Here is a 72,089-nt window from a genome sequence, read left to right as displayed (position 1 = left end):
TCACACTTACTGCTTCACTATCGCAATGCCCCTCTCTCACTTACGACGTCATTTACTCCCTGACACCCCAAACTTGCTGCGGCACTATCACACTGAGGGCCTTACACTTAGTGTCATTGTCATCCTGACCCTTATACTTACTGCGTCAATATCACACTGGTATTTCACACCCACTGTGTCACTATTATCCTGAGCCACTTACACCTATTGCGTCACTATCACTTTGACCCCAACACACTAACTGCATCAATATCAGCCTGATCATCTCACACATACTGCGTCACTACCAGGCTGACTCCCTCACATATACTGCATCACTATGAGACTTAACAACTCATGCTTACTGCGTCACTATAACCCTGACTCCCCACTCTTACTGCGTCAATATCATTGTGCCCCCATACACTTATAGCGTAACTATCATCCTGACAACGTCACACTCACTGCGTCAAGATCAGCCTGATCCCCTCAAACTAATGCGTCACTATCAGCTTCAGCACTCACATTTACTGCGTCACTTTAGCACTACCCCTGCACTCTTACTGCATCCCTATCGACCTTACCCCATCGATTTTACTTCATCACTATCAGCTTGAGACACTCACACTTACAGCTTTACTACAACCTGGCCCTGCGAGTGCATCTACATCACTGTTCCCCTGACCCCTTGCCCATACTGCGTCACTATAAGCCTGGCCCCTCAAATATTCTGCGTCACTATCACACTGACATTTCACACTCACTGCGTCACTATCACCCTGACCCCTCACAATTACTGCATCACTACAACCTGACCCCCTGAAAACATCTGCGTCACTGTCACCCTGACCCCATCACACTTGCCATGTCACCATCACAAATGACACATTCACACAGTCTGCTTCACTGTCATCCTGACATCTCCCGCTCACTGCAGCACTACCATCCTCCCCCCATACTGACATGTCACTATCATCCAGAGCCACTCATACTAATTGCGTTCCTGTCACTCTGCTCCCAACACACTGCGTCACTATCAGCCTGACACTCGCACACTTCCCGCATCACTATCAGCCTGACACCTCACAATTTCACGGTGTCTATCAGTCTGATTCCTCACATGTCCTGCATCACTATCACCCTGTAACTTAACACTTACTGGCCAGTATTAGCCTGACGCCCTCAACTTACTGCATCAATATCAGCCTGAACACTCACACTTACTCTGTGACCATCACGCTGACCCCTCACACTCACTGCGTCACTATCATCCTGTCCCGTCTCACTTCCTGCATTAGGATCACTCTGACTCACGGACACTTACTGCATCACTATCAGCCTGACCCCTCACACATACTTGTGACACTATCTGCCTGACCCCACCACACTTGCTGCATCTCTATCAGCCTGACCCCCTCACACTTTCTGCTTCACTATCAGACTGACACCTCACACTTACTGTGTCACTATTCCACTAACACCTCACTTTTATTGGCCACTATCAGCCTGACACTCTCAACTTACTGTGTCACTACCAGCCTGAACGCACACACTTACTCCCTCACTATCACCCTTACTATCTCACACTTACTGCGTCAGTCTCTGCCTGACCCCATCACACTTACTGCGTCACTATCACCCTGCCCCCTCCCACTTTATGCGTCAGGATCAGCCTGACACAGTAACACTTACTGCATCACTATCAGCCTGATCTCCTTCCAATTACTGCGTCACTATCAGCCTGACCACTCACTCTTACTGCGTCACTGTCACACTGAACCCTCACACGAAGTGCTTCACTATCGCCTGACCACCTCACACTTACTGCATCACTATCGGTCTGATCCCTCAGACTTACTGCATCACTATCACTCTGACCCCCCTCACTGCGTAACTATTGGCCTGATCCACTCACACAGTCTGCGTCACTACCACGCTGACACCTCACCCTTACTGTGTCACTATCATCCTCACTCCATCACATTGATTGAGTCACTGTCAGCCTGATCCCCTGTAATGGAAAATTATCATTTATTGTGAAATCTGTGAAAGCATGGTTGAAACAAAGAAGTATGGACCTAACTTTGCAAAAAGACAGAAAAAATGTAAAGTTCAAACTAATTTACAGCTGACTCTCAAGGCCAATAATCTATTATATCAGCAGTCAATGAATTAGAAAAAGCGTCCACTCTGCAACTTTCAAAAATAAACTTTTTCTTTGCTCTTGGTAGCATTTGCGTCGAGTCGATTGAAATTCCACGGCAGTAAACTAGGGGGCTCGCCTGGGACCCTGCGACTGGGTAAGATTTTGAAGATTCCCAGGAGGTGTACGCGCCACTGTCTTGAAGGTCTTTCATTTCATCTGAGCGCTGAATTGGCCCCTTTGCGTGAGAGGACCAGGGATAAGTGGATCGCCCCAGAGTCGCGTTCTGAATCGAATAGGGTCGGGGTAAGAGTTATAGCTAAAGTAATCCGACATAGAGACTCGTTCGAAGAGAATAAATGAACCAGGAAGAGGGATCAGTGAACACTCGCGGGATATTCGAGTAAAACTCAAGGGAAAGGATTGCCGTCTCTAGAGAGTTTAAGAGACAGCAAGATTAACTGTGGTTTGAGACTTCGAGCCACCATGGGCAGCGTTGGGGACGCCAAAGCTGTACCGGTTACGTGGGTTCTTGGTTTGTGAAAACCAAGGCAATGAGGCTGTCGCGCCCAATGAGAGGGGACCTCCGGAGGTAAAAGTAAGTTATATTGGCAAAGAGAAGACTATGGTATCGTGAGAGAGAGAGAGAGAGAGAGATAGACAGATCGACAGACAGAGAGAGATGAACACTTTTCCAATATCCATGAAAATCGGCTCCAGCAAGAGCGAACAAAAAGAGAGTCGACAGACAACTCGCAATGGTCAAGAAAAATACAATATATGCTAAATAATTATAGCCCAGTTTCTGTAAAGCAGTTAAAAATGTAAATCAAGGAATGTGGTTTTCTGGAGGAAGGAAGTTTTAGTAACTTGCAGTTGCAAATGTTGAGGTCACTGTTGGAGGAGAGAGACGGAGAAAGTGAAAGGTAAAATAGAACCTGTGAATTGGAGTGCTTATAATATGTTGATGGCTGAGCCTGATTTCAGGGAAAGAAAATCTCGAATAAAAGATAGATCAAGTACAGGTACAAACACCAGCGCACATGCACACACACACGGAAAACAACCTAATGAAGCTGTACAGTGTCTTAAGACTGGATCAGATCCTGACCTTAATGGGTGCCCTCGAAGAGCTACAGCCCCCCTACGAGATCCACTTCGCGAAGATTCCAAGTCAACAGTCGCCACCTCAGGGTGTGCTGAATCACCAATAACATATTGTACCCCTAATCAATTGAAGCAAGAATCCCTAAAGAAGTCGAGACAATGTCCCAGTACCTTAAGCGCCTCAGGAAAGTCGATAACGTCTATTGTGGACTGATACCACCCAAGGACATAACGACGGCAGAGATCACACAATATGAGGAACACCTGAGGAGCAGCTTCATCAATGGAATGAAGTACGAAACAACAAAATAGGTAATAATATACGTGTATTACCTGGGACACGGGAAAGCTGAATTAGATAGAACAATACGTGATACATGCTGAGAAATTGCTGGCTCAAGAGGACCATAACCGGAAATTAAAGATGGAACAGCAATCACATAAACCTCAGCTTATTATGATGCAAATGGTCGTTCAGCCGTTGGAGGGAGGAACTGCGGGAAAAGAGAGAGTCACAGGTGGAGTTCGCAAAAGAGGAAGGGATCGCGGAAGTGCACTTGCAGAGATAGATCTGGCTGGTGCTTTGTTTGCGGAGCAATGGACCACTGGTCGAGATAGTGCCTGCACAGACCTCCTCAATCGGTCCTGGAAGCTGGACAGCATGGTGACTGACAGGGGACGACTGAGGTTGAGGTGGGCAGGCTACAAGGTACAGGTAAACCTCTTTCCTTTATACTTGGCAACGAAGAATCCCTTAGTCTAATCACTTCTACTAACCTAACGGGCACTGAGATGTGTCCCAGCTCTATATTGAACATTGAGATTGTGAAGTGTGGACAATATGTTCAATATAACAAAGATGCGTATATGTCAATGCCTACCTCTATGTTATATGTGGAAGGTACACCAGTTACCTTTTTGGTAGATACATGGCCAGCACATTCACTCCTCAAATCAAGACAGTTCAGAGAGTTGACGCCAATAAAGAAGAGTGGAATGTTCCTGAACTCAATGGAGCCATCAGGCGTCGTGATATGAGAGAGTTTTACCGCACCCATATTGTGTGAAATCATTAATGTGTATACATTCTAATTCTCAATTTTGTTAGTGGAATTCTGTCCTTTACATTTGATGGCTCTGGATCTCATAGTGAGACTGGGGTTGTATTTGCTCAGTACTCTGACGGGTTTGCAGGTAATTAAAAGGGAAGATTCACAAGTGTAAACTGTAAAATACAACCCATGACGCCTGGTGTATGTCTATGAGTGGAGATTAAGCCAGAGAGCAATGGGTTCAGTGAGGAATTCACTCGCCCTGGAAGCAGGTAACCATGTTAATCCTATTAACATCGATTTTTTTTGCGGGAATATGCTGCACTGCACAGCACACATAAGCCACGATGGCCCTGAGGAACCACAAGAAAAGTATTGGTTCAGAAGATTGGTTAAACCAGGTCAGTTGTTATTGTGCGAATTTTATTGAAGGGATTGCAGGTGTGCAGTCAGTGTGAACTTATGTAAAGTACCTGTGACGGCAAGTAAACTCTATATTTTTGATGTGAAAGGCTACGCTCCTCGCGTGTCACTGGCGAAGGTGTCCAGTGACTGGTGGCAGGATTTGGGGCCATGGATACTAAAGGCAGAAAGAACGAAATGTTGGGTGTTCTGGGACGATGTGGGTATGTGGTTCAATGCAGATGTGCGGACATATAGGAAGAAATTAATTTGTCTAACTCAGGCAATAGAACAGTCGAGGTAACCCCCGCTCGCCCTGAAGAGCCTAGAAGACTGGCCTGGCGTTTCCCTAAGATAAACTTCTCAGACCCAAGATTAATAACGGTCCCTACTGAATTATGGGTTAAAGGCAAACAAGATGTGGGGCTTATACGAGGTTGTGAACCAATATGAGTAACCACGAAGTCGGAGTATCGTCCTTGCAGGTCACAATACCCGTTAAAACCCGAGGCCATGGACATAGTTACTCCAGTCTTTCAATCCTTCCCAAAGGCTAGAGAGATAATCCCCTGTGTAAACTCACCGGTGAGAACTCCCATTTTTCTGATCAAAAAGGCAAAAATTCCAAGTGAACCGGAGGAATGCAGGTTTGTTCATGACCTGCAGGCAGTCAATAACAGTGTTGTCCCGCGCGCATCAAATGTTACAAAACCCCATACTGTATCAGTTCCATTTCCACCGGACAGTAAATGGTTCCATACTGTGGATTCAGCAAATACATTCTTTAGTGTGACGGTGCATCCAGATAGTCAATTCTTGTTCGCTTTTTAATTCAAAGGGAAATCTTATGAGTTCACATGACTTTGTCAATGTTCCTGTGAGTGACCCACCATATATAATGAGGCTATACGCAGGAGACTGGAGACTCTTGTTTTAACCCCTGGGTCTGCGCTTCTGCAATCTGTAGACGATTGCTGAATAGTAGCACCGACAGAGGAACAATGTGAGAAGGATTCCCTTGCATTACACGAGGGAAGGGCACAAAGTCAGTCTCGCAAAGCTTCGATTTATACAACAACAGGTGAAGTTCTTCAGTCACTTAATATCTGAACAAGGGAAGGCCATTTGTCAAGACAGAGTGCAAGTCATTCAGCAAATTCCAAGGCCTCACATGAAGAAACAATTGCTATCCTTTTTGGGCATACGCCCCTACTGAAGAACTTTTATCCCACATTACACAAATCTTGAGGCGCCCTGAAGTGACATGGCCCATGAAAAGGGGAGCAGAACCATGGTCCGTTGCAATGGATCCCAGCGGCCAAGTTGAATTGAAAAAGACGTTTCAAAGTACACCGACACTGGGGATTCCGAATCCAACAAGCCTTCTGTCAAACGGCAGATGAGAAACATGGCTGCATGACATCTGTGTTGTTGCAGGATCATGGGGGAAAATTCAGGCTGGCAGCTTATTTTTCGGCTAAGCTAGACCTCGTAGCGGCAGGATTGCGTATCAGATTGCCTGTGAGCTGTGGTTGCAGTGTCCAGGGATATAATCGGCTATGGCGACTTAACCAAACTGATCACACATGCAGTATCCTTACTGCTTTCCGAGCAAAAGACAGTACATACGTCGGCAGCGCGTTGACTCAGATACAATACTGTGTTATTGGAGAAGCCTAACATTGCAATAAAACGATGTAACGTCCTTAATGCTGCTAATTCTCTCACTAGAGAAGGAGACGGAGACCCACATGATTGTATCGCTATAATTAATGAAATGTGCTGCCAAGACAAGACTTGCAGAATTCACCAATTCAAAATCTAAATATGGCGTTTTTTTGTGTGGATGGGACAGCATTCAGGTGCAAGGAGATAGGTCAGAATTTTATTGGGCATGCTCTAGTAACTACCCATGAGGTATTCAAAGCGGGATCACTCGCTTCTCAACTGTCAGCGCAAGCAGCGGAGCTGATCGCCTTGACTGAGGAATACAAATTGGCTAAGGGAAACACAGTGAATATTTAACCAATAGCAGATACGGATTCGGAGTTGCACACGATGTTGGAATCCTGTGGAAATACAGGGACTTCTTGACCTTCACCGGAAAGCCCATCACACACCCGTGATCAGATTTCTGATCTCTTGGAAGTGGTCGTATTGCCTAAATCAATCGCTGTGTGTAAATATGATGCCTACACGAAAAATAATGATTCCGTTTCTCAAGGAAATGCAAGGGCAGACTCAGCGGCAAAGACGGCAGCCCAGCAGCCGGTAAATGATCAGTTTGACATGGGAATGACAAAAATCCTTTCCCAAATAGCAGACGTACGGGAGTCACAGTCGATGTCCAGGCTGGAAGACACGTTTGAGTGGGAAAAAGCAGAGTGCAGTTTGAGGTAAGGGGTATGGTTTGGCCCCAATGCTAAACCTTTTCTACCACGACCATTATTAAATTCTATGCCAAACTGACACACGGTAAGGAACATGTGTCAAAAGAAAGGAGATATGACAGTATTTCAGCACAGTGGTACATTGAGGGATTTACTCATTACTTCCAGAAATATTGTGAACGACGTCTTATCTGTGCCACAATAATGTGGGGAGGGGAAAACAGATGAGTTATGTAGCATTTCCGAAATCCCAAAAACAATTTGAACATTTATAACTGGATTTAAGCGAACTAACACCCTGCAAAGGAAAAAGGTATTGTCTGGTAATAGTTGATATGTTTTCAAAATGGGTGCAAGCGTTCCCCACGGCAAAACAGATTGCCAGTGCCGTTACCAAAGTCTTCCTAACTGAAATAATTCCGAGATGGAGCATCCCTGAGAGGCTTAGTAGTCCCAAGGTTTGTAAACGTTTATAGCTCCGGTCGAGGTTTAGGGTGTAGGTTTGCTCGCTGAGCTGTACGTTTATTATCCAGACGTTTCATTACCTGGCTAGGTAACATCATCAGTGGCGACCTCCAAGTGAAGCGAATATGTTGTCTCCTGCTTTCTATTTATATGTTTGTCCTGGATGGGGTTCCTGGGGTTTGTGGTGATGTCATTTCCTATTCGTTTTCTGAGGGGTTGACAGATGGTAAATCGATCAATGTGTTTGTTTATGGCGTTGTGATTGGAGTGTGAGGCCTCTCGGAATTCTCTGGTATGTCTGCATATACAGCAAACCGACAAACACTGACCAAATACGTAACTACACCAGCAACTATTCCAACACGCAAAAAGGAAGCTGTATCAGAACACTATTCCAACGAAGCACCACACATTTCAACACAGACGAACTTCGGAAAACAGAGGAGAAGCACCTATAAAACGTATTCAAGAAGAACGGATACTTAAAAAATACAGTCCACAGATTCCTCAGGAACAAACCACGACAAGTAGACCTAACACAGCCAGAAACCCTATCGACCTTTCAATACATCACTGAAGTCTCAAACGTGGCAGCCAGACAACTATGACCCCTCGGAATCCCACCAAAAGTCTCAAACAAAACCAACAAATTTAAAAGACCCAGTGCAACCCATGGATAAAACCAACGTCATATACAAAATTCCATGCAAGGACTGCCACAAACACTGCGTAGGACAAACAGGAAGAAAGTTAGCTACCAGGATACAGAACACCAGCTAGCCACAAAAAGACACGACCCTCTCTCCCTCGTAGCCCTTCGCATGGATGAAACAAAAACACCATTTCGACTGGGACAACACATCTATCCTGGGACAGGCTAAGCAAAGACATGCCAGAGAATTCCTTGAGGCCTAGCACTCCAACCTCAAAGCCATAAAAAAAGACATTTATATCTTGATAGCATCTATCAACCCCTCAGAAAACAAACAGGAAATGGCATCGCCACAAACCCCACGAACTCCATCCTGGACAAACATATAACTAGAAAGCAGGAGACAACGGTTTCTCTTCACTTGGAGTTCGTCACTGATGATGTTACCTAGAACAAAGATCATAGAATAATACAGCGCAGTACAGGCCCTTTGGCTCTCGATGTTGCACCGATCCAAGCCCACCTAACCTACACTACCCCCCTAACCTCCATTAGCCAGGTAATGAAACGTCTGGATATCAAATCTACAGCTCAGCGAGCAAACCTACACTCGAGGCTTAGTAGTGACAGTGGGACACCATTTCTCCATAATGCCCTACAGTATATTAGTGAGTATTTAAGAAGAAACATGAGATAACACTGTGCCTACCACCAAACGAGCGGTAGGGCAGCGGAAAGAGAAAATTCTCCCTTAAAAATAAATTGACAAAATGCTGTGAGGAACTAGGGATGGCATGGACAAAGACACTTCCAATTGTGCTAATGTGTATGAGATCTAGGAGGAGAGGGAGAGCTAATCTTGGTCCGTTTGAGATTTTGTTTGGTAGGCAGCCAAACACAGGAATTGTCCCGAGACTTCAGGGAAGCCAGAAAACAGGCCACTGTGAGGATGAGATGTTGTGTTACTGCATGAAACTCTCCACACTTCTGTCCAAATACAGAATCAAGCGAAGACAGCACTACCCCAATCAGCAGAAGGGAAGATGTACGATCTATAACCAGGAGCCTAAATAGTGGCAAAAGACTTCAGGAGGGAAAACAGGAAGGCAAAGAGGTGGCGGTGACCGTTTCAAGTACGCTTTACAGCACAGACAGCTGTTAAGACCGCCGGAACAGCCACGTGGATACACGCCAGCCATTACAAACTTGCAGCTGGGACTGAGGAGACATCGCACAACACCAAAACCAATTTAGTATTTATGAGAAGACTTAAGCAAATGTGGGGCTGCCCCAAGTTAACACTGTTGACAAGCGCCCTGGTAGGACTATTCATAAGGGCAGGAGCGTCTGGGATGTAGCAACTGACAGTTATCTTAACTGATAGGACGAAGTGGATCTTTACATGCGACCCATAGCCGTTCAGTAACAAGTACGACTATAAATTCGATAATTAAGATTAATGCAGGGATCCATGCCGCGCCGGTGACTTGCACTTAGTAGTAGCCACCACGGCAAAAGGGGCACCTGACATGGGAAATAGATATTCTATGAGCAAAGTAAGACTCAGAAGAGCAAAGAGGGAGTCTCGTGGTGTGGAATAGAAAGATCCTTCTCCGACATCTGTAGACAGGTGAATATAGTGGTGCAGTCGCCCCACTCCCGCCCTGCGAGATGCAGTGCAGAAAGTAGTACAGATGATAGGAACCGTGGGGCATGGCAACCAATCAAACCAGATCATGGACCTAACCCCAAGCCGGGCAAAGGTCATTAATGACACACCCGAACCCCGAAGGGAGACGGCCGTGTCTAGAGAGCGAAGTTAAAGCAGGAGGGGAATTTGCCTGCTGGAGATAAATGGCGTAAATGCGACGCCAGTAGGTTGGGAGCTGCGAAGGGCCATTGCTAGATGTGAAGGGAACAGAGCATTTGCTTTGTTCATTAGACAAAATGAGAGATTAGATGTTGGCTACACTTGTTAGATATGTTTGCACACAGCCCAGAGGTAGTCTGCCCAGCAAATTACTGAGAGCCTGGCGAGAAATGCCAGCTGTCTGCTTCTGCGGGAGGCGACTAGCCTGACCCTGATAGTGGGCCGGCAATTTGGGCAAATCTTGTGTCACCACCCGAACTCCAGGCTAACTACAGCCCCAAGCCTGACACGCTACCGACCACAGCATTCCAGATCGTGGATTGCAGGGGAGAAAATGCACCAATCGGGGGAGACTCCTTTTGGTTATCTCCCAGTGTACCTTGATGCTGTACTTGAACAATGACTCTTGAACAGCAACATACGCAAATGATACACTCAGTCTGTTCTTCCCTGGGTGAGCTACGTTAAGAGAGTGGTGTCAGTCTGCTCCTCCATGGGCGTGTTACTTTCTCAAAGTCGTGACAGTCTGCTCTTCTCTGTCTGAGTTTAACAGCAAGTGTGGTTTCATTACTGTCTTCGCTGGATGATTCACATAGACAGAATGGAATAAGTCTTCTCTTCTCTGAGTGAGTTACTTTGACAGAGTGGAGTCAGGTTCGTCTCCCTGCTTGTGTTTCATTGACAGAATCAGACCAGCCTGCTCTTTCCTGGATGAGTGACAGAGACAGAATGGGTACAGCCTGCTCTTCTCTGAGTGAGTTACGTTGACAGAGTGGCATCAGTCTGCTCTTTCTTGGGTAAATTATACTGACTGAGTCGTGTTAGTCTGCCATTTGCTGGGTGGGTTACATATAAAGTGTTGGGTCAGTCTGCTATTCGCTGGATGACTAACATTGACAGAGTGGCGTCAGTCTACTCTTCCCTGGGTGAGTTACATTAACAGTGTGCAGTCAGGCCATAATTACCTCGTTGAGTTACATTGATCGTGTGATGTCAGACTTCTGTCCCCTGGTTGAGTTACATTGACAGAGTGGGGTCCATCTGCTCTTCCCTGGGTGAGTTACGTGAGCAGTTTGGGGTCGGTCTGCTTTCCGCAATCCAGGAACTCCATCTCTAGCGGTTTCTTGTCAGTACCTCCATACTAAGGATTTGAGGAGTTAACAAAAGTAACTCGTCCCCTACATCTTTGGGATAATTAGGGATGGGCAGTGAATTTTATCTATTGAAAGACAAATGTGTCCCAGAAATGTATTTCTAATAATTGCATGCACTAATTCGACACTGCAAGCGGTCGGGAATAATTTGAGGAGAGGTGCAGGGTAGAATAATTAAAGTCAAATGCTCTGATGCCGAGGAGACATGACACAAGATGTGAGTGTAGAACTGATGGTGCAATGCTCAGTGTCAGTGCTATTGGTTCATCATTTATTTCTCACTGTTCGCAATGACTCACACACCATTGCTGTCAATGCTGCCAATGAGCCTGTTCATCTTGGTTTGAAATTCCCTGCGTGTGTATTAACGTGGTTAATGGGACGCGAGAGGAGATGAGCACATCCTCTTTATTCTATCAGTATAAACAGATGAAAATATCTGTTGGATGCCAAGGCAAGAGAATACTGTCTTTTTCTGTGCCTTTTCAGTGGGGCATGCTCAGCATTGAAATGTCTGCTTTTGCACAAGCAGAGTTTGATTGCCATTCATACTGAGCAACGCTAATACAGAAAACGCGTTTTCGAATTCCTGTGATCAAGTGGTTCAGACATTGCACATATGGACGACAAATCTGGCTTTTAACGTGGCGCCGTGGCTTAGCTGGTGAAAGCACCTCCCATCACACTGATGCCTGCTCATTGTATTGAAAGCTCGTTATTTCTCGCAAGTATTGTGTTGCTCATCGAGAAACTCAGTGTCCTGTTTGAATTGCTGGATATTTTGATTTCGCGTTCCGGCTTCATTTTCCAGGTTTAAATCCAGTAGTGTATGTTGCTCTTTTTAACTACTATTTTAACCTGGAGATTCTTCCCGCAGTTCCACAAGCACTTCTGCTTCTCATCCTCTTATTCTCATTCCTTCATTCCCAGTTTTGTGGAAATTAATTGGTGAGGCAGGAGACAGTGCAGCATTCCCGGGGAATGTTGTTGTAATGGCACTGACACCACGACGTGATCACCCTCATTCTCTGCTGTCACCATTCATTCGTTGTACACCAACAGTAAATGCATCCTTGTTCTTCTTCAACTATCAGTTGGATAAGGAATTCAACTTTAACTTCGAAAGGGTCTTTAGATTTTGAGGAAGAAATGTCTCCTTGCCTCAGGTCGAAGTGACAGGCGCATTATCCAGAGAATGTGAGACAACTTCGACCGACTCCAGCCAGGAGTCAGAAAGCCTCTCAGCAGTGCGAATCTCAAACTGTCTCTGAATGTCAGGCTTTTCATGAGCAGAAATGGGAAATGAGGGATATGGAGAGCCAGAGAGTCGGAGAATGTGAAAAAGGCCCAGGAGGATACAGAGACACGTATAGAAAAAAACAAAGACACATATTGAGGCAGACACTGAAAGAAACAATTCTCCATTCGGCGTGACTGCTAAATAACAGAAAGCAAAAGGAAATGTAGCCATTAAAACATAGCCTTCCACCACCTCAGGAAAATGAAAGTAGCGTGACAGCTGATTAAGTCCTTTTAAGATTGTAAATTCGACGTTTGTAAGCTCAAGAGTGATTTTGATAAATATCCTAATTCGACAGGTAAAATTATCATTTTCCCAACAGTATAATCTAGAAATCTATAACTAACTTGTTTCCTGTCCATCTCAAAATAAAATCGGCTTTTCTGCACAGATGTTGCCAGGTGTAGCGTGTTTTTCTATCAATTCTCGTTTTTAGTTCAGATTTCCAAAACCTGCATCTTTTTGATTTTTGATAACGTAGCACAAAACCCAGCATTACCAGGTACGGACCAGTGGTAAGAAATACTGGTACCACGATATATTTGCACAATAAAACGTTTATTCCCTGTCCGAGAATAGAACCAACACTATGGCAGTTCGAGTTCCAAATCCTAACTATGAAATTACACGGAATGAAGACAGACGCTCTTGTACTTATTCTCATTGAAATGGCTTTTCCCTTTCATTTCTGATCAGTTTCACTGCAGATTGGTGTCTACTCGTCTTCAAGTTTTGCAGTATGGAAAATCCCATCTGGCCCATGGTGCAGTCTGGTTTAAAGACATTCATCTATTCTATTCCCAGTTTCCAGCTTTGGTCCATAACCTTATGTCTTCTGATGTTTCCAGTGCAAATGGCAGTGAGGTTCTCGCTTTGATCTTAGATGACACAACAGTGGGATTGAAGTTTGACATAGTCACACTGTGTTATTACCCACGTCGTGTCTCCCACAGAAAGAGACACACAGACACATTCCCCGAGAGTGGCAGAGTTCTCAGGATTTGACCAGCTCCTTGTGCTTCACTTCAGCTGTCCGCTCCAACATGCAAGTTCAACCGCCAAAAGGCAGCTTTTGGTTAAACCAAAGCCAGTTCTACAGACAATGAGAGACGTTGCTCTGAGCTAGAATTTGAAGTGGACGAAAGAAACTGCAAATTCAACAAAACCAAACCCTTCCTTTCCTGACAGACAACAGGAATGGACTAGCACGCTGCATCCTCGTGATTTTAAATGCGAACCGACAATCCTCTAACTCGATGTCAGGCGTGTTACCAATTCCGTCACTGACCCAAAGACCAGGTTTAGCGCTGTGACAGTTTGTCTATAGGTAATGTAAACGTTCACATCAGGGAAACAGCATTCACATGGTGAAAAATCAGCAAACACAATTGCTGCTCTGTTTCACTTGGAATTCCCCACTCTGTGAACCATTTCCTTTCACTGTACTTTCATATTTGAAGTCTTTTACATTCCAGAGCTTGAACTAATTCAGCGAGAAACCATTGGTCATTTCGAGCCCGTCATCCGGAATGAGGCGAGTTGAACGATGCCTTTCTTGCTGCCACAACATCAGCACAGCTCAAAACGAGCTCGTGCTTGCATCAGTCTTTACTTAACGTGCTGCAGTATATCTGCTGAACAACATCAGTTTATCACAGCATTGCCTTCTTCACATTGAAACCCAGGATGATAATATGAACCGACTTGGAAACTTGGAGAGAGACACACTGCTGACGAAGACGATTATGACGTGAAGAGCAGGCACAAGAATTTGTACAGGTCAGGTCCCAAATCCGACTGCAGTATCAATGGACATCCCTGCATACGGGTCTGAGTTTAAGTTGCCCAGAACAGGCTTTAATTTCCAGTCAGGAAGTGAAGATTTAATTCTCTTCTTGAGAATTATCCGAATGAAAACTAAATCCTGGTTGCACACAGAACATACACACGGATCCTGCCAGAACAATTCAGTGATCGATCAGCATCTGTCTGGAAGGACAATGGCAGCAAATACCCGTGAATGCTATCACCGCAATGACCCCTCCAAGGATCTAGCGTTTCACACTTGAAAATATCTCGCTGTTCCTTCAATGTCACTAGGCCTAAATCCTTGCCTCATGGCATCATGCCTGTTCCCCGGTACTGAGGATATCCAGGGTTCTGCGGAGTAACTCAAAATCTCAATCTCTCGGGTAATTAGGGATTGATGGTGCATCCCATCACATTGAGTAATGACTTTATCCCAGTAATACGTTTCCTAAAGCTGCAGTTTCTAAGGGAACACTTGCAAACGGTCGGGAATAAATTGAGAAGTGGAACGGACGAGGGGAAAATGTGAAAGGCAATGATGACTGGGAGGCATGAGACAGCAAGTGAGTGAGGAGCTGGTGTTGCAACGTTCAATGTTAGTGTCAGTATTTACTGACCGCTATTCACTCAGAAGCACACACCACTCCTTAACAATTCACAACAATGAGCCCATTCCTCTTAGTGTGAGTTTACCTTTGCGGATATTAACGCGATTAAAGGTGCCCAAGAGGATGGATGGATCCGCGTTATCCTGTCAGTTTAAACAGGCAAAGTTATCAGTTCGAAGCAAAAGCAATAAGACATTGCCTCTTCCTGTGCATTTTCAGTGGAGAATATCCAGCTTTGAACTCTTCTGCATTACCAGAGGTTGTTTTAAATTTACACCGAGTAACTGTGAAACACACAAAAATGAGTCCGAGTTCCTGTGTTCGAATAGTCAAGTAAATGCACGCATAGTTTTGAATCGTTAAGCTTGGGCAGTCCCTCAGCCTTAGTTAATGAAAGTTCCTGTCAAAAAACAGCCTCATATGAGATCAAATCCTGACATCTTAATGTTTATAGGTCTTTCATGAAAAACAGAGTTCTCGACTTCACCTGTGGTTCTGGTCGTGGTGGGAATTCAAATCAATGACTAGATTGAGGTTATAGTTTAAAGACAGCTCCTTGAACACCTCTGCCACGCTGCCACACAAACCCCCGTAACCACGTTTTTCATGATTAGTGTTTCAGCATCGCCTCACCTCAGGTACTTACCCATACGCCCTTTCAATGGCGAACTTGGCGTAAGTTCAATAATATTTATGAGGATGTTGCAAGGCGTATAGTGTTTGGACTGTAGCGTAAAGCTGAATTGGATGTGAAAATTTTCCGTGGAGCTTGGGAGCTGAGGGATGGGCTTACAGAGGTATTTATCAATATGAAGGAGACGGTAGAGTAAATGGTCAATGAACATTTCTTCCCAAGGCAGGCAAGTTCAAAACAAGGGAACAATGTTTTAAGGGGAGAGTGGTAAAATTTAAAAGGGATCTGAAGGACATTGTTTTGCGTGTTTGGAATGAATTGTCAGATTTAGTGTTGGAGTCTGGTATACTCTCAACATTTCAAAGGCATACTGATCTGTATACAGACAGGAAAGTTGAAAAAGAATAAACGTGAAAATTTGGCAAATAGAGCGGTTGTTTACGGGCTCAGACCCTCTGAGATGCTGCAGTGGCGATCACCAGTTTGAATAGGCACTCATCACTTGGTCAGTGCGTTGGGCTGGTTTTCAGGAAGATGGTTAGATTAGATTCCCTACAGTATGGAAACAGGCCCTTTAGCGCAACTAGTCCACACCGACCCTCCAAAGAGTAACCCACCCAGACCAATTTCCCACCAACTAATGCACCGATCATTATGGGCAAATTAGCATGTAAAAATCACCTGCCTTGCACATCTTTGCAGTGTGGGAAGAAACCCACGCAGATGCAGGGAGAATGTGCAAACTACGCACAGGAATCAAGCATGGAACACTCGTGCTGTGAGGCGGCAGTGCTAACCACTGAGCCACGGTGCCGCCATAAAAGGGGATGGAGAACGGAGCTAGCAACTCCGCAATCTCTCGCATGCAAAGTCAGTACTCTCCCATTTGAGATAACTCCCTCAGGCTGCTTCGGTTAAAACTAGCAACGAATCATTTTTTTCTGGTCTTAGGCTGCCAATAACCATTCTTCTTGACACATTCCCAACTTCTCAGTGGGAGATTTTGGCTGTGGAAAATACCTCACAAATCATATTGCCCCTGCAGCTCTCCAGCGAAACTGAAAACTGACAACTCATGAACAGAAGCAGAACTGACAAAGAGAACCTATTTTCAGACACACCGGACTCATGAATGCTGCCTGTGAGGCAGAGCGAGTCGTCTGGGTCATGAGCTGCTCACACAAATGGCAGCGAGGCAATTCCAAATAGTGCTTTCAATGTACTGGCGCCTTCGTGCATCAATACTCCCAGGAAAGTGCTCAAGTAACATGAATCAGAACTGACTAACAATGAACCATGAAAAGTGAAGATTACCAATTACAGTCTCGATTAGATGAGGTTAACAATTGGGCTGATGTCTCCACCGGATCGAGAGGACCAATCACCAGCCTCTCTCATCAGGACAGAAATTATGGAAATTAGGGAAAAGTAACCAAGTTTCATATCGCAATTTTCCTCCTTTTCGCAACAATAACAGAAAACTGCGAGCAGATTCAATGTAGAACCTAATTTCACATCAACAGGAAAAGAAGTATCTCCATTCACTTTCAGAGAAAATGGTGAAAAATGCAAATTGTCTGGAATATGAGGACTTGGCGCAGCCTGCTTTTGAGTCGCGTATTATGCTGGTGGACTTTCGAGCTGGAGGGGAACGTGACAACTACAGCACAAGGGGAAAACATGGGCACTGACATGTTGGTTGTTTTCTGCTGTGCCACATCACAGCCGGGTTAGAAGAAATGACTGTTTTTTTTCTGTTCAACTTTAACAAAACTCATTCCTGCAAAACGTTGCCAGCTTGATTCATTAGCACAAGTGGCCGCACAGGGATGCAAACACAAGCCTTCTTAAGAAGTGGAATCTGAAATCACAATCTCAGGTTGCTCAGCCACGCGAGCACACAGGCCAAAACCGGAAACCCAAGAGCATGTACCTGATGATACCCTGCAGCATACTCACAGCAACTGCACCAGTTCTGCAGAATAAGCGGTGGGAAGGAATTGCTCTATCTGAGCGGTCGTGCTTGTTGTTCTCATCAGCAAATCTGGCTTTGAATTTGCTAGCCCATATCTGCTGCCATGCTGAAACGGAATGCAATTCCGATTAATCGCTGTGTGAAACGTTGTGCATTTTCTCTCCTCAGATAAAGTGATCACTGGAGATGATGAATTCTGCTCCTGCCAGAAACGCCGACTCTCCTGCTGCTCAGATGAACTGAAAAACTGGTTTAACACTGGAATCCGAGAATGGCAGAACACGTAGCAAGATTATTCGAAACCCAGAGCCAATAAGAGTTCCAACTTTCCTTTTCTTTCTCCATAATAGTGCATTATCCAGCAGAGCCATGAGCAACTGCCACCTGGCTGCAAGCTGAGTTGGAAACCTATGTGGGAATCAAGGACATGCGACTCACTTATTGTCGGTAAATCAAACAGTTCTCACTTCGGGGTGTTCAAAAATTAGTTTTTATACATATTCAGGGAAGGCCAAAGGCGATCTGAGATGTCAAAGAGGTGGTCACTCTTCGTGAATGCTCTTTGTTCAAGTTGTGAAAAGGTTTCCCGCTTCAGTCGCCTTCACGTTTCTTGTTGATGACTGAATCAGACAGAAGGTGTTTCACCAGAGCTGCACTTGACTTGCATTCCTCTCCCTCGCTGTCATAATTTCCTGGAACTGTGTGAGAACAAGAAAACAAAATACATACTGCGTCATTCGGCAGCCTGTCTGTGATTTCCTCATTTTCAGTTACAACATGGCTGAGACTTCAGGCCACACGGTAATATTAGTAACAGTCTGAGAACAAGAGTCGATAGTACATCTGTGCCTGTAAATCTTTTCATTCCTGTTGTTGACTGAATGAACTGTATCCGTGTCTGCTGCTTCGAAACTCGAATATGTGAACTGCTCCGAACTATGATTGAGGATTTCTGGTTTTCGTTGACACACGTTGAGAAACGCCAGACAGCGTTCAAATGAAGCTTTCAGAGCACATTTTCGGATGCATTTGACAGAGACTAACATCATGAATCCAGTGTTCGCTATGACAGATGGAAATTAATGCTCTCCGTGTTACTGATCCAGGCCACCTTCGCATGTCAAGCAAATGCGGTACTGTTGTTACATAAAGGATCAGTGCCCGGTAACTGTGTCCATAAAGAGGATATGATTGAAAAAAAAAAGAATACCTTGTTGAAATATCCAGGAAATATTGCCTGTAAAGGCACAGACAATTTTCCCTGCCGCGCCAAGACAGAGAAACATATGCAACGGCACTCTTAAACAGGATGGCCAGCACTGATATAGAAATCGCCACATATGAAGGACCACTGCGAATAGAAATTTGAAAATGAATTTCACGCAGCAGGTATTCGGAATTATATTCTTTTCACCGCTACAGTAGTATCGGGCGAGTAAATTCAAAACAAGGTTTGCTGATAAGAATGCAATAAAACCCCATCGATCATGATATGAAAGACTGTCGCCCAGAAAGAGGGAACAACAATGTTTCTTCTAAAGTTTGGACTGGGCCACTTTCGCACAAACTGATACTGCTACTCTCCAGAAAAGATCAGGGCCCGCAGCATGCACTCTTAGAAATGGTGGCCATCAGTGCTGGAAACATCCCTGCATATTCAAAACAAGGAAGAATAAAATAAAACATATCACATAAAACCGTAGATGGCAATTAATTGGACTTGTCTTCCCTTTCACCACGACAGCTAGAATGTGCGGGGATATACAGAGTAAGTTTTACTGACCAGGTCAGAAAGCAATTGCCTCCACATATGTTTCTGTCTGTCCGTTTTTTTTGAAGCGCCGATAATTTCTGTAGGAGATGAAGATGATTACTGCTCCCCTGCAGGATCACAGTGGAGCCAGAGACCCGATCGAGCTGCTCAGAACAGTTCGTGTTTGCCGAGAATCACTGAAACTGAGAGTGATGACACGTAGACACGGTGTAACAGCTGCCAACACATGTGGAGGGTTTTGGGACGGATTAGGACCCACTCTGGCAAAAAGACTGGATCCTAAGACTGGGGAGTAAGTGTTCAGGTAGAGGACTGGAGAATGGGGTTAAGAACGATATTAGCCAAGATCGAATTCTAAAAGTGCTAACCGCTCCTATGTTTTGCAATCTCTGGCCATCTGGTTTCTAAGGAAATAGAAACAGAGTTATTTGTTCAGTTGGAAGTCCTGGGCAAAATGAGAGATAGAACAAGCATGATACAATTTTAGAGACTGGGAAAATGTTTGGAGAGGAAGCAATAAAAGTGAAGCTGAATATAAATTTTGAAGTCAGGACATATTCAATAAAAAGGAAGTTTGTAGAAAGGCAGAGGGACATGAAGATGGAAAATGAAGTGTCACCAGTCCCGAAATCTCATTCGGTTTTCATTTTCAAGATGCGACCGGACCTGCTGAGATTTTCCAAGAATTTCATTTGTTGATTCTGAAGCTGAAGATGGGAGTGATCCTGGACCAATCAGCTCTCTCATGTTCTGGGAATATTTGACTTACCCGGTCGATCAGATCACGTCTGTCCCACACTGAAACCTCAGAATCCTTCCCCACCCCCACCCTCGTTACTGGCAATAAACTGTTCATTACATAAACTTACATGAGCACACAACAAGAACAATTGCAAAATGTACAGGGAGAGCTCCGTTCCGTTCCATCAGCACATTCTGAATCAGTTAATTGTCGTTCAGGACCCATGAGACATTAAGCCGTCTCTGTCAGACCACTAACAAATGGCCATTCGCGTTCTGTGTCTTTGAACACTTTGGTTGGTGCACGGATGAAGTGGAATCACACGTTTTGAAATGGACATAATTCATAGTATTTTCAGCTGCACTTATAAAGTTATATCTGGCGCTTCCAGTAAAGTGCAGACAGTTTTCACTCAGTAACCGACATGTGATCAAAGCAGGAGGACATATGTGTCAGTGAAAACAACAAGAATGCTCCACCAGCGTTGGCTTGCAATTCTGCATGTGGAAAGAAGATCTGGAACTCTATTAAACAGTGAAAACGACTATAATGGGGCTTGGACGCACGACTCTTTGATTAAACAACTCACATTGCACCGAACTGAGATATCCAGGCTTGGGACACGATGCATTAGTTTGCTATTTCATTCTGAGCATAATTCACCTGGCACAGCAATTTGCAAAGATCCAGCTCAATCCTCCCAATCACAAATAACATAATTCACATCCTTCACTTTTGTTATTTGTTCAAAACATTACAAAGTTGGAAGTCAGGAGACATTCAATAAAAAGGAAGAGTGTGCAAAAGCAGGTGGAGATGGACATGGAAAAGAAGTATCACTAATCCCGAAGTCTTAAATCGACTTATATTTCCAAGATGCTAACAGATATGCTGAGATTTTCCAGTAATTTCATTTGTTGGTTTAGAAACAGAAGATGACAGTGATCCTGGACCAAACAGTTCTCCCGTGCTCTTGGGATATTTGACTTACTGTGTCTATGTCCCACACTGAAACCTCACGATCCTGCCGCACCTCCACCCTCGTTACTGATAATATACTGTTCATTACGTTAAACACAAGAAGAACAATTGCAAACGTTGAGGGAGAGTTCCCTTCGGTTTCCATCAGAACAAACTGAATCACTGAAAATTGGTTCAGGACCCATGTGACATTGATCTGTCTCTGTCAGACCCCTAGCAAGTGGCCATTCGCTTTCCGTGCCTTTGAACACTTTGGGTGGTGCACGGTTGGTTTGGAACCTCACGTTTTGAAACGGACATCATTCATTGTATTTTCGGCTGCACTGATAAAGTTGTCTCTGGCGCCTCCAGTAAAATGGACACAGTGTTCACTCAGAAACCGACGTGTGATCAAAAGCAGGCGGACAATGAAAGCAGCAAGAACATTCCCCTGCGAAGGGTTTCAATACTGCACGTGGAACGAAGAGCTGGAATTGTATTAAGCAGTGAAAGCGCCCATTGTGAGACTTGCACCCACCACCCTCATACTAAGCATCTCACACTGCACCGACTGAGCTAGCCAAGCACGGTGCACTGTGGATTAGTTTGCTATTACATTGCGAGCATAATTCATCAGCATTTTTTTCAGATCCAGTTCATTCCCCCTAATCACAAAAATATCATTCACAACTTTCACTTCAGTTATTCCTTCAAAGCATTACAATCTATTCAGCACTTGTCCCGGGATTTAAGGTTCAGCCTTAATATCTTCATATTTTTACCCTCACCTTTATGTCGCTGATGTGATTTCCAATCACTCTGGCAGACAGTAAATCAGTCGGGAAATTACCTAAGGAAACCCAATCATTTCCGTTTACAGTGTTGGGCATTTCCCATCTGCTGACGAGACAGAGTCGGCTCAATCAACACTTTCTTTGTTCTTTCTGCCGAAAACCTTTACCACTTCTTATTTTCACGCCAGGAGTTTTATTTATAACACGTTCCAAGGACTGGAGCAACATTCCAATGTCCTGAAGCCCTTTCCAATTTAAAGCGAAAGGTTTGCTCCTTTCACACGGAAAGAGCTGTTACTAAGGAAGGAGTTTCCACGAGTTGTTTCCCATGGCTTGGCAGAAAGTCGCTGATTGAAGCTGCAGTGGCCGCTTTCTTTTAGCATCGGGAGCTTGGAGAAGGTGATGTCGTATTCTGCTGCGTGTAAACGTCTCACTCCCTGCGGATTTGGGGTGAATCATGGATGAGTTTTCCCAGTTACAATGTCAATATATGGTCGGGGTAAATGCTTATACTGAAATATTTGAGGCTTATTCCCTGGGTGGGCTCGAACCACCAACATTTCAGCCAACTGCGCTGACCATTTGAGATACAGAAACTGGCAACGCAGATATCCAAAACCAATGTTATCGACGGTATATGAGGATATGTCGGACAGCAGGAACTTGCGTTGTTTTCAGAGACGGTCGCTAATGTTATCACCGAGAGGGTAAGCAGACTGAGGAGCTGCAAATACTCAAATTAAAAGGCATCCACGCATGCGCACTCCGCTCACATACATCTCCACATAGTAGCTCACTTAGGCGGCTGGTATTTGAAGCCACGATTCGATAGAAACTGAAGCTGAAACTCCAGCATATTAGACCGCTCGACCACGCTACCACACAAAAGCCATCACTCAGATTTGTTTTGACTAGTGTTTCAGCATCGATTCACTTCAGGCACTTAGATCTCGCAAATTTTGTAAAACAATTGGCGTAATTTAAGAAGAAAGACTAAAGAAAATGTACAGACAAGGAACAGGGCCTTCATCCATTCAAGCCTGAGCCGATCCAAATCAACTGTTTAAATCTGTCACCCAATTCCTAAGCATCTGTATCCCTCTGCTCCCCACCTACTCATGCATCTGTCCAGACGTATCTTAAATGTATCTACCGTGATTACCTCTCCAGTCTCAGCTGGGAACGCGTTCCAGACACCCACCACCCGCTGTGTCAAGTAGTTGCCGCGTGTATCCCTCTTAAACTTTTCACCTCTCACCTTGAAAGCGTGACCTCTCGGTATTTAATCCTTCAACTGGGAAATAAAACGTTTCTCTATCTACCCTGTCTGTACCCTTCATGATTTGGTAAACCTTAAAAAGGTCCCACTCAAACTCCTTTTTCCTAATGAAAACAAACCTAACCTACTCAACCTCTCTTCCTAGATTGCACCTTCCATACGAGGCAACATCCGCTTAAACCTTTTACGCGCCCTCTCCAAAGGGTCCACATCCTTTTGGTAATGCGGCGACCAAAAATTTACACAGTATTCTAAGTGTGGCCAGGCCAATATATTGTTCAATTTTAACATGACATGCCAGCCATTTTATTCAATACCCCATCCAATGAAGCCAAGCATAATATATGCCTGCTTGTCTACTCTATCCACCTGTGCAGCAAACTTCAGTGCATAATGGACCTGCACTCACAGATCTCTCTGTCCATCAACTTTTTTTCCCAAAGCTCTTCCGTTCATTGTATAACCCCATCTATAATTAGACTGACTGAAATGCGTCACCTCACAGTTATCTGTTTTGAACTCCAGCTGCCACTTTTCCGCCCAACTTTCCACTATATCTCTGTCCTCCTGTATTCTTAAACAGTCACTTAAACTTTCTGCTCGTCCAGAAAACTTCGTGTCATCTGCAAACTTTCTGATCATTCCAACAGTGCTCTCTTCCAGATCATTTATGTATATCACAAACAACAGTGGCTACAACACTGACCACTGTGAAGCACTATTGGTCATCTTTCTCCATTTCGAGAAACTCCATTCAACTGACATTCTCTGTCTCCTATTGCTCAACTAGTTCTTTATCCACCTGTCTAGAACACCCTGGACACCATGTTACTTTACGTTCTGTATTTGGTTACCATGGGGAACCTTATCTAACTCCATACTGTAGTGCATGTATATGACATCAACAGCCTTTCCTTCATCTATCAACTTGGGCACTTCCCCGATAAACTCTGTGCCTCTCACTGATATGCACATTATTTTCTAAATATGAATAGATCCTATCCCTCAGTACCTTCTCCAGCAACTTTCCCAACACTGATGTTAGGCCCATTGTTCTGTCGTTATCCGGAATATCCCTACTATCCTTCTTGTACAGGGGACAATATGAGCAACGTTCCAGTCGGCCAGAACCTCACCTGTGCTGAAGTTCGCCACGAAGATATCTGTCAGGGCCCCAGCTATTTCCTCTCTCACCTCACCCAGGAACCAGGGATAGATACCATCCGTTCCTGGGGATTTGTCCACATTAATTGCACCTAGCCTGCCCAACACAGCTTCCCTACTTATGTCGACATGATCCAGACTAATCAAATGTTTTACTCTGCACTCAACATTCATCATGTTCCTCTCCTCAGTGACCACTGATGCAAAATAATCATTCAGAATCATACCCACTCTCTCAGATTCGACATACAGCCTTCCTTCATTTTCCTTTAGTGGACCAATCCTTTCTCTGGTTACCCGCTTGCTTCTTATATATGAATAATAGGCTGTAGGATTCTACGTAATTGTGCTAGCGTGAAGATGTTTCATGACCCCTTTTAACACCCTTGATCCCTCGTTTAAGACTTGTCCTACTCTTCTCATGTCCTCGAGGGACCATTATGTTATTGGCTGCCGAGGCGTTATGTATGCTTCCCTTTTCCTCTTGGCGAGTCGTACAAATGTCCTGTCATCAACAGTTCACGAACATTGCCTTCCAAATCCTTTGCCTTCAATGGGACATGCCTATCCTGCACTATATTTAACCTATCTTTGAAAGCCTGCCACATATGAACTGTGGACATTCCTACAAATAGCTGTGTCCAATCCACATTTTCGACCTCCTGCATAATTTTGATATAATTAGCTTTGGCCCAGTTTAGTTCTCTTTCCTCATGACAACACTCATCTTTGTCAATGAGTATTCTAACACTTACAGAATATTGGACACTTCCCAAAGAAATCACCCACGGCAACTGCTATCACCAGCCCTGGTTTATTCCCCAATATCAGTTCCAATATGTCCTATTCCCTCGTCGGACTATTGATATACCACTCCAGAAAACTCATCTGGAGGCTTCTTACAAATGGTATCCCATCCAGACCTCTGACGCTGAGAGTATCCCAGTCAATGTTGGGAAAACAGAAATCTTCATTCAACACTAAATTATTGCCTCTAAATCTTTCCATGATCTGTTTAACTATTTTTTTCTTACACCTCACGCTCACTGTAATACAGCCACAAAAATCTAACCTCACCCTACTTATGTCACTGCTCCATCCATAGTGTCTCACGACCCAAGCCTTACATGGTGTCTTCCTTTCGCACAGCCATGATATCATCCCTGACCAGCAATGCAACTCCTTCCCCTTTTTCTTCCCTCCCTGTCCCATCTGAAGCATCTATATCCTAGAACATTTGGTTGCCAACCATGCCCTTCCTTCAACTAAATCTCTGTGATCGCAATAAAGTCATATTCCCAGGCTGGAAATGTGTTGCTGGAAAAGCGCAGCAGGTCAGGCAGCATCCAGGGAACAGGAGAATCGACGTTTCGGGCATAAGCCCTTCTTCAGGAAGGGCTCATGTCCGAAACGTCGATTCTCCTGTTCCCTGGATGCTGCCTGACCTGCTGCACTTTTCCAGCAACACATTTCCAGCTCTGATCTCCAGCATCTGCGACCTCACTTTCTCCTCATATTCCCAGGCTCCAACCTCAGCCCTAAGTTCATCTGTCTATACTCCATGAATTAAAGTAGATGCGTTTCAGGCCACCAGTTCTTTTGCAGTCATCTGCTGTCTGCCTTCTCTTCCCATTATTAATGCTATCTTCCTGATTCTTAGCGTTTCCAGTTTCCACCGCACTGCCGACTTGTTTAATCTTGTGGTTCCCAGCCCCCTGCCACATTAGTATAAAACCTCCCCAACAGCAGTAGCAAAAACTCCCGAAAGGACATTCATTCCTGTCTGGTTCAGATGTAGATCGTCAATTTTCTTAGTCCCACATTCCCCAGAACTGGTCGCAAAATCCAACAAATGTGAAACCCGCCCTGCAGCACCATTCCTGAAGTCACGTGTTCATCGTGCCTTTTTTTATTCATTTCTACACTGGCAGTCACATGGTACCGGCAGTAATTCCGAGATTACTACCTTTGAGGTCCTCCTCTTTAATTTCCCTCATAGCTCCCTGAATTATCCCTGCAGGTCCTCATCTCGTTTTTTTTTCGTTGGTGCCTGTATGCACCAAGACAACTGGCTGTTCCCGATCCCCTTTTCGAATGCTCTTCAGCCGATGGTCGACATCCCTGGGCTGAGCACCTGCGAGGCAACATAATTCTCCAGAATTGCTGATGCTCCACAGTGAGTCCACCAGCAGTTCCAGAGTGACCACGCGGACAAACAAGTGCTGCAGGTGGATATCCTTCTTGCAAGACTAATTGAGAAAACCTTTACAAGGATTTGCAAGGTTTGCACTGCTTGGGCATGAGAACGAAACTGAATAGTCTTCGTCAGATTCCCAGGAGCTTCAGTGCTTACATATGGCCTCACAGAAGCTAATAAAATCATGAGGAAGACAGACAAAGTAAATAGTCAGGGAGCACTTTTTCACAAGACACGCGAGTTCAAATCTACATAGCAAACGTTTAATGTGAGAGAGGAAAAATTTAAAAGGGATGTGAGGGACACATGTTTCTCACACAGAATTTTTGTGTGTGTGGAATGAATTGCCACATTTAGTGGCAGAGTCTGGTGCACTCACAACATTTCAAAGGCATCTGAATGGGTGTACAGACAGGAAGACCTCGGAGAGATAAGGCCAAATATTGTGAGATATGTATGGATTCATTTCGGTTATCTATTCAGCAATGGCAAGTTGGATCGCGGGATTTGTTTCCATGCTCGACAACTCTGAGATGCTCCAGCCACCTCCTCAATGCAGGATCTTCTTTCGAAATAACGGTGAAATAACTATGTCTATTCATTTTCAGAGTAAACGGGGAACAACACAAGTTGTCTGGAATATGAATCACCATCATAGACTACTTGGGTCCCAGATTCTACTGATGCACAGACTTTCATATGTAAAGGTACCTTGGGTGATTACCCTACGCCCAGAAATCTTCTGGCTGCCTTCTGTTTGCCCTGTCACATTAAACTTCTGCTGCTGTAATCGAATTTGCAGTTCTTGTCATTTGTCCGTATTGCTACTAGGGATAGCTGGTCGTGGCAACTCGTGACTGCCACACAAATTCTTTGCCAAAATTGGATTGTCCCGCAACGTGATTCGCAGTGCACGAACTTCGCAACGAGGATATGCCACGCGGCAAGTTAAAAAGCACGCTTCCATTTATTAAAGTAAGTTTCTGGGAACTGACAACCAGATTCCTCCTTCCACTCGGAATTATGACAACACATAAACCAACAGCCTCTCTTAGAGACAAGTGACCAATGCCCATCTTGTGCCGGACAAACATAGTTGACAAGATTGCACGCAGAGACTTCACAGAAAACTATAGAGGAGAAGCAGACAGACGACCATCGAGCTGCATTCATGCAGTTCAGTTACCCTGAAAACCCCATGCACAGCTGTTCCTTGCAGGTACACACAGGGCACTGAGTCTCTCTGACTCCGGGACTTGGAACTCGGATGATATGACAGTCTGCCGCACTGGTTACTTCCTTGCGTGAGGTAATTCCCGATGGAACATATGTAAAACATGATCGCTCATTGAGAAATACATCCAAAATAGTACCCAAGAGACGTATTTCTGTTGTGCTTCAGGTCCAAGAACACTCAGATCAATAGCTCCCTTTATTACGTCTGCTGGTCATGTTTACAAAGAGAACTAGCAAATTGCCAAGTTTGATTTTCCTTTCAATCACAATTTTAACTCAGTTTGGCTGTAAATATCTTTTCCTAATTTTGTGCTTTTCTTCTTTTACATTGGTGTCTCGCAACTTACAATTGACTGCAGAGGTAGGAGAGGAGATGGAAGCATTCAGCTCATCAAGTCAGCGACTGCTTTCAATGAGATCATGGCTGATTTGGTTAATGCTCAACTCTGCTTTTTACTCAGTACTCTTGGCCGAGTGGTTTAGGTGATAGGTTAAAAATCTATTCATGTCTCCCCGCGGAGGTCCGAATCCAGCTGACTCCGCTATGAATGACTTGCTGCTGGGCGGATTTTCGCTCAATGTTCAAAAAACCTATTTTGCAAACCAGGCCGGTAATTTAATTAGACTTTGGAACTCGAGTTCTTCATCAGAAATGTTCCATATTTAAAACATTATCTCTGTTTCTCTTTCCAGCTACACTGCTCGACACATCGGGTTTCTGCAGCTGTTATTGAACGTCCTAAGCAGAAGTGCTGCTTTTCATTAGATTCCTTTCATCCCTTTCCTCTGTTCACGGACTCGGGTCAGTGGCAACACTTCCTCCTGCTCGTCAAAGTGCTCATCCCCCACCGCTCCCTCTCCCATGATTACAAGCAACCGCAGGAAATTGCCACTTAACCATCTTTGTTCCAAAGTGAAACTCACCAGCCTCGGGAATCTCTCCACCAAACGGGACTTCTCATCACTGGACATGGTGCAGACCAGAGGTTTCCGAAGCTTTACTGTGAAAATATTGTCAATTGGCAGTTGGAAAAATGTTAAGGAGCCAAACCAATCCAGGCACCAGCTTTGGGAATCTTTAGAAACTCTTTGGGAAGTGCAATCAGTGGAGAATGCAGAAGGGTGAACTGTCGGACCGAGCAGAGGCCAGAATATTGACTCTGATGTTGTCGGGACAGGAACTGGTCTGAGACATTGAAAAAATTCTCACTCCTGTACATGGGGAATAGAAACTTCATCTGGACTCTGCGACAATGAAAATCTCTGGAACACACAAGGCACTGAGAGGCAAAAGAGGAGATTATCCCTGATGGAGGTGAGCTGGTTCCCAGTGACATGGGTGTGTCTGTCTTGTGGGTATCAGACTGTTAAAATGTCTCCATAATGAATGGTTCAGTCTTTCATTTGGAAAATGAAACTGATAGAGGACAGTAGTAGTTCAGGGAATGGCACATTATATTTGGAATTCAGTCACGGACTGCTTTTGAGGATCGTCGAATTTGTTAGGTTGGAAGTTTCAGCGCATTCAACCGTTAACTGAAACGTCCTTGTGGATTATAGTAAAGAATCTTTCCGTTGAATTAGCAGGATCTATATTGACTGATGGGGCCACAGCAGGCGGCAGGACGTGGTAACACGAAATAAAAATGCGCTCAGCTCAAACACAAGAAGCATGCTCTTTCGGTATGGTGGATCAACAATAAGGCATTTTAAAGAAGTTTAAGCAACGATCCTTCAATGTACAGGACATGCAACGCCAGGATGTGACACCATACTAGTCTCGTTATTACCAGGCGCTTTAACTAATTCATCAACGGTGTCAGCGCAGACAATGCTGTTCAAATCCATATGTGTATTTAATTAGCTGTTCAATCACAGTAACTTGGACATTTGTTACTTTATTAAAGTCTGTTTAAGCCGACAGGATAAAGAAGATACGTTCATCCTCACTGGGCCCATTAACCACGTTAATATGCACAGAGGGAATACAACGCCAAGAGAACAGTATCATTGTGTTGAATTGATCAGCGGTGTTGTGCAAGTCAGTGTAAAAAGTGACCAGTCTAGGCTGACCCATTAATACCAACAGTGAGCCTTGCATCACCACTTCCTCTCTCACTTACAGCCTCACGCCCTCCAGTCATCATTGCCTTTCACTTTACTCAAACGCCCTGCTCCACTACTCCCTTCTCCCGATCGCTTGCGGCCGTCCACGTAGAACCTGCAGATGTTCGAAACTCATTCGTGGCGTCTCGACGTCACTCAACGGCATTGGATTCACTGCCCATCCCTAATTACTCCAGTGATTGAGATGATGAGCTACTGTACAGAAACTTGAGCGAACTTAACATAGAGGTATAGCCAAGATGCTGTTGGCGAGGGAGTTCCAGGATTTAGGAATAGCCAGATACTTCCAACTCAGAAAGGCGAGATCCCTGATAGGTGATTTTCGGTCACAGTTTTCTCTTGTTTCTGCTGCTATTGTCTTTAGAGATAGATGTAAACAATCACAGGATTAATTCTGGATTAAAACCAAAATAAAAACCCTGCATCTACTGTCGTTTGTGGAAGTGAGTTCCAAACCTCTCCCAAATATTGTGTGTAGAAGTGCTCACTAACATCTGTCCTGAATACTCTGAACCTCATTTTCAGACTCATTGCAGAATCCACAGCGAACTGAAACAGTTTATCGCTTCATTTTAGTGTCTTGCATTACTTCTCTCAGGTCACCACTTAACATTCAAAGTTGTCGCAAAAACAGGCTTCATTTGTATATCAGAAACAGAAATGGCTCAGGCATGTCTTACATCATCTGTGGGTTAGCAAGAGTTAATGTTTCAATTCCGTTTACCATTCTTTGCAACTGACTTGCCTGATTTCTTATCATACCTACAAACGGTATGAAACCGGAACGGATGGCAGAACACAGAGATTAGGAAGTTCTGCATTTCCAGTGACATCGGGAGTCTCTATCACGAGAGAATTGTAAGGAGACTACTGCTCAGTGAACTGATATCGCACTTCCTGTGTCTAAATAAGGAAACTTGTCAGTGAATTGGAGACTTTATTGTTCAAAAGTTTAAACCAAAGAGCAGATCAGCAGCAGACTAAACAAGTGAAATTGTCATAATGCCTTATAAGGAACGCCAATGAAGACCAGGATAGTGAGGCTCACCTTCTCCACATGTTTGAATTGTTTGATGCAGTTTTCTGTGCGACGTTTTCTCTCCCTTCAGGCAACTGACAAGCTCCTTGTTTGAAAATCTGAGTTGATGCATCACCAAAGGTGTTGCATGGTACTGTGTGTAAGCAGCTTGTGGAGACTGAGACTGTAGCATTGCTCACATTTTTTTTTTGTTTTTTATTCAAATTTCTGAGAAATGAAGAAGCTTAATAACAAGCTTAATCCCAGTTTTGGAGAAGCATTGCTCATCAGTACATGATAATCAGCTCTCGTGAAGATATTGCAGAATTGATATCAGAGACCTAATTCAAACCCTGCAACGACAGATGCCATGAATTCTAAGTTGAAATTCTATGTCTAATGCCTTTGGCCCATTACAACTTACCATGGAAAATCCCTTCCGATTCGCCTCTACCCCTTAGGGAAGTAAAGCTGCTATTCTTATTTGCTCCAAGATACATGTGACTGCAGACGCACAGAAACTGGATTGGTTGTTGCAGGTCAGTTATCTAAACTCCAGGACCTCACTTCAGGAATTATTCAAGGTTCTGTTCGTTAATAAATGTCCAGAGTTCAGCCGCATTCTTACCTCCTCAACTCCTGAAGCATTCCATTTCACAATGCAGCAGAATTCTGGCAATGTGAAGGCCTGGGCAGAAAAGTGAAATGAATTTCACACATCCTGATTAAGATAATCCAATCAACACCTCTGGAAATTCAATGGTGTTGCCATTACCTCGTCTTGAACGATCAACAATCTGGAAGTTACTATTAACCCCAAAATGAACTGTCATCCCTACATAAATAATGTGGCTCCAAGAGCAGGCCAGATAACTGCCATCAGTCATGGGCTTTCTGACTCCAATCGCTTCTCCAATACGGAGAAGTCTCACGTCAAGTGTGTGATGGAATACTCCCCGATTGACTGAACAAATATATCGACAACATACCCCAAGTTGTTGGAAAGCGCCATTATGAAACATTCGTACAAAAGGACAATGCTTCGAATATTGAACAACTGAAATGAAAGCAGAAAGTGCTGGCGAAGTTCAGCAACTCTAACAGCATACTTGGAGAGAAATACAGTTAATTTTTTGAGGCCAAAATGACTCTTCTTCAGAACAGTACTGAAGAGAGGACATGTAGGACAAGAAACATTACTTCTCTGATACTTTAACCAGTTGCTAACAGGTCGGCTGAGTTTCGTCAGAACGTTCCATTCCATGGCAATTGAGCCAGTTCGATTGGCACTTTATGTGTAATTTCAATCCATTCACCACTGTCGCAGTTTTTTTGATTCATCAACAATTTCCATTTGACAGCACACTCCAACTCTAGTACTACTATCGTCCTGAAGACAAAGGAAGTAAACGAATGAGAATATAATTATCTGCATGTTCCCTTCCAAGCTACTAACCATCACAATTGGATAGGTATTCCTTCAGTCAGTCCTTCACTGTCCCAGTGGATCAGAGGGTTGCTCTCCTCCCCCACTTCAAAACATCCGAATAGTTAAATGAACTGTTCAAATAAACTTTATCAAACTCAATTGTTAGAAGGTCAATACTTACTGGGAGGTGAGAAAAACTTCACAAAAATGTAACGCTTAAGCTACAGAGTTAAGAGGAGCAGTTTGGAAATATGTATCCCTGTGTTCTTGCAGCAGATTCATGTAATCAGACATTTGAGATAGGCTGACTCAGCAACTTGCCATGAATAGAAATGTTGAATTTGGTGATGCATTTTCACTGGAGATATTTTCCAGCCATGATTCTGTTTCAATTAAATTTGCATAGTCGTCAATTCCGATTGAGATGAACACATGCCAGTTAACTTTGACACAGATAATCAGCGTGAATCCACCATTCACCATTTTACTAGCAAGCTGCTGAGTTGTACCATGCCTTACGCTGTTAAAGTATCGACGTTATGAAATAGAATCATACCATCCCTACAGTGTGGAAACAGGTCATTAGGCCCAACAAGTTCACACGCAACCTCTAAGGAGTATTCCACCCACAGCAATTTCCCTTCCCTATTACTTTGCACTGCTCCTGACTAACACATTCTGGAGAACGAGGTACAATTTAGCATATCCAATTTATCTAACCTGCACAGCTTTGGACTGTAGTAGGAAACTGGAGCAACCCGAAGAAACCCATGCAGACACAGGAAGAATATGCGAACTCGAAACGGTCGCCTGAGGCTGGAATCGAATCCAGGTCCTTCATGTTGTAAGGCAGTAGAGCTAACCAACGAATCACGAAAGCTAACTTCAAACCTGAGTAGAGCCATTCTTCCGAATAAGCCTGATATCAAAGACATACACGTCTCCATAGCCATTTTGCAGCAAAAGGTAGACATAAGTAGACTAGACATACTCCAGCACGTGGCTGAAGGTGATCAGTTAGAGGATAGATGTTTTATCATCATTTATGAGCAGCTGACTCAGCTGCGCTACTTAAAGGCTGCAGCAGGAAGTCCTCAATCAAATATGTTCTTCTTACCATTCGTCCTGCTAAGACTGCGGTATTTATGTTCTTTTAGGCTATGTTATATATTTTCGGTTACACCATTCTCCTGTTAGAAGGCATCCATCCCCAGAGATTTTATTTCATGACTTTGCCCGTTTGAAATTTGGAAAGTCTCTCAGATACTGCCAAAACCTCTTCAAGAAGCTTCCCCTCCCAGAATCAGCTCTTGCCTTCGAACTTCCCTTCATTGTCAGTCCTACTCCATAGAAACTAACTGGAGACAAATACATGTATGATGTCACCGAACAGGCCATCACCGCGCTTCACCCTCTCCCAGAGAGCAGCACGGCTCAGCGTTGGTGATCGATGCCTTGCAAATCCAGTTGGGCTGATGGGAAGAGTGGTTATCATCTACCTATCCACGATCAAAATGAACCAGAATCTGAGAAGTTATCATTCCAATCAGCTTGAAGTACATTCATTAAATGTAGATAAATGAGACTATTTCGACTGTTTATGATATAGATTAAGAAACACAAGTTTTGATCTTAATGGTAAAAAGCTGTGATTTCCGAAGCGTGAACACTGAATGCATAACTTTAAATTGCGTAAGTGCAGACTTCGAGGTGTAGTTTCTGTGTGAGAATTGGAATATCGTTTGCAGACATTCAAAACGACACCTAGAAACATTATTTATCTTTCGGACTGTCTGGAAAATCGCACGATCGCAATAATTTTCGTAAAATCCCAATTGTGTGGAAGTAGGCCGTTCGGTCTGTCAAGCCCACACCAAAGCACTGAAGATTATCCCAACAAAAACCACTTCCTAATCGATCCCCTTCCAGTTTCTCACAGCGAAATAACCTGAAGTCCACATACATGGACAAGTTGGGTAATTTTCCATTTGGCAATCCACCGAAACTACACAGCTTTCATAATGCGGGACGAAAACTCACGCACACATGGGAGGAATACAAGCACCATACAGACAGTCGTCACAGGCTGGAATTGAACTGGGTCCCTGGCACCGTGTGGTAGAAGTGCAAAGCACGTTTATTCTTCCGTCAGCTCACTGGGTTCAAGATAAATGACATTTAAACAACTCAGGCAAAGCTTTGAAGCATATATCGTCCCTTGAAGTATGTTTTTCTTTGAAATTAAACCACATTCCAAAGTTCATACATTGCAAGATAACCGCGTGAACCTTAAGATTTCATCACGAACAACAACAAGTTCAGAATTACATGCGGCAACGGGAGTGAATGAGCTTGAACATCGTGTGGAGGGGAAAGTGCGTGTAGTGGTGTTTCCGTGTACCTGCTGTGGAGGTTGCGGTTTTGGACTGCGATGGACCAATTCAGAAATCACACCAGGTTATAGATGCACATGTTTATTTGAAATAACAAGATTTCGGACCAGAGCCCTTTCGTTAGGTGAAATGGGAGGGAATAACACAGAACACTGAATTTAAGGGAAGAGAGATCAAGGGCAGACAGATCAAAATATCAGGCAAATTGTGGGAGCGGAGTGTGAAAGACTTAGTCTCTGCAAGTGAACAAGAGTGTCACAGAGTGTGAGTAATGTGTCAATAACTGCGTGCCAACAGAATGGATGACCGATGATCCAACAAAGTGAGGCAGAGAGATAATTACAAACCGTTAAAATAAAGTCGTACTGGAGACAAATCAAGGCACTGGAATGACATGGAACAGAAACAGAAGCAACTGGAAAACCGCTCCACAACAAAAACACCAGAGGAAGGGACACCAGCTCCGAAACATTAACTCTCATGTTCCTCCACAGATGTCCCCAGAGCAGCGAAACACCTGCCCCCTTCGCCACGATGCCCCAGTCCCGTTCCCCCACCCCGCCCAGTAACCCTTGCCCTTGCTCCTGGTTTAATAAATTCCCAGTTCTTCTGATTTTCATTTGGCTAGAGTGACATGCTGGGAGACTGACCCAAATTATCAGTTAGCCAATATTGAACAAAGTGATTAAGGTAGAGAGACAATAACAACTTGTCACGGTGATGGTGTGAAAACAGAACAATAAGGAAGATTTCACAGATACAGAACAGTGTGGTGGGTCACATGTGGTGTGACATTAACCGAATATCATGGTTGATGGCATCACCACAACGAAGGCAGTTGGCGATCCAATTCTGTTTGTCGATTTTGCGTTGTTGTGTACCTCGAAAGCCGCCTTGGCCGACAGTTAGTCGAAGATTGAAAACCAAATGTCCTTGATTGCTGAACTCTTCCCCGACTGGGTGTGAATAATCCTGTCTGGCAATTGTTATGCCGTTACCATTCATCCATTGGCACACCATCTGCATGGTCTCGCCAATATACCATTACTGAGTATCTTGTGGTATCTTGTTGTATCATTGCCTGCTGCATATGTGACAAACAACATTGCCTGAGTCACATGAGTATCTGTCGTGTACGTGGTGGGTGGTGTACCAACGGGTGATGGTAGTGTCCATGTCTTGCAAAGGTTGCGAAGGCATGGTGCTGTGGTGTTGTGGTTAATGCTATGTGAAGGCTGAGTAGTTCACTGTAAACGGTCGTATGTTATAATTTTGCTGGGTGTTTGAAGGTGAGAATTGAAGCCATGGGGATGTTCTTAGTGAGATGCTCATCATCATCGGTGACATGCTGAATCCTGTGAAGAACGTGCTGAACTCCAGGAAAGTACTGACGATGAAAGATACTCTATTAGTCGCATCCTCTGTCTGTCTTCTGACGAGTTCACAGCAGATTTTCACTGTGGCACACCGGAACTGGCGATCAATCAGTTCAACATGTACCCCATCATCATGAGGATATACTTCAAAATCTTTAGGTGTCTATCGCATTATTCCTCATCTGAGCGGTTCCTGTGCAGGTGAAGAGCTTGTCCTTACGGTATGGCTTCTTTAATATATTTCGGGTGGAAGCTGGAGAAGTGCAGTATCATGCAGTTATCCTTGGGCTTGCGGTGGAGTGAGATGCTGAGGTGTTATTTCTTATCTTGGTTTGTGGTGGGTTTGGTTGTATCATCCTTATAAATGGAATAGGCATTCAGTTAAAACCACGAACAGAAATACCAGGAGAATCTCAGCAGATCTTACAGCGTCTATTCAGAGAGAATCAGAGACAAATATTTCAAAACTTCATCAGAACTCGGTAATCTCCCACAGGCACTGCCAAACTGGTTAGTTTCGACAGCAGTTTCTGTTTTTGCTTCAAATTCCCAGAATCCACAGTTCTTTACATTAACCATGAAAGCAATGCAGAAACTTTTTTTTATCGTTCGTCAAACCAAAGGTTGCTGTTTGGAAAACATTTTCCTTACCCCATTAGAAACACGAAACAGTGCTGCACAGAAAACAGATGCAGTAAGAACATCAATCACTGTCGCCCTGGCGCTATTGAACCAGTAACATTTCAGTTAACAGTCGAATGAGCTGATACTTCCAACCTAACATCTTGGACGATCCTCGAAAGCAGTCTGTGATTGACCTCCCACTTCAGGCTGCCATTCCCAGAACGACAACTGTCCTCTATCAGTTTTACTTTTCCGAAATAAGGACTGGGACATTCATAATCGCGACATGGGAACAGTCTGATCCCATCCACGACAGACACACCCATGTCACTGGGATCCAGCTCTGCTCCAATCGGGAACATCTCTCTTCGAACCTCTCAGTATCTTGTGTGGTATCGAGTATTTCCATTGTCCCAGTGTCCATATAAGGTTTATATTCCTCATGTACAGGACCGAGAATTACTTCAATGTCTCCAATCAGTTCTTGTCCTGAGAACATCAGAATCAATGTCCCGTCCACTTAAAGAATGGGAAGTTGTCCTGACTGTTTCCGATCAGTCTGACAATTCACCCTTCTTCATTCTCCTCTGAGTTCTTTTCCCAAAGAGTTTCTGAAGATTCACAAAGCTGGAGACTGGGTGACGTGTTTTGCCTTCTTAACATTTTTTCACCCGACAAGTGACAATATTTTCCCAAATTCTGTTCACAATCGTCTGTATTTCACCATGTCCAGGGATGAGAAGTCCCGTTTTGTGGAGGGATTCCCGATGTTGATGAGTTTCGCTTTGGAGCAAAGATGGCTATTTATAATGATGGGAAAATTAGTGGTGGGGATTGGCTCTTCGACGAGCGGGGGGAAGTGTTGCCGCTGACCAGAGTTAGTGAACGGAGGACTGCGGTAAAAGGAATCAATTCAAAAGCAGCACTTCTGCACATTACATTCAAAGAATACTGCAAAATCTCGATGGGTCTGGCAGTAACTGTGAAAAGAGAAACGGAGATAATGTTTTAAGTGTGTTGCATTTTTGATTAATAACTTGAGTTTGCTAAGTCTAATCGAAACTTTATTGCTGGAACAGCACAGCAGGTCAGGCAGCATCCAGGGAACAGGAGATTCGACGTTTCGGGCACAGGCCCTTCTTCAGGAATGAGCAGAGAGTGTTCAGCAGGAGAAGATAAAAGGTCGGGAGGAGGGACTTGGAGGAGGGGAGTTGGAAATGTGATAGGTGGAAAGAGGTCAAGGTGAGGGTGATAGGTCGGAGTAGGATGGAGGCGGAGAGGTCAAGAAGAAGACTGCAGGTCAGGAAGGCGGTGCCGGGCTGGAGGGATCCGGCTGAGACAAGGTAGGGGGAGGGGGGATGAAGAAACTGGTGAAGTTCAAGTTCATCCCCTGCGGTTGGAGGGTTCCCAGTCGGAAGATAAGACGCTCCTCCTCCGACCGTCGGGTTGTTGTGGTTTGGCGGTGGATGAGTCCAATGACCTGCATATCCTCGGTGGAGTGGGAGGGGGAGTTGAAATGCTGTGCCACAGGTTGGTTGGGTTGGTTCGTGCGGGTGGCCCAGACGTGCTCTCTGAATCGCTCCGCAAGTAGGCGGCCTGTCTCCCCAATACAGAGGAGGCCACACCGGCTGCAGCGGATGCAGTAGATGATGTGGGTGGAGGTGCAGGTGAATCTGTGGCGGATATGGAAGTTTCCCTTGGGGCCTTGGAGAGAAGTGAGGGGGGAGGTGTGGGCGCAAGTGTTGCACCTCCTGCGGTTGCAAGGGAAGGTGCCGGGAGTGGAGGTTGGGTCGGTGGGGGGTGTGGATCTGACAAGGGAGTCGCGGAGGGAGTGGTCTCTACGGAAAGCTGATAGGGGAGGGGAGGGAAATATATCCTTGGTGCTGGGGTCTGTTTGGAGGTGGCGGAAGTGACGGCGGATGATGCACTGTACATGGAGATTGGTGGGGTGGCAGGTGAGGACCAGTGGGGTTCTGTCCTGGTGGCGGTTGGAGGGGCGGGGCTCAAGGGCGGAGGAGCGGGAAGTGGAGGAGATGCGGTGGAGGGCACCGTCGACCACGTCGGGGGGGAAATTGCGGTCCTTGAAGAAGGAGGCCATCTGTGTTGTACGTATTTTGAACTGGTCCTCCTGGGAGCAGATGCGGTGGAGACGAAGGAATTGGGAGAATGGGATGGCGTTTTTACAGGGGGCAGGATGGGAGGAGGTGTAGTCCAGGTAGCTGTGGGAGTCGGTTGGTTTGTAGTAGATGTCCGTGTTGATTCGGTCGCCTGAGATAGAAACAGAAAGGTCTAGGAAGGGGAGGGAGGAGTCCGAGACTGTCCAGGTGAATTTGAGGTCGGGGTCGAAGGTGTTAGTGTAGTGGATGAACTGTTCAACCTCCTCGTGGGAGCACGAGGTAGCGCCGATACAGTCATCAATGTAGCGAAGAAAAAGATGGGGGGTGGGGCCAGTGTAGTTGCGGAAGATGGATTGTTCCACATACCCTACGAAGAGGCAGGCATAGCTGGGGCCCATGCGGGTGCCCATGGCTACTCCTTTTGTTTGGAGAAAGTGGGAGGATTGGAAAGAAAAATTGTTCAGGGTGAGGACCAGTTCGGTCAGTCGAAGGAGGGTGTCGGTGGAAGGGTACTGGGTGGTACGGCGGGAAAGGAAGAAGCGGAGTGCTTTGAGTCCTTCGTGATGGGGGATGGAGGTGTACAGGGACTGGATGTCCATGGTGAAGATGAGGCGTTGGGGACCGGGGAAGCGGAAATCCTGGAGGAGGTGGAGCGCGTGGGTGGTGTCACGAACGTAGGTGGGGAGTTCTTGGACTAATGGGGACAGGACCGTGTCGAGGTATGCCGAGATGAGTTCGGTTGGGCAGGAGCAGGCTGAGACGATGGGTCGTCCGAGGCAGTCAGGTTTGTGGATTTTGGACAGGAGGTAGAAACGGGCGGTGCGGGGTTGTGGGACTATGAGGTTGGAGGCGGTGGATGGGAGGTCCCCTGAGGTGATGAGGTTATGGACGGTCTGGGAGATGATGGTTTGGTGGTGGGGGGTGGGGTCATGGTCAAGGGGACGGTAGGAGGAGGTATCTGCGAGCTGGCGTTTGGCCTCAGCGGTGTAAAGGTCAGAACGCCAAACTACTACTGCGCCTCCCTTGTCAGCTGGTTTGATGGTGAGGTTGGGGTTGGAACGGAGGGAGTGGAGGGCTGTGCGTTCCGAGGGTGAGAGGTTGGAGTGGGTGGGAGGGGTGGGGGAGTTCAGGTAGCGGTTAATATCGCGGCGGCAGTTTGCTATGAAGAGGTCGAGGGCAGGTAGGAGGCCAGCACGGGGTGTCCAGGTGGACGGGGTGTGTTGGAGGTGGGAGAAGGGGTCGTCAGAGGGTGGGCGAGAGTCTTGATTGAAGAAGAAGGCACGGAGTCGAAGGCGGCGGAAGAATTGTTCGGTGTCACTCCGTGTATTGAATTCATTGACCCGAGAACGTGTGGGAACGAAGGTGAGACCTCTGCTGAGGACTGATCTTTCATCCTCAGAGAGGGGCAAGTCTGGAGGGATGGTGAACACACGGCAGGGCTGGGAGCTAGGACCTGGTGTGGGGCTGGAGCTGGATGTGGGGGCGGGGTTAGGCCTGGGGGCGGGGACAGAGGTCGGCTTGGGGGCGGAGTTGGACATGGTGATGGAGACCGGCGGGGGGGCGGGGTTAGGCGGGGTGACGGAACTCGGCCGGGGGGCGGGGTTAGGCGCGGTGACGGAACGCGGCGTGGGGGCGGGGTTAGGCGCGGTGACGGAACTCGGCCGGGGTGCGGAGTTAGGCGTGGTTGCGGAACGCGGCGTGGGGGCGGGGTTAGGCGCGGTGACGGAACTCGGCCGGGGGGCGGAGTTAGGCGTGGTGGCGGAACGCGGCGGGGGGGCGGGGTTAGGCGTGGTGACGGAACGCGGCGGGGGGGCGGGGTTAGGCGTGGTGACGGAACGCGGCGGGGGGGCGGAGACACATGCGGCGATGTGGTCCAAACGTAGATTGCTGACGTCACTGGGGGCGGAAGTAGCTGCGGCGACCACGGAGACAGAGTTCTTCCCCGTAGCCGCGGATGTCGCCAATCTGTTGGTGATTGTCTTCATGACGATCGCAGAGCAGGTTGTCTGTGCGGCGATCCCAGAGGCGGTTGTTTGGGCCGCGATCATGAAGGTTGCGAGGTCAGTGGGGGCGGAAGTGACGTCATCGTCGGCGGCGTCTGCGGCTATTGCCGCGGGCGCTGTAGCGGCCGCGTGTGTAATGGCGACGGACTGGTTTCGGAGGCCGATGGAAGTTTCTGGAACGGTTGAGGAATCCGGAGTTTGGGAGTAAGTGCATGAAAGTTTTTGGTACTTACTGCCTTTAATTTCCGAAATGGCTAGAAAGAACTGTTTGTTCAGTCTATGGATTCTTCTGTAAATGAAGAACAGTAGAGGTCCTTTACAGGTCTGTGAGAGAGTTGTCCTGAGCTGGGGAAGGTCGAGTTGCAGGGAATGTAGGTACCGGCGCATGGCTGCAAGCGTGGAGCGGAGGATCCGGAGGGAGGTCCGTTGCTGGAGGCTGCGGATTTGTTGCAGGTACTGGTAGTCCTGGTTGGGTCCAAATTGTGTTGGTCGGAAGGTGATCTGGAGTCCATGGGGGATCAGTCGGTTCCGTAGGCAGGTGCTGAGGAAGGAGATATGGCTGTGGTAACGAGTCTGCTTCAGAATGTGGCTGAAGAGCTTCTGTGCAGAGGAGATGACCTGGGGTGTGCAGTGAGAGAGGGACTCACTGAAATCTTTGTAGAGAGAGGCAGAGAGCTTCTTCAAGGAAGGCATCCTTGAAAGAGGATTCGCAGTAGGTTGAAATCTTCGAGGAGAAAGTGAGGTCTGCAGATGCTGGAGATCAAAGTCGAAACTTTATTGCTGGAACAGCACAGCAGGTCAGGCAGTATCCAGGGAACAGGAGATTCGACGTTTCGGGCACAGGCCCTTCTTCAGGAATGAGCAGAGAGTGTTCAGCAGGAGAAGATAAAAGGTAGGGAGGAGGGACTTGGAGGAGGGGAGTTGGAAATGTGATAGGTGGAAAGAGGTCAAGGTGAGGGTGATAGGTCGGAGTAGGATGGAGGCAGATAGGTCAAGAAGAAGACTGCAGGTCAGGAAGGCGGTGCCGGGCTGGAGGGATCCGGCTGAGACAAGGTGGGGGGAGGGGGGATGAAGAAACTGGTGAAGTCCAAGTTCATCCCCTGCGGTTGGAGGGTTCCCAGTCGGAAGATAAGACGCTCCTCCTCCGACCGTCGGGTTGTTGTGGTTTGGCGGTGGATGAGTCCAATGACCTGCATATCCTCGGTGGAGTGGGAGGGGGAGTTGAAATGCTGTGCCACAGGTTGGTTGGGTTGGTTCGTCCGGGTGGCCCAGAGGTGCTCTCTGAATCGCTCCGCAAGTAGGCGGCCTGTCTCCCCAATATAGAGGAGGCCACACCGGCTGCAGCGGATGCAGTAGATGATGTGGGTGGAGGTGCAGGTGAATCTGTGGCGGATATGGAAGTTTCCCTTGGGGCCTTGGAGAGAAGTGAGGGGGGAGGTGTGGGCGCAAGTGTTGCACCTCCTGCGGTTGCAGGGGAAGGTGCCAGGAGTGGAGGTTGGGTCGGTGGGGAGTGTGGATCTGACAAGGGAGTCGCGGAGGGAGTGGTCTCTACGGAAAGCTGATAGGGGAGGGGAGGGAAATATATCCTTGGTGCTGGGGTCTGTTTGGAGGTGGCGGAAGTGACGGCGGATGATGCGCTGTACATGGAGATTGGTGGGGTGGTAGGTGAGGACCAGTGGGGTTCTGTCCTGGTGGCGGTTGGAGGGGCGGGGCTCAAGGGCGGAGGAGCGGGAAGTGGAGGAGATGCGGTGGAGGGCACCGTCGACCACGTCGGGGGGGGGGGGGGGGGGAAATTGCGGTCCTTGAAGAAGGAGGCCATCTGTGTTGTACGTATTTTGAACTGGTCCTCCTGGGAGCAGATGCGGCGGAGACGAAGGAATTGGGAGAATGGGATGGCGTTTTTACAGGGGGCAGGATGGGAGGAGGTGTAGTCCAGGTAGCTGTGGGAGTCGGTTGGTTTGTAGTAGATGTCCGTGTTGATTCGGTCGCCTGAGATAGAAACAGAAAGGTCTAGGAAGGGGAGGGAGGAGTCCGAGAGTGTCCAGGTGAATTTGAGGTCGGGGTGGAAGGTGTTAGTGTAGTGGATGAAGTCTAATCAACTGACTGGTCTTGTTTGTTGAGACGAGATTGCTGAACTGTGAGTGAAAAATCGTCCAGCATGACATCACTGAAAACGGAACCAGCAGAATTCGAACCTGTGGAGGGAAGCTCCAATGGATTTCTAATCCATCACCTGTATCACGCGGCCATGACGTCACGCGTGCAATGCTGTCTTAGTATGTCTTATGTAACGGAAAAATCCAAGCTGAAACACCAGGATTTGGCTTTTTCTGGTATCCCAGTATTCGCTGTCAGACTCTCTTGCTTTCGAAAGGAGGAGAATGCTGGGGTGCCAAGAAAAGCCAAATCCTGGTGTTTCAGGTTGGAACTTTCCATTACATAACACATACTAAGACAGCATTGCGCGCATGTAGTCATGGCCGCATCAATTTGAAGTGCACACATATTGATGAGAGATAAAGTGGATGGGTAGGATCTATTTTCATGCGCAGAGAGGTGAATGAACACAGCACTGGATCGCGAAAGAAAAATGTCCTTGCATTAGGGCGGCACGGTGGCACAGTGGTTAACACTGCTGGCTGACAGCGCCAGAGACCCACTGACTGTGTGGAGTTTGCACGCTCTCCCTGTGTCTGTGTGTGTTTCCTCCGAGTGCTCCGGTTTCCTCCCACAGTCCAAAGATGTGCAGGTCAGGTCAGGCGGATCGACTATGCTAAACTGCCCGGAGTGTTAAGTAAGGGGTAAATGTAGGGGTATGGGTGGGTTGTGCTTCGGCGCGGCGGTGTGGAATTGTTGGGCCGAAGGGCCTGTTTCCCCACTGTCAGTAATCTAATGTGTCTAGCCCTATTCACTGGCAGTAGAATTACGCTCATTGAAGTCTTCTTGAAAACAATTCACCACTGGCAAATCTGATGTGCAAATTAGGTATACTATTTTTAATCAGAGGTCAAAATATGAAAATGTGTCAAATACACGGAGCGGCACTGGAGAGTGCAGACCTACCTTCAGGGGCTTATTCTGCTCTGATGTACACCCCCGAGAAATTGGGACGAGAGTGCGTTCTCACAGCTGAAAGGATCAAACATTTAAGAAAATGATAAGGAGGATATTCACTCTTTCAGAGGGTAGCAAATCCGTGGGTTTGCTAACCACAGAGGGCTGTGAAGGCGAGGTCTATTCAAGGCTGTGATAGACAGACATGGAGCATCACGGAGATGAGAATAAAAACGGGGGTTGAGAATTAACCAAATCAGCCATGATCTCATTGAATTTTGTCGCAGACTTGGTAGGCTAAATTGCTTCCATCTGCTCTCGTATCTTTGCCGTCATTTGGAAGATACCGGACGCCATTTTAAAAGAAGAAAAGCACAACTTTAGGGAGAGGTGGTTTCAGTCAAACTGAATCAAAATTATTTATTGAGCGAAAAATCATACTTGGCATGTTTGCAGATTTCTGTGCTAGCATGACTAGCAGAGTTGATCAAGGTCGCCTGATTGTACTTGGGCATGAAACAAACAAAGATTAGTGACATAATCTTCATTTTAATTATGTCAAAAGTAATATCTTTCCTGATGGTCACAACAAAGAGGATGGTTTCCAAGAAAAGACAGAGACTAAGTCAGCTGTAAACTAATCGATGACCAAAATATGGCTCGCGTAGTTCTCTGGGACAGATATGATTTATTGATTATTGTCATCCAAATTTTTTTTTTACCATTGAACCGTGAGTGGGAGATGGGAAGCTAAGATCACCCGTAACTATTGCCAGCTTTTATCACTCACATGTAGTATTTTTTTCTTGTACGTAGTGGTTACTGCGAGTGCACTTGGAAACTACACCTGCGGATGACTTCTTTCCTCACTGGTCCTCATTTCTACACAAACACGTTTTGTATCCTTATCTCCTGAATCAAAGTACTATGCAACCAATTGATAAATGTCACTAATACCTTGGCATTTCACAAGGTTTGTCACCTTCCAATGTAAATTAATGATTTGCCGTGTTGCAATTGCACACAATAAGAGATAACAAAATACAGGGAGGTGTACCAGGTTTGCAAACGCACGTTATTGAAGCTAAATTGCAAGTTTCTGCCCAGAATACGATCACGGAAGCATGCACTGAACCGTCAGGAAGCACACAATAAGTCCAGTTCCAGAGGGCATGACAGGAACAGCACCAGAAAAACCACCAAAATACTTCTCTCGGCTAATATTTTGGATGTACATCTCAATGAGCAATCGAGTTTTACATATGTTCCAACAGTAGTTACAACACAAGGAATTAACCAGTGCTGCAGACGGTCCAAGCCCCTGAATCAGAAACACTCAATGCCCTACATACAACTACAAGAACATCTGCCCGTGGCGGATACGGGCTGGCTGAAGTTCATGATTGCAGCTCGCTAGTTGTCTGTCTGTTTCTCCGATATAGTGTTTCGTGCAGTCCCTGCGTGGAATCTTGACAACCACATTTGTCCTGCACAAGATGGGCATTGAATATTGTTTTCTGGTGAGCTTTCCCTCAGCGAGGCTGTTGGTTTATGTGCTGTCCTAAATCCGTGTGTTCAGAGGAGTCTGGCTATCAGTTTCCAGAAATGTATTTTATTAAAGGGAAGCAAGGTGTTTCAATTGCTTTATGGCATATCCTAGTTGACAATTTAGTGTGCCAGACATCTGGGAATGCAGTTGTGGGATACATATTCTTGGCAAAGAATTTGTGTGGCCGTCACTAATTGGCACGGCCAGCTGTCCCGAGTAGCTATACGTACAGACAGAAAGCATCCTCGAGAGCAGCACAACAGTAATAGAACATGGCAATCAGAAGGCAGCCAGAGATTTTCTAGAAGCAGGGCACCCATCCATGGATTCCATCAATAAACACATTGATCAGGATCCAATCTGCAACACCAACAACTGGACCCAGCGGCACTGAACTTAAATCAATTCCAACCGCCACAGGACAGTAGGCTTCACAACAGGCTCTGCAACCCTGAGGATGTTACCCAGAACTGTGAGGATCCCACTTCCCAGCACCGCAAAACATTCCAACAACATCTCCATGAAGCACACGAGCTTCGCATCTTTCTGCTCCAAAGCACTCCGATTTTTCACAGCAGAGAATTGTACACTGAACTCCCGCGTGCAAGGTGAGGATGCCAAACCCAACACGATCAATAACGGCAGTGAGAGCGAGGGCAACAATTTCCATTGTCATATGAACAGCCACAAACACTCTCTTTGAAAGGTACCTTTAAATATGAAAGTCTGTGCAGCAGTATAATCAGGGAACCAAGCAGCCTGCGCTGGGTATTCATATTTCAGACAATTTCCTTTGTTCACCGTTTTCACTGAACGTGAATGGATATTACTATTTCATTGCTGATACGAAACCAGATTCTGCATTGTATCTGCTCGCCGTTTTTGTTGTTGCAGTGGCGAAAAGGTTGGCAATCGCGATGAGAAATGTTTTTTGTATTTCTCGCATTTCCTTCATTACTGTCCTGGTGAAGGAGGCTGGTGATTGGTCCTCTCGATCAGATGGAGTCATCAGCGCATTGTTGACCTAATTTCATCACGAGTGCAATTGGTAAACTTCACTTTTCATGGGTTATTGCTGTTCCGTTTTGTTTTATGTTTGTTGAGCACTTCCTGTGACTTGGCAATGCACTAAATCTCCAGTTTGTCCTGAATTGGTTCGCTGCCGTTTCTCTGAGCAGTTCATGACATAATCGGATTGCACTGTAACAAAGGCAGCATGCATGCTTCGGTGTGTCTGACAATGGTCCACACTCTCTGTTTTGATTCTGTTCCACATGAAGAGCTGTCAGTTTCTGGATTCGTTGGAGAGCTGAGGGGGGTAACATTATCCGTGCGGTATTTTTCTTCAGCCAAACTCTTTGATGGCAAAGTTGGGAAGGTGCCAAATGAATGGTCATTGGCAGCAAAAGTCCGGAAAGACCCTCATCGCTGGGTCAACTCGTCCCATCCACCCTCCAGAAAGAAAGGCAAACGCGCTTACTGCCTAACAAACAGAGTGCATTTTTTTGCAAATGGTCCATTAAAACTGGTATTTGCTGCGGGAGCACATCAACGATGCCGAGCACGGAAAAATACCCTACTATCGAACATGTCCCTGCTAAACAGATAACCGAAATTAATTGAACCATATTTGCCAAAATGTGTTCCTTATCTCTCCCAACGCTTCCTGTCTATATACCCATTCGGGATGCCATTGAATTTGCCTTAAATGTGGCAAATCATTCTGCACACACAAAAATGTCTGAGTGAACTCGCTGAGTTTCTGCATGACACCATGACCAAACTTTGGGCCAAAGTTGGAAACTGCGACTAGAATAGATGGCTCTCTGATTAGCCGCAATGCACAAAGGGCGGAATGGCCTTTCCCCACTTTGTAAATCTGCGAAGACAAGTTGAAAATAATCTGCAACGAAAATGTTCGTGTGAGGATTTACTTGTGAGGATTCGGTACTCTCAGCACCGTGGCCCGGATCGTATTCCCGCTCATGGAATGGTTGTATTGTTCAGCAAACGTATCGGTGTACCAGTTCTTATGCCGATTTTCCGATGCTGGCAGGTCATTGGTTTTGTCCAAAACATTATGAAGGTTAACATAAAACAAATAGCTGCAGTAGCTGGAAATCTGAGCCAAAAACGAAAATTGTTTGCGGAACGCAGCAAGACTGGCAACAGAAACGTCGACTTTCCTGCTCCTCGGATGCTGCCTGACCTGCTGTGCTTTTCCAGCATCACTCTGATCTAAAATCAGGTTCCAGCATCTGTAGTCCTCACTTTTACATCGTTCCTTCAGTGTCGCTGGTTCCCTATGCAAGAACTCCATCTCTAGCGGTTTCATGTCTGTACCTCCACGCTGAGGATTTGAAGCGTGAAGAAAAGTAACTCACCCCCTCCATCTCTGGGGTAATTAGGGACTGAAAAAGAATCGTGTCACATTGAAATATATCGAGATGCGACTTAATGTTTGTCTTTTATTGGGAACCATCTCTTTCATTGTAACCATCAGGAAAGAACATTTCGTTCGCCAGAAAAAGAAATGAATATGTCACTATTTGTTTGCTTCAGGTCCAAGAATACTCAGACCAATAGCTCCCTTGCTTACCTCTGCTGGTCATGTTCGCAAAGAGATCTAGCAAATTGCCAAGTGTGATTTTCCTTTCAATAAATAATTTTGACTCAGTTTGGCTGCAAATATCTTTTCCTACCTTTGTGCTTTTCTTCTTTTACATTGGTGTCTCGCACCTTACAAATGACAGCAAAGGTATGAAAGGAGATGGAAGCATTTAGCTCATCAAATCAGCCAGAGCTTTCAATGAGATCACGGCTGATTTAGTCAATTCTCAAGCCGACAGCGCTGTCTGTAGTCATGGCCGAGTGGTTAAGGCGATGGAGTAGAAATCCATTGGGGTTTCCCCACGTAGGTTCGATTCCTGCTGACTACGTACGAATGCTTTCCTGCTGGAATAATTTTCGCTCAAAGTTCAGAAAACCTATTTTGCAAACCAGCCCAGTAATTTGATTAGACTTGGGAAAATCGAGTTCTTCATCAGAAACGTTCCATATTTAAATCATTATCTCTGTTTCTCTTCCCAGATACATTGCTCGACACATCGGGTTTCTGCAGTTTTTATTGAACGTCCTAAGCAGAAGTGCTGCTTTTCATTAGATTCCTTTAATCCATGTCCTCTGTTCTCTGACCCGGGTCAGTGGCAACACTTCCTCCTGATCTTCAAAGTGCTCATTCCCCACCGCTCCCTCTCCGGTCATTACAAACAACCGCAGAAAATTGCCACTTAACCATCTTTGTTCCAAAGTGAAACTCACCAGACTCGGGAATCTCTCCACCAAACGGGACTTCTCATCCCTGGACATGGTGCAAGCCAGAGGATTGTGAAGAGATACTGTGAAAATATTTTCAGTTGGCAGTTGGAAAAATGTTTAAGAAGCAAACCATATAATTTAGGCTCCAGCTTTGGAAATCTTGAGAAACTCTTTGGGAAATGGAATCAGAGGAGGATGATGAAGTGTGAACTGTCGGACCGAGTAGAGGACGGGACATTGACTCTGATGTTATCGGGACAGGAACTGATCTGAGACATTGAAAGAATTCTCGCTCACGTACGTGAGGAATGCAAACTTCATCTGGACTCTGGGACAATGAAAAACTCTGGAACACTCAAGAAAAAATCCAAATACTGACTGGGATCACGACAGTACGAGTACTATAGATGGGTTAGTTTTTGCCCAGTGTGTGCAGGAGGGCCTCCTGACTCAGTATGTAGACATGCCTTCAAGGGACGAAGCCACTTTCGATTTAGTACTGGGTAACGAGCCTGGCTAGGTTTTAGATTCGGAAGCAGGTGAGCACTTTGGAGACAGCGATCACAATTCTCTCAGGTTTACTTTCGTGATTGTAAGGGATAGGTGTACTCCACGGAGCAAGAGGTTCAGCTGGTGGAAGGGAAATTACGATGTATCGAGGTAAGATTTAGGAAGCGTAGAATGTGGTCGGAAACTGCAGGGGATGAGCACATTAAAATGTGGAGCTTATTCAAGGAAAAGCTCCTGTGTGTCCTAGATAAGTATGTACCTGTCAGGCAGGGAGGAAGATATAGAACGCGTGAGCCGTGGTTTACTAAGGAAGTGGAATCCCTGGTCAAGAAGACCAAGAAGTCTTATGTTAGGATAAAATGTGAAAACTCAGTTAGAGCGCTCGAGGGTTCCAACGATATCAGGAAAGACCTATAAAGAGAGCTGAGAAGAGCCAGGAGGAGACATGAGAAGTTGTTGGCAGATAGGATCAGGGTTAACCCTAAGGTTTTCCATAGGTATGTCAGGAATAAAAGAATGACGAGAGTTAAATTTGGGACAATCAAGGATAATAATGGGAAGTTGTGCGTGGAGTCAGAGGAGATAGGGGAAGCACTAAATAAATATTTTTTGACAGTATTCGCTATTGAAAATGAAAATGTTGGCGAGGAAGGTATAGAGATACTTGCGTCTAGACTAGAAGAGATTGAGGTTCACAAGGAAGAGATATTCGAAATACTGCAGAGTTCAAAGTTTGTGCGAAGATTTATAGCTCGGGTGCTCGTTGTTGTGGTTCTGTTCGCCGAGCTGGAAATTATTGTTGCAAACGTTTCGTCCCCCTGCCTAGGCGACATCATCAGTGCTTGGGAGCCTCCTGCGAAGCGCTTCTTTGATGTTTCCTTCGGTGTTTATAGTGGTCTGTCCCTGCCGCTTCCGGTTGTCAGTTTCAGCTGTCCGCTGTAGTGGTTGGTATATTGGGTCCAGGTCGATGTGTTTGTTGATGGAGTTTGTGGATGAATGCCATGCCTCTCGGAATTCCCTGGCTGTTCTCTGTCTGGCTTGCCCTATGATAGTAGTGTTGTCCCAGTCGAATTCATGTTGCTGGTTGCCTGCATGTGTGGCTACTAAGGATAGCTGGTTGTGTCGTTTCGTGGCTAGTCGATGTTCATGTATGCGGATTGTTAGCTGTCTTCATGTTTGTCCTATATAGTGTTTTGTGCAGGCCTTGCATGGTATTTTGTACACTACATTAGTTTTGCTCATGTTGGATATCGGGTCCTTCGTTCTGGTGAGTTGTTTGTCTGTGCGTGGCTGTTGGTTTGTGTGCCGTTATGAGTCCTTGGGGTCGCAGTAGTCTGGCTGTCAATTCTGAGATGTTCCTGATGTATGGTAATGTGGCTAGTCCTTTTGGTTGTGGTATGTCCTCGTTCCGTGGTCATTCTCTTAGGCATCTGCTGATGAAGTTGCGCGGGTATCCGTTTTTGGCGAATACCTTGTACAGGTGTTCCTCTTCTTCTTTTTGCAGTTCTGGTGTACAGCAGTGTGTTGTGGCCCGTTTGAATAGTGTCCTGATGCAGCTTCGTTTGTGTGTGTTGGGGTGGTTACTTTCATAGTTTAGGACTTCGTCTGTGTGTGTGGCTTTCCTGTATACCCTTGTAGGGGATTCTCCATTCGGTGTTCTCTGTACCATCACGTCTCGGAATGGGAGTTGGCTATCCTTTTCTTCTTCTCTCGTGAATCGGATTCCTGTGAGTGTGGCGTTGATGATCCGGTGTGTTTTTTTCTATTTCCGTGTTTTTAATGATTACAAACGTGTCATCGACATATCTGACCCAGAGTTTAGGTTGAATTTGTGGTAGGACTGTTTGTTCTCACCTTTGCATGAGTTCCGAGATTGGTGATCCCATGGGTGTTCCGTTGATTTGTTCGTATATCTGGTTGTTGAATGTGAAGTGTGTTGTGAGGCACAAGTCCAGTAGTTTAACACCCGATACCCAACATGAGCAAAACTAATGTAGTGTACAAAATACCATGCAAGGACTGCACAAAGCACTATATAGGACAAACAGGCAGACAGCTAACAATCCGCATGCATGAACATCAACTAGCCACCAAACGAAACGACCAGCTATCCTTAGTAGCCACACATGCAGGCAACCAGCAACATGAATTCGACTGGGACAACACTACTATCATAGGGCAAGGCAGACAGAGAACAGCCAGGAAATTCCGAGAGGCATGGCATTCATCCACAAACTCCATCAACAAACACATCGACCTGGACCCAATATGCCAACCACTACAGCGGACAGCTGAAACTGACAACCGGAAGCGGCAGGGACAGACCACTATAAACACCGAAGGAAACATCAAAGAAGCGCTTCGCAGGAGGCTCCCAAGCACTGATGATGTCCCCGAGCCAGGGGACGAAACGTTTGCAACAAAAACTTCCAGCTCGGCGAACAGAACCACAACATACTGCAGAGTGTGAAAATATTTAAGTCAGCTGGGCCGGATGGGATCTTTCTGATGTTGTTTAGCAAAAGCACGACAGGAAGGTACAAATCAAGTTGATGCAACAACGGCTCGTTTTGAGCCGCTAATTTGCAGTGAAGTGGCGGCGCCAATAAAAGGTGTCACGCATCTCGTCTAATTCCACATCCTGAGCTCGAAATGACCGGAGGTCTCTCGCTGAGTATCTGCAGGGTCTTGTTTGGACGACACCATGACACTTTTTCACTGGAGTGGATCATGAAATCGTGTCGTGACTGTGAATAAAACGATGGAAACTTCCAGCAGAGAAGGACGCGACCCTGAAGCAGGCAGCTGAGTACAAATGTTTCTCCTTTGCCAGTGAAAGGCACTGCTTCGCAAATTGGAAACTTCGAAGTGAAGCAATGTTGGTGATTATCTTCGCTGCTTGTTCACCTTTTTAATTCTGATTCCGTGAAAGTCCATGGCATTACATATCGACATTCTGCCAAGTGCAGGGTTGTCTCTTGGGCCAGTGGCGTAATGGATAACGCGTCTGACTTCGGATCAGAAGATTGTAGGTTCGAGTCCTACCTGGCTCGAGGGGGGATGTTTTGCTTTAACCGTGGTATACGTTGACGCTCCCCTGTAAAGTTCTCTCGGGACATCGCCTCTGTGCTTCCGCATGTAAAGCTTGCATTTGTCCTATTGTCCATTTCAAATTCCAGCTCTCCACAACGGACACCTCCGTCAGTTTGGCGGTATCTTCTGGTGTGTCTCCCTCTGTGGGTGAAAATGAGCATGAGTTCCTCAAAAGAGTTACAATTCGTTATACTTCTGTCCCATTATTGTGCCATGTAAGAACATAGGATAACCTCATTGACATTTGACCTGGAAACATTAGAACACACGAGACTTTGGGCCAAAGTTCGAAACTGCGACTAGAATAGATGGCTCTCTGATTAGCCGCAATGCACACGGGCGGAATGGCCTTTTCCCACTTTGTAAATCTTCGAAGACAATTTGAAAAAAATCTGCAACGAAAATGTTCAGACAGGGTCTTTTATTTACACCAAGTACGATAGTATCTATCGCCTTGTCTTGTTATTTACTTGTGAGGATTCGGTATTCTCAGCACCGTGGCCCGGATCGTATTCCCGCTCATGGAATGGTTGTATTGTTCAGCAAACATATCGGTGTACCAGTACTTCTGCCGATTTTCCGATGCTGGCAGGTCATTGGTTTTGTCCAAAACATTATGAAGGTTAACATAAAACAAATAGCTGCAGGTGCTGGAAATCTGAGCCAAAAACGAAAATTGTTTGTGCAGCGGAGCATGACTGGCAACAGAAACGTCGACTCTCCTGCTCCTCGGATGCAGCCTGACCTGCTGTGCTTTTCCAGCATCACTATGATCTAAAGTCAGGTTTCCAGCATCTGCAGTCCTCACTTTTGCCTAGTTTCTTCAGTGTCTCTGGTTCCCAATTCAAGAACTCCATCTCTAGCGGTTTCATGTTTGTACCTCCGTGCTGAGGAGTTGAAGAGTGAAGAAAAGTAACGCACCTCCTCCATCTCTGGGGTAATTAGGGACTGAAAATGAATCGTGTCACATTGAAATATATCTACATGCGAATTAATCTCTGTCTTTTATTGGGAACCATCTCTTTCATTGTAACCATCAGGAAAGATCATTTCGTTCGCCAGAAAAAGAAATGAATATGTCACTAAACTTTGTTTGCTTCAGGTCCGAGAATACTCAGATCAATAGCTCCTTTGCTTACTTCTGCTGGTCATGTTCGCAAAGAGATATGGCAAATTGCCAAGTGTGATTTTACTTTCAATGAATAATTTTGACTCAGTTTGCCTGCAAATATCTTTTCCTACCTTTGTGCTTTTCTTCTTTTACATTGGTGTCTCGCACCTTACAAATGACAGCAAAGGTATGAAAGGAGATGGAAGCATTTCGCTCAAGTCAACGGTAGCTTTCAATGAGATCACGGCTGATTTGGTCAATGCTCAACCCACCTGCGCTCTCTGTAGTCATGGCAGAGTGGTTAAGGCGATGGATTAGAAATTCATTGGGGTTTCCCCACGTCGCCTCGAATCCTGCTGACAACGTTGTGAATGCTTTCCTGCTGGTACAATTTTCGCTCAAAGTTCAGAAAAACTATTTTGTGAACCAGGCCGGTAATTTGATTAGACTTGGGAAACTCGAGTTCTTCATCAGAAATGTTCCATAGTTAAAACATTATCTCTGTTTCTCTTTCCAGATACACTGCTCGACACGTCCTGAGCAGAAGTGCTACTTTTCATTCGATTCCTTTAATCCCTGTCCACTGTTCTGTGACTCGGGTCACTGGCAACACTTCCTCCTGCTCGTCAAAGTGCTCATTCCCCACCGCTCCCTCTCCATCATTAGAAACAACCGCAGGAAATCGCCACTTTGTTCCAAAGTGAAAATTATCAGCCTCGGGAATCTCTCCACCAAGCGGGACTTCTCATCCCTGGACATGATGCAAGCCAGAGGATTGTGAAGAGATACTGTGAAAATATTGTCAGTTGGCAGTTGAAATTTGTTTAGGAAGCAAACCATATAATTTAGGCTCCAGCTTTGTAAATCTTGAGAAACTCTTTGGGAAATGGAATCAGAGGAGAATGAAGAAGTGTGAACTGTCGGAAAGAGTAGAGGACGGGACATTGACTCTGATGTTCTCGGGACAGGAACTGATCTGAGACATTGAAATCATTCTCGCTCACGTACGTGAGGAATGCAAACTTCATCTGGACTCTGGGACAATGAAAAACTCTGGAACACTCAAGACAATGATGTGTTTCTGTTCGCCGAGCTGGAAGTTTTTGTTGGAAACGTTTCGTCCCCTGTCGAGGTGGCATCCTCCGTGCTTGGGATCCTCCTGTGAAGCGCTTCTGTGGTGTTTCGTGTGGCATTTATAGTGGCCTGTCCTTGCCGCTTGCTGTTGTCAGTTTCAGCTCTTCGCTGCAGTGGCTGGTATATTGGGTCCAAGTCGATGTGTTTGTTGATGGAGTTTGTGGATGAGTGCCATGCTTCTGGGAATTCCCTGGCTGTTCTTTGTTTGGCTTGCCCTATAATAGTAGTGTTGTCCCACTCGAATTCATGTTGCTTGTCGTCTGTGTGTGTGGCGACTACGCATAGTTGGTCGCTTCGTTTCGTGGTTAGTTGATGTTCCTGGATGCGGATCGTCAGCTGTCTTCCTGTTTGTCCTATATATTGTTTTGCGCAGTCCTTGCATGGGATTTTGTATACTACATTTGTTTTGCTCATGTTGGGTATCGGGTCCTTAGTTCTGGTAAGCTGTTGTCTGAGTGTGGCTGTTGGTTTGTGTGCTGTTAAGAGTCCTAGTGGTCGCAGTAGTCTGGCTGTCAGTTCGGAGATGTTCTTGATGTGTGGTAGTGTGGCTAGTCCTTTGGGTTGTGGCATGTCCTCTTTCCGTGGTCTATCCCTTAGGCATCTGTTGATAAAATTGCGAGGATATCCGTTTTCGGCGAATACCTTGTATAGGTGGTCCTCTTCCTCTTTTTGCAGTTCTGGTGTGCTGCAGTGTGTTGTGCCCCTTTTGAATAGTGTCTTGATGCAACTTCGTTTGTGTATGTTGGGGTGGTTGCTCTCATAATTCAGGACTTGGTCTGTGTGTGTGGCTTTCCTGTGTACCTTTGTGGTGAATTCTCCGTTAGGTGTTCTCTGTACCATCACGTGTAGGAATGGGAGTTGGTTGCCCTTTTCTTCCTCTCTGGTGAATCGGATTCCTGTGAGTGTGGAGTTGATGATCCTGTGTGTTTTCTCTATTTCCGTGTTTTTAATGATTACAAAGGTGTCATCCACGTATCTGAACCAGTGTTTGGGTTGAATCTGCGGTAAGACTGCTCTAACCTTTGCATTACTGCTTCTGCTATGAGTCCAGAGATCGGTGAGCCCATGGGTGTTCCGTTGATTTGTTCGTATATCTGGTTGTTGAATGTCAAGTGTGTTGTGAGGCACAAGTCCCACGATTTAGGAAGATTAGGTAAGATTTAGGAAGCGTAGAATGGGGTAGGAAACTGCAGGGGGTGAGCGCATTAAAATGTGGAGCTTATTCAAGGAAAAGCTCCTGTGTGTCCTAGATAAGTATGTACCTGTCAGGCAGGGAGGAAGATATAGAACGCGTGAGCCGTGGTTTACTAAGGAAGTGGAATCCCTGGTCAAGAAGAACAAGAAGTCTTAATATGTTAGGACAAAATCTGAAAACTCAGTTAGAGCGCTCGAGGGTTCCAACGATATCAGGAAAGATCTAAACAGAGAGCGGAGAAGAGCCAGGAGGAGACATGTGAAGTTGTTGGCAGATAGGATCAGGGTTAACCCTAAGGTTTTCCATAGGTATGTCAGGATTAAAAGAATGACGAGAGTTAAATTTGGGACAATCAAGGATAATAATGGGAAGTTGTGTGTGGAGTCAGAGGAGATTGGGGAAGCGCTAAATAAATATTTTTCGACAGTGTTCGCTATAGAAAATGAAAATGTTGGCGAGGATGATACTGAGATACTTGCGTCCAGAGTACTAGAGATTGAGGTTCACAAGGATTAGGTGATAGAAACACTGCAGAGTGTGATAACAGACAAGTCCCCTGGGCTGGATGGGATCTGTCCTAGTATCCTCTGGGAAGCAAGGGAAGAGATTGATGAGCCTTTGGCATCGATCGTCAAATCATCGTTATCTACAGGAATAGTGCCTTTGGAATGGAGCATAGCATACGTTGTTCCCGTGTTCAAAAAGTGTCGTAAAGACAACCCTGGTAATTACAGACCAGTGAGTCTCACTGCAGTTGTTAGTAACGTGTTGGAAAAGGTTATTATGGATAGGATTTATGACCATCTGGAAAAGAATAATCTGATCAGGGACAGTCAGCACGGTTTTGTGATGGGTCGGCCTTGCCTAACGAATCTTATTGACTTTTTTGACAAAGTGACAAAACAGGGAGATTACAGTAAACCGATTGATGTGGTGTATATGGGTTTCAGAACGTTGTTCGATAAGGTTCCCCACAATAGGCTTTATACAAAATGCGGTGGAATGGAATTGTGGGAGAGATTGCAGCTTTGATCAGTAATTGGCTTGCCAATAGAAAACAGTGTTGTAGTTAATGGAACATGTTCTTCTTGGTGTCCATGTACTGGCGGCGTACCACAAGGGTCGGTGTTAGGTCCACTGCTGTTACATGAGATCTAACCTTGCCAATCAGTCTCCCATGGGGAACATTGTTGAACGCCTTACTGAAGTCCATATAGACCACATTTACTGCTCTGCCCTCATCAATCTTCTTTGTTACTTCTTCAAAAAAACGCAATCAAATTTGTGAGACATGATTTCCCACGCACAAAACCATGTTAACTGTCCCGAATCAGTCCATGCCTTTCCAAATACATGTACATTCTGTTCCTCAGGATTCCCTCCAACAATTGGAGTATTCTTGGCAGATGCAGTTTCATGTCGGGATTGAGGTTTTTGAAGAAGTAACAAAGAAGATTGATGAGGGCAGAGCAGTAAATGTGGTCTATTTGGACTTCAGTAAGGCGTTCAACAATGTTCCCCATGGGAGACTGATTGGGAAGAATCAAAAGACACGCTACTATTAAAATCGATAGAAACACAAAAGATGTGCAGTGCAGAGGAGTCTCAGTGTTCTTATATATGAAACGAACAAAGGTTAATCACATATTTATTTCTTGCTGGCAAAGGAAAGCCTTTTCTGATGCTCACAATTAAAGAGATGGTTTCCAAGAAAATTGGAAAATTAAGTCACCAGTAGAGTAATCAATTACCAAGATATCACTCGTAATGTTTTATGGGACATGTGGGATTATTTGATTATTGTTCTGCAAACGTTTTTACAATGGAACCGAGAGTTTTAGATGGGAAGTTAAGATCACGCATGACTATTGCCATTTTTGTCACTCACACACAATATTTTTTCCTTGTACGATTTATTTCACTTTGTGGTTACTGCGAGTGGGCTTGTAAACTACACATGCTTGTGAGTTCATGCCTCACTGTTCCTCAAATCCAGCCAAACAGATTTTACATCCTTACTTCCTGAATCAAGGGAATCTCTAACCATTGCATAAATGTCATTAAAACTTCGGTATTTCACACGCCTCTGTATATCATCTTACAATATTAATTGATCCTTTACTGTATTGCAGTTGCGCATAAGAAGAGAAAAATTGAATAGAGAATTGTGGACCTCCGCTTCACAAACCCGTTATTGAAGCGAAAATGCAGATTACTGCCCATAATACGATCGTGGAAGCATGTGCCAAACCCTCAGGAATCACAGAATAAGTGTAGTGCCACAGGGCATGTCAGGGACAGCACCAGAAATACAACAGAAATGCTGCTCTGAGCTCCTATTTTGGATATATTTCTCAATGAGCAATAGAGTGTCACATGTGTTCCATCAGGAGTTACCTCACACAAGGAAGTAACCAGTGCTGCAGACGGTCATATCATCCGAGTTCCAAGCCCTGGAATCAGAGACATTCAATATTCTGTGCATAACTGCAAGGAACAGCTGTCGGAGGCGTTTATAGTTCATGTGAAATTATCAATGCAGCTCTCTAGTTGTCAGCCTCTTTCTCCTTTGTCGTGTATCGTGCAGTCCCTGCGTGGAATCTCGTCAACCACGTTTGACCTGCACATGATGCGGATTGGGCCTTGTTTTCTCGTGAGTTGTTGTCTCAGTGAGGCTCTCGGTTTCTGTGTTGTCATAAGTCCGAATGTTCGGAGGAGTCTGGATATCGTTTTCCAGAATTTGTTTTTAATACAGGGAAGCATGATTTAAAAATTACCTCAAAGCATATCCTCGCTGCGAACTTTGTGTGCCATGCATCTGCGAATGAAGGTGGGTGGATATTGGTTCTTGTCAAAGAATTTGTGTGGACGTCAGTCCAGCAGTCCCTAGTAGCAATACATAAAAACGGCAAGGGCCACACATTCGACTAGAATAGCACAACAATAATAGGACAGGGCAAGCAGAAGACAGCCAGACAATTCCTGGAAGCAGGGCACTCATCCACGGATTCCATCCGTTGGACCCAATCTGCAATCCCAACAAACGGAAGCAGCGAGAATGAAACCAAATGAATTCGTACCAAAACATGAGAGCAGCGCTTCACAGGAACCTCTGCAGCGCTGAGAATGTCACCCAGACAGGCGAGGAAAAGTCTGCAAACCATCTTCCTCGCGTCACCGAACTTTTCAACAAGACCTCCAGAAGCATCCGAACTTCACATCTTTCTGCTCCAAAACACTCCGCTTTTCCACAACAGACAATTGCACACTCAACTACCGCGTGCAAGATGAGAATACCAGCCCCTACACTACCAAGGGCGGCAGTAAGAGCGAGGGGAAACAGCTGCCACTGTCATTCTACAGCTACAGACGCTCTTTTGGAAATGTACATTTTCGTATGAATGTCGGGGCAGCAGTAGAATATGGGAACTAAACAGCCTGCGCTGTGTATTCATATTCTGGACAATGTGAGTTGTTCACAGCTTTCCCTGAAAGTGAGTGGACGTCGTTATTTCACCGCTGTTGTGAAGCCAGATCCTGCATTGAATCTGCTCCCTCGTTTTTTGTTGTTGTTTTGGGTAAAAGGTGGGCAACCGCAACGTGAAACGTTGTTATATTTCTCTCATTTGCTCCATTACTGTTCTGGTGAGGGAGGATGGAGATTAGCTCTCTCGATAAGATGGAGGCACCAGCGCCTTGTTGACCTAATTTAATCGAGAATATAATTGGTAATATTCACTTTGCATGGTACAGTTTTCTGTTATGTTTTATGTTACTTGAACACTTGCTGTTACTTGGCAATGCACTAAATCTCCAGAATGTCGGGAAGCTCCGTTTGGAATTGCTTCGGTACTATTTGTGTGAACAGTTCTTGACATACACGTCTCGCACTGCCTCACAGACAGAAGTAACGAGTTTGTGTGTCTGATAATGACTCTGCCTTTTGAGTTTTGCACCTGGTCCACGTTAAGAGCTGTCAGTTTTTGGATTCACTGGAGAGTTGAGGTGATAACACGATTTGTGAGTTTTTTTTAGTCAACAAAATTATTTGATTGTATCAAGGAATGTATCAAGGAGAATGGTCATTGTCTGTAAATGTCTGGAAAACATTCCTCTCTATGTCATTTCAAAACATTGCGCCTCAAGAAAAAATAAAATTCAAATGCGCTGACTTAGTAACAAACAGCATGCGTTTTTGCAAGTGGTCTATTGAAACTGTTGTCAGGTCCTGGAGTATCACAGAATTTCCGAGCACGGAAGCAAACCTTCCTATCCAACTTGCACCTGCTGAACAGATGACCGTAAATAATCTAAACATATTTGCCAATATTTGTCCCTTATCTATCCGAGCACTTCCTGTCTGCATACCCATTTAGATGCCTTTGAAGTGTTGTGAGCGCACCAAACTCTGCCACTCAATGTGGCAACTTATTCCACACGCACAGCAATATCTGTATTAAAAACAAGTGTCGCTCACATCCCTTTCAAATTGTACTGCTCTCACATTAAACCTATGCTATCTCGCTTTAAACTCACGTGACTTCTGAAAAAGTGTAGATTGACTATGTCCTCTGCTCGTCTATCTCATGATTTTGTAAACTTTTCCAAGGACATCCCTCAGGCCTGAAGCTCCGGGGAAAACTGTCGAAGAATATTCAGCTTCTCAGTAATGTCCACACCGTGCAAACCTTTCAAATCATTGTAAATATTTTTTTTAATTATGCGAAGGTATTCGTAGAAAGCGCCAGGGGAAATTGCCTGAAGTGAAGCGATGCTGAAACATTAGTCTTGACAGGTTTGGCGCTTAGTTATCGTCAGGGAGCGTCGCCGAGTGGTTTAATGTAGGTAAAAACAATGAATGCAGATGCTGGAGACCGGATTGAGGATTAGTAGTGCTGACGAGCGCAGCAGTTCAGGCAGCATCCGAGGAGCAGTAAATCGACGTTTCGGGTGAAACCCTGTATTCCTGATGAAGGGCCTTTGCCTGAAACGTCGATTTTACTGCTCCTCGGATGCTGCCTGAACTGCTGTGCTCTTCCAGCACCACTAATCCAGAGAGGTTTAATGTGCTGGGTTTAGGGTCCAGTCTCTAGTGCGTCGTGGGTTTGAAACCCAACTTTGCAATAGAACAGCAGCAGGCAGCTTTTTATGACAGAACTACACAGGTCCTGATATTGTTTTATGGGTGTGTTTGTTGCTCCTCGGGTCTCTCACTCTCTCTGCGATAAACACGGGTACATGAGCAACTGATTCTTAAAATAATGAGAACTACTGCTGTCCACATCCTCTCGAGCACTGTGTGTTTGGATGTGCACACGCACAATTTTGCTGCCAGTTGCTGTGTCTCAAATGGTCAGTGCATTTGGCTGAAATGTTGGTTCTCCTAGCCCAAAAGGAGCACAGAGCTGTACATCTCTATGACTCTATGACTCTAAGTATTGGGACCGACCATGTACTGACAATACAACCACGAGAACTCATCCATGATTGACCCTGAGTCCGCAGTGAATGAAACGGTCACGTGCAGCAGAATGTGACCCCACTCTCTACAAGCCCCTGCTGCCACCAGAAAGGAGCCACTGCTGTTTCAATCAGCGGCTTCCTGCCCAGACCTGGGACGCAGCTCAATGAAACTCCTTCCTCAGGAACGGCTGTTACCGTGTGAAAGGGTAAAAAATTCTAATTCAAATTGGAAATGGCTTCAGAAGATTGTTCCTGTTTTTAAAACATTTTATAATCAGAATTCCTGTCTCGAATTTAGAAGTGGTAAACTTTGTCGGCAGGTAGATCAAAGAAAGTGTTGATGGTGAGGACTCTGTCTCTTCAGCAGATGGGATTCCCTACACTCTAATGAGAAATGATTTGGTTTCCTGAGGTATTTTCCCGATTGATTTGCAGTCTGCCAGATTGTCTGGGAATCACTTCGGCGACCTAAGGATCATGGTCGAAGTATGAAAATATTAACAGAGAATCGTAAGTCCCGGGGCAAGGCCTAAATGGATTGCAATGGTCTGAAGGAATAAATCTGAGAATTGAAAAGACTTGAATAATGTTAGTTGCAATGGGGAGGAATGAACGAGATTTTTGAAAATTGCCGTGTCAGCTGAATTAAACTCAGTATGAAATGATAAATTAACCAACACCAATCCTGTCCTGGCTCGCTCAGTCGGTAGAGCTAGAGACCTTTAATCTCAATGGCGTGGGGTCGAGACCCACGCAGGGCGCTGTTGTTTGTTAATATGTTTGCCGCTCTCCATTAATGTTACAAGAGCGAATTCGCTCACTGAGGCAGGTTTTGTTGACACATTTTTCCTCCGTTTTTGATCATCTCTTGGTTTCTGAGTGAAAACTGTCTCCACTGTACTGCAGGTGCAAGAGACAAGGTTATCAGTTCAGCCGAATATGCTTTAAATGATGTCCCTTCCAAAACGTGAGGTACCATTCCAAACGTGTCCCAACCAAAATGTCCAGAGACGTCGAATGCGAATGGCCACATGAGAGTGACAGCTGCGTGACAAATGGTGCTGCAATAGAATTAACTGAATGTGAATGCTCTGATGGAAACCGAATGGAACTCTTCCTGAAATTTTCCTAATTCACTCGGTAAATGATGCTGTTGTGTACCGATATGGGTTTACATCATGAACAGCTTATTGTCAGTAACACGGGTGGGGGTGATGCAGGATCGTGAGGGTTCTGTGTGAGTCAGAAGTGATTTGTTCGAACAGGGAATTCAAACGTCCACAGAGCAGACATAGCTGAATGGTCCAGGTTCACACTACTCCCTTCTGTTTCAGTACCAACAAAAGAATTTGCGGGAAAATCTCAGCAAGTCTGGTAGAATCTTGGAATGGAAAACCGAGTTAAGTCTTCAAGACCAGTGACATTTATTTCTCCATGTCCATCTCCGTCTATCTTTTTATTGAATATGTCCTGACTCCCAACTTTATACTCAGTTTCTCTTTTATTACTCCGTCTCCAAACATTCTCCCAGTCTCCAAATTTAATAGCAGAACTGTTTCATCTCTCACCTCGCCGAGTTATGAGAGGAGGACTTCGAAATGCACGATTAACTCTGTTTCTATTCTATGAAGATTTGTTTCTCTTCTTGTGGCTAATCTGAATGAAAACCATTTTCGGTTTCCACAGAGAGCACAGACCCGGTTCTGCCAGAAGGAATCCAGTGATTGATTGTATCCAACTGGAATCATAGAGTCATTGAGATGGACTGCAGTGAAACAGACCCTTCGTTCAAACTTGTCCATGCTGACCGGAAATCCCAATCCAATTTGGTCCGTCTTTCCAGCACACGGCCCATATCCCTCCAAACCCTTCCTACTCATATACCATTTAAAATGCCTCTTAAATGTTGCAATTGTACGAGCCTCCATCACATCCTCTGGCAGCCATGGCAACACATACACGAATAAATTGTCACTGCAAATCCACTCTAAGGATCTCGCCTTTCTGAGCGGAAACTATCTCGCTGTTCATTCAATGTCGCTATGTCTAATTCTTGGAACTCCCTCCCTATCGGCATCATGGCTGTATCACTGTGTTGAGCACTTCGAGGACGAAGTAAAGTAACTTACCATCTCAATCTCTTGAGTAATTATGGTTGGGCAGTGAAGCCTATCCCAAAGAGTGACGTGCATCCTTCAGGATTTCGTTTGAAAAAGCTGCAGTTTCCAACTGGAAACCCAAAAGTGATCCGGAACAAATGCAAAGTTTCGAAGGGAAAGTAGGATAACCTGAAAGTCAATTATGACTGGGATGAATGAGGCAGAAAGTGAGTGAGGAGCTGTTGGCACAAGGATGAATGTCAGTGTTAATGGTTTAGCCCTTACTGCCCACTGTTAACACCGACTCACACACCACTCCTGGTAAATTCACCACAATTACCCTGGTCTCTTGGTATGAGTTTCCCTCTGTGCATATTCACGCGGTAAATCGGCCCAGGGATGATGAACGCATTCTGTTTATCCTGTCAGGTTAAAGAGGTGAAGGCATCAGTTTGAAATCAAAGCAAGAAGAGATTGCCTCTTCCTGTACATTTTCATTGGAGAGTCACCAGCTGTGAACTTCTTTCCTGCACAAGCGGACGTTGATATAAATTCTCATCGAGCAGCTTTATTACAGAAAGTTGGTCCGATTAACTGTGATCAAATACTTCATTAAATGCCATTATTGATTTGAAGAACAGTGTCTGTGGTTTCGTCAGTTAAAGCATTTGGTAATTACTAGGCGTTAATGGTGTCAAATGCTGTCAAATGTTCTGTACATTGAAAGTTCATTGTTTAAACTTCTTGTAAAAGCCGTATTGTTTATCCAACATCGCGAAAGTGACGGCTCAGCATGCTTCTTGTGTTTGAGCTCAGACCGTTGTTATTTCGTGCTACCAAGCCCTACCGTCTGATGTGGACCCATTAATCTATGTTCTATCCTGCTAATTCAACGCAGAGTTCTTTTTACTCTGTTCGACAAGGATTTGTCTATCTCTTTTACTATTATTCTCTGTCCGTCTTTTCAAGTTTTTTGGGAATAATAAAGAGACGCAGGAGACACTGCAGACTTGCAGGACAATGTTGTAGTAATAACGCATCCAATGAGATAATGGCTCTCATTGTCTGCTGTCACCATTCATTGATTTTAGGCAAACAGCAATGGCATCATAGAAATCCTACAATTGTAGTGAAACTGCTTTTTTTCTGGTCTATTATGAATACTATTTAGAATTGTAAAAGCTCATAACGTTTTGAGTGAACAAATGTTACCTGATCTCAGACCCAAGTAACACAGACATTACTTGGAGACTGTGAGCCCAGTTCTACACATTCTGACCGAGGGGGCGGAGAAAGCCACGGAACAGCCTGCGATCTTTACACTTTTCCAAGAGTAGAAATGAAAAATGAGGGATATTGACAGACAGCGAGTGGGAGAATGTAGAAGAGAGTGAGGTTGTACAGAGAGACAAAGTGAGACAAACAGAAATTCTCCATTCACCATGGCTGCTCATCGACATAAAGGAGAAGAACAAGATAATGAAGGCCTGCCTTTCACCAACTCAGGGCAACAGCAACAGCATTACAGCCGATAAAGGAATTTTGCATTTTTACAGATGACGTCTGTCAGCTAATGAGAGATTCTGGTAAGTATGCTGTATCGCGAAGTGAAATTGACAATTACCCCGGCAATAAAACAATAAAAAGCATAAGTAGCCTGAATCTGTGATATGATACATTAAATCTCTTTGTCTCCACAGATGCTGTCAGGCCTGCAGAGTTTCTCTGTCAATTCCTGTTGTTGATTCAGATTTCCTGGATTCGCACTTCTTTGTTTTATGCTAGTCTGAATCCTGTTTGTGATAATACTCGATTAATTGCCAGCTCCACACAACATTCCCTGCTTTGGGAAGGTTGTCAACAACATAAACGGTCAGAGGAAATCCCCCATTGCTACAGCAGTGAGAGCACTGAGTCCTTAACAGTAGACGTCCACGGAAAGTGAAATATGGCGCTGTAAGTATTCTCAATGAATCCACTTTTCCTTTTTTCATTTGTGATCATTTTAGCTGCACATCAGTTTCTTTCTTTTTTCCATTTCTGTCAGGTTGGAAAAGGCCTTTCCGCCCATCTGCAGTGCGGGTCATTGGACATTCATCTTTTATATTCAAGGGGCCACTATTTCTTGGAGGACCTTCTGCACTGCATCTCGGGTGGGGTGGGTGCGAGGCTGTACCACTATATTCATCTGTCTATAGATACCGGAGAAGGGTCTATCTATTCCACACCACGAGGCTTCCTCATCACTCTTCTGAATCTTGGTTATTATTACCGTTGCCCATGGCACCTCCTTCTTTGATAACAGGAAACCGATATCCCGTGTCAGGTGTACCTGCAGCCATGGTGGATACTACTCAGTGCCAGGAACTGGGTACACAAGGATCTCTGCGTAAACATTCATTGCCTTATTTATAGTCGTCCTGGGAACCAAACGGGCATGGGTGGCATGTAAAGGTCAACTTAACATCCTTGGTTAAGATTACGTCTGCGGTTGTATCCCAGACACCCCTGCCTTCACGACTCGTCCTGCCATGCAGGCCCATATTTCTATGAGTCTTCTAATCACTACTTACAATTATTTGGATCCGGTGTTGTCCAATGTCTCCTCAAGGTCAGCTACACGTTTGCAATGGCTGGCGCGTATCAACGTGGCTCTTTCGGCGATCTTAACAGCTGTCTGTGTTGTCGGGAGCACTTGGAACGGTCCCAGCCAGCTCTTCGCCTTCCTGCTTTTGCTCCTGAAGTCTTTCACCACTATCCAGTCTTCAGGTTCTAGATTGTGCATCTTCCCTTCTGCTGCTTGGGGTAGTGCTGCCCTTCTTTTGATTCTGTATTTGAGACAGAAGTGTGGAGAGTTTTATACCGTAACATAACATCTCGTCCTCACAGTGGTCTGTTATCTGTCTTACAATCGGCCTTGGCCAATTGCTGTATTGGGCCACCTTCCAAACAAAATCTCAAACGTCCTAAGATTTACTCTTCCTCTCCTTCATATACATTATCACAATTGGAAATGCCTTTGTCCATGTCACCTCTAGTTCCTCACAACATTTTGTCAATTTATTTTTAAGGGTAGAGTTCTCTCTTTCCACTGCCCCACCGCTCGCTGGGTGATAGGCACAATGTTGCCTCACCTTTATTTCCAAGTAATCATTGATCTGATGTAGGGCAATATTTATAAATGGCTTTCCATTGTCGCTGCTTAGCCTTTCAGAGATGCACCATCTCGGAATTATTTCAGTTAGCAAAGCCTTGGCTACTGCATTGGCATCCTGTTTAGGCGTGGGAGCACTTCTACCCCTTGGGAAAACATCAACTATTACCAGACAATGCCTTTTCCTCTCGCTGGGTGTTAGTTCAATAAAATCCATTTGTAAATGTTCAAAGGGTCATTGGGATTGGGGGTGTTCTGCCTGATTCATTTGTATTCCCCTCCCCACATTATTAGTGGCACAGAAAACACATTATTCACTTTTTTAAAATGAGTAATGAGTAAATCCCTTTCTGTACCAGCGTGCTGAAATATTGTCGAACATCCCCACTTTTGACACATGGTCCTTACCGTGTGTTACTTTGGCATAGAAAGGGAACAAAGATCGTGGCAGACAGGGATTACCATTGGGGCCACACTACACCCATTCCCTCATTCTGCACCCTGCCCTTGTACATTCACGCTTCTCCTTCGATGTGGCCTGCGACTGTAACTCTCATCAGTCTGCTTTGGATTACAAATATTTGACATACACATGCCAAACTGATCACTCGGCGGCTGATTGGCTGCCGTCCTTGCCGCTGAGTCTACATTTTCATTGCCATGAGAAATTGAATCATAATTCTTCCTGTGGGCTTCACATGGACACACAGTGATTGATTTAGGCAATCGGACTGCTTTCAGGAGGTCAGAGATCTGGCCATGTTATGTGATTGACTTTCCAGTGGAGGTCATGAAGCCCTTGTATTTCCACAAGGATCCAAAATTATGTACAACCCCGAATGCATATCTGCTGTCGATGTAAATATTCACTGTTCTGCCTTCGGTCAATTTACATGCCTCAATCAAGGCAATCAGCTCTGCTGCTTGCGCTGACAGATGAGAAGGAAGTGATCCCGCTTTGACTACCTCGTGGGTAGTTGCTACAACATACCAGACATTGGCCAATCTCTTTGCTTCTGAATGCTGACCTATCCACAATAAAACGTCGTATCCAGATTCTAAATTGGTGAATCCTACACGTCTGGTCTCGGGCTTCCAACCTAAGAACTTCAACTGTTGTTCCACAAGTTGTAGTTTTGCGAGACTAGATGGCAGAGCATCGCAAGCCTACCTTTCTCATATTGTTTCTCTGTTGATGCTGCGATTAAGCATTCGCTTCCATACTGCCGAAGCGCTGACCCCACCCCGCCCCCCTCCCGCCCCCGGTTAAAACAAGAGTCTCCAGACTCCTGTGTCGAGCCTCTTGAATTATGGTGGGGACTTACAGTAATCTTGAAAATGTCACGTGAAAGTATACTATTTGCCTTTGAATGGAAATGTGAAGCAGAATTGACTGTCGGCGTGTAACGGTACACAAAACAATGCATTTGCTAAATCCACAATAGAGAGCCATTTACATCCGGTGGAATTTCAGCCAATATAATATAGAGGTTGGGAACATTTGGTGTGTGTGGATCAACAGCGTTCTTGATAACCTGCAGGTCATGAACAAACCTCCATTCCCCCGATTCACCTGGAATGTTTGCCTTTTTGAACGAAAAAAATTGGTGTTCTCACCAGTGATTATTCACGGGGGATTATCATTCCAGCCTATAAGAGAGATTCAAAGACTGGGGTAATTCCTTGCACAGCCTCGGGTTTTAACGGCTCTTTTGCTTTGCAAGGATGATACTCAGACTTAGGGGTTATTCTTAAGGGTTCGTATGAGCCCCACATCGTGTTTGCCTTTTGCCCTGAAAACAGTTGGGACCCTTCTTAATCTTGTGTCCGAGACATCTACCATAGGTAAACGCCAGACGACACTCCTGGTGGGGATTACCTGGATAGCCCTGTCTGCCTGAGTTAGCCGATTTAGTATCTTCCTATACGTCCTTATAACTGCATTGAAGCAGATAACCACACCGACCCTGAAGTTACAATCTTTCGTTTTTTGTGCCTGCCATACCCATGGTCCCAAATTCTGACACCTGTCGCTGGATGCCTTCGCCAATGATCCGTGAGGAAAAGAGCCTTCCACAGCAAAAAAAAAACAGGGTCTACTTACCGTCACAGATACTTAAAAAAGTTTAAAGTGACAGCACATCTGTGATCATTCCAATAAAATTCGCACAATAATAACTGATCTGGTTTAACCAATCTCCTGAACCAATCCTTCTCTTATGATTTGTCAGGACCATCGCGGTGTATGTGTTCTGTGCAGTGCAGCATATCTCCAGCAAGAAAATCGGTGTTAATGGGATTAACATGGCTACTTGCTTTCTAGGTGACGGAATCGCTCACGGAACCTATCGCTCTCTGACATGCATCAGGGGTCGTGATTCATATTTTCCAGCCTGCACTGTTAAATCTTATTTTTCTATTACCTGCAAGCCCGCCAGGGTACTGCACAAATCCGACCCCAGTCTCACTATAAGATCCCGAGACATCAGATTTACAGAACAGGATTCCGATAACAGAAATGAGAATTGGAATGTTTCCCCATTACTAGTTTCGCACAATAGGGGTGCAGTAAATCTCTCTCGTGTCACGACTCCTGATGCACCCATTAAGTTCAGGAAGCTTCCTTTCATCTTTATTTGCGTCGACTCTTTGAACTGCCTTGATTTATGAACTGAATATGTTGCCCTTGTATCTTCCAAAAAAGTAAGAGGTGCACCTTCCACATATAAAATAGATTTAAACATTGAATTATATGCATCATCGTGTACTGAAAATATAGTTCACGCTTCGCAAACTTAGTGCTCAGTATAGAGGTGGGACATGTTTCAGTGCCCATAAGGTTAGTAGTAGAGATGAGCATAAGCGAGTATTCGTTGCCAAGCATAAAGCAAAGAGGTTTACCTGTAACTTTGGGGCTGCCCACCTCCACCTCAGCCTTCCTCCATTAGTCACCCTGCTGCCCAGCCTCCAGGGCCGATTGAGGCTGTCTGGGCATGCACTGCCTCACTCACTGGTCCATTACTCTGCAAACAAATTTACCTCTGCCAGCCCCTCTTTTCACGCACCACCTCCTTCCAACGGCTGGGCGACCATTTGCATCATAATAAGCTGAGCTTTATGTGTTTGCTGTTCCATCTTTAATTTCCGTTTTTCCTTCTCTTGGGCCAGAAGGTTTTCAGCATGTAGCGCGTGGAGTTCCATCAAATTCAGGTTTCCCGTGTCCCAGGGAATACATTGGCAAGACGTCTCATGTAATGGGTGCCTGATAGCTTTCATATATTCCCTTTAAAGAACAATTCGCTTCTTCTTAACACCACTTCAAGGTCAGTGGCCTGAAACATTCGAGTTCCTTTCCAGATATGGAGTTGTTTTTTTCTAATTCCTTCGCTGTTGATATGGTAGTTTGCTGGCCTTGTAAGTCTGCTATTAGTTCGGTTTAAATATACATAGATTCTCTTTCTGTCTGCATCATTTGCCCTCTGCAAAGCCAGGCCCTTACTTTTTTTGTTTCCCTGTGCTTTTATTGGTTTCAAAAGAAATGTTAATTTTCCATTGTAATGGACATCACATTATTTTCACAGGTCGGTGCAACATCGAGGGCCGAAGTGCCTGTACTGCACTGTAACGTTCTATGTTGTAAGATACATTTCCTGCTGATTTCCGCTGTCTCTCCTCACTGTGGAAACTTCTAGACACATCTTGCAGTGATTTGTCTGCATTTCATTCAATCCAGAAAACTGTAGTTCCTGCTGAGAATGTGATCTCTCTACAATGGAGAGAGGAAAACAGAGTCGATGACAAAGCTGAGATCACTTACGTTCTTTCCAGAATCAACAAAAATTACCCCGGTCTTCCAGTGTCCTGTCACTTTAACATTGCATTGTGTACCCAATCCATCATACCAGTCTCTGGTCTGCTGTATGTCTTCTTCAAGGCACAGCGCAAGCTGAAAGATCGGCAACTCATTTTCTACTGAAAGACCATGCAGATTTCAGGACCCAACATCGAGTTTCAATCATTTTGGATCCTGTCCGCCCTCTTCCACATTTTTCACCCACCCATACATCCCATCAGTTCCGAACACGAATCATTGGACTCGAAGCGTTCACTGTCCTTTCTCATCATAGAGGGACAAGAGCAGCTGATTTTGTTTAGACATTTTGGCATTTCTTCAAAGAACATTTCTTTTTCCGTTGTAATCGCAAGACTGCAGGAACCGTCTGACTGCAGGAGGAGAAGTTCACAGGAGATGAAAATAATGCCAAGGGCTGGACCATTCCCATTGTGAAGGTAGATGAGCTAAGCTGGGGCTGTGTAACTAAGCACAGAGAAGGCTGAGTGAGAAACTGATTAACATGCACATATTATGAAGAGGATAGATATGTATGACAAGGATGAGGCTTTTCGGGAAGGAATAATAACCAGTGACATGGATGAAAAGCAGGAGAAAAGCGGTTGAGAGGAGATTTAGGACGAACACTTTCACCCATGGAGTGTTGTTAATCTGGAATTTCTTATCTGAACATGTGGTAATACTAAGTGTTATGAGGACATTTCAGCAGTATGGAACCGAACACTTGAAGATCCAGAGCACACGTGGATAAGGACCAGATTCTGGAAAGTGTGACGAGGTCAGACAGACGTGAGATGGGTGTCCCGAACGAAATCGTTCTAAGGCAAACTTTTGTGCTGAAAACTGGGTGAGGCCGCGACTCTGTGGTGCAATGGAAAGCGCGTTGAATTTCTACGCCTTTCTTGAGACTGCCATTCAAAAGTTGTGGATGCAAATCTCATCAGAGTCGAGTTTTAGTTTATGGTTTGAAAGGTGTTCAGACCAGACTCGGCTGCTCATCTGCAAAACCAATAACATTCATACAAAAATCCAACTGTCTTGAAATGCAACATTTTCCTCTCAGCGATGAATAACTTCGATGTCTATTTATGGTAGAGATTGATAAATACGTGTTAGAAACTTAGCAACACGATGATATGGATACGCTGGAAAAAAGACATAAAAGTGCTGTGTGAGCTATGATGGTCCAGAATGGCGTGGCGGGGCAGGAGTCGTGTTAAGAATGGCCTACTTCTGTTCCTTTCTGCTTGGGTCTTTCCTGGCCCAGGTTTTTAAACAATCACAATGAGAACAATGTGAATCTAAACCAATTAATATGTTCTGTCTCACCTCCACTTCGCTACCCTCCAAGCTGGAATAGATAGCTCCTGTTTCAGCTTTAGGTCAGACAGTGGAGGATTCTCACAAGTTCTCTGACAGGCTGAACATCCCTTCACATAGGTTTCAAAGTGGACACCTGGAGCAAGCGATTACATGGATGCTGGAGATTCAGGGACAGATTTCCCTTTTGCTGCGCTAGATTTCTGGTCAAGGTAATGAACGTGAATTTCTGATATTTTGAAACTTACTCTGGATTCTTTCGACTTTACTAATTAAACTAAAATTCAATTTGCCCTTGCATAACATGATTAATTTTTCACTATTTATAAAAAAAACCTTCGACGTGTCCTTGGATGTAGTAATGCAGAGGATTGTTGACGTTGTGTACAGTGTGGGTCATTGTGCTGTATGAACATTCCAAAGGATGCTGGTAAAGTACCAGTGAATCGAATTCTCTGACGAA

The 72,089-nt window shown here is 45.1% G+C and overlaps 2 non-coding genes across 2 annotated transcripts; both read left to right on the top strand.

Moving 5' to 3' along the window:
- The first annotated feature begins 48,233 nt into the window (after positions 1-48,233).
- On the top strand, positions 48,234-48,315 carry trnas-aga (transfer RNA serine (anticodon AGA)). Its single transcript has one exon. It is a non-coding gene; the product is annotated as a tRNA-Ser (tRNA).
- Positions 48,316-52,184: 3,869 nt separating this feature from the next.
- Positions 52,185-52,257, top strand: trnar-ucg (transfer RNA arginine (anticodon UCG)). The gene has a single exon. It is a non-coding gene; the product is annotated as a tRNA-Arg (tRNA).
- The last annotated feature ends 19,832 nt before the right edge of the window (positions 52,258-72,089 follow it).

Source organism: Chiloscyllium plagiosum, unplaced genomic scaffold (assembly GCF_037043375.1).
Source record: "Chiloscyllium plagiosum isolate Xiang-an unplaced genomic scaffold, Cpla_swu_hap1 HiC_scaffold_14, whole genome shotgun sequence".
Lineage (NCBI taxonomy): Eukaryota > Metazoa > Chordata > Chondrichthyes > Orectolobiformes > Hemiscylliidae > Chiloscyllium > Chiloscyllium plagiosum.
The sequence above is the reverse complement of the archived record's forward strand: the minus strand, read 5'-3'. Positions and strand labels throughout refer to the sequence as shown.